At 35.9% G+C, this 72,089-nt stretch overlaps 1 protein-coding gene and 1 long non-coding RNA gene across 3 annotated transcripts; one reads left to right on the top strand and one right to left on the bottom strand.

Moving 5' to 3' along the window:
- The first annotated feature begins 12,803 nt into the window (after nt 1–12,803).
- LOC118175518 lies at nt 12,804–42,640 on the top strand. Of its 2 annotated transcripts, XR_004755001.1 has the most exons (5): nt 12,805–12,931; nt 34,274–34,395; nt 38,461–38,528; nt 38,954–39,027; nt 42,021–42,640. It is a non-coding gene; the product is annotated as an uncharacterized LOC118175518 (long non-coding RNA). The 2 variants fall into 2 exon arrangements; XR_004755002.1 differs by lacking the exon at nt 34,274–34,395 and having other exon boundaries at nt 12,804–12,931.
- IGF1 (insulin like growth factor 1) lies at nt 18,834–68,191 on the bottom strand. The gene is made up of 4 exons (XM_035341836.1): nt 67,887–68,191; nt 63,457–63,613; nt 27,621–27,802; nt 18,834–19,949 (listed from the first exon to the last, which is right to left on the bottom strand). The coding sequence occupies exons 1-4, from the start codon at nt 67,947–67,949 to the stop codon at nt 19,890–19,892; spliced, it is 462 nt and encodes a 153-aa protein (XP_035197727.1). The 5' UTR covers nt 67,950–68,191; the 3' UTR covers nt 18,834–19,889.
- Between the last annotated feature and the right edge of the window lie 3,898 nt (nt 68,192–72,089).

Below are 72,089 nucleotides of genomic sequence, written 5' to 3'. Positions count from 1 at the left end.
AGGCCTGGAAAGTGAAATTATCAATGGTGACATGTAGGTATGAGGTATAAGTTCAAATTCACAGAGGAGAAAGATGAAAATTTCTTTTAAATTCTTCTCTCCATTTTCTCTCTAGTGAGTCAAGTAAATGCTAATGTAAAGCTAGGAGTTATTGTTAGCAAAAATAAATCCTAATATAGAAATCAGAAATGACTTCAGTCTCCCATAGTGTCTCAAATTCTAGAGTTGGAGGTGTACATTTTCTAATATGGATGACCAAAATTACTACTTTAAACCCAAAGCTCTAACCTGGCATTTAGAGATTTCCTTGGATCAGCAGCATTCCTCTTTGAGTTCCCACCATGAATTAGCTCCTCTGCATGATCTAGAACATCAAAATGAGATTTATTTATTTATTTATTTATTAACCTGAAAATGCTGATTTGTCAATACATAAACTGCACACATAATACTTCATGTCAAAACATTTTTTTGAATGACAAGTTAAATTCTTGATATGTTCCATACTATATTTACCATATGTAAGATTGGGGTAGTAGTCTGATTTTTTTTTTTTTTTTTTTTTTTTAAGTAAGAAAATGTGCAGTATCATTTTTTACTTATGAATTTGATCTTCTTCAGATTTTGAATTTAATGTGATACAAAGTTTTCCTTTGGTCAATAATGAGATGCTTACATGCTTTCGTTGCTTTCTCCCTAACACAATATGTAAACGGACAAGTCGCTATCGAAGCTTTAAAATGATCAAAATCTTATTCCTTTCCTGAGGAAAATGCATGAGAAATAATTGACACATGAATTTTGTGTATCATCTTTTTCATGTTCAAAAACTGTCCAAGTCTCATTTAATTAAGCATAAAAAACCTTTGTGAATGCCAGTAAGAGTAATTGATGAATATTCAGTTTTTCGTTATCTCTGCTTTTTGATACATTATTAAATTGTCTGTTAGTCCTCTTATATAGGTTTATAGGTATACAGGTTTATTCTCCAGAGACCGAAGGAGTTGTTTTCACACTGAGATTTTTTTAAGCATTTCCTTTTTCAATTAAAGTTGGAAACTTTAGTCAGCTAGTAATTTAGTGCATACTTTTTAGAGCCTGTTTGTCTGCTGCAACCTTCTCTTTTTCCCTCATAATTGCATTGCAAAACTTACTAACCACATTTTGATTTGAAGAAGGGTCTCAGCAGTGATTCACAAAGTATTTGTTATCTTATTGAGTTAGCTTTTTGTTTGTTTGTTTGTTTTGTTTTGTTTTGACTGTTTTAACGCTTTTACCCTTTTGCTGAATGGTAATATCTGTAGTGCAGCCCTACTGAAAGAACAAGTGTTGAGAAATATGGGTTAGGTGCTGATTCCTCCTAATTCAATGTCACTTGTCTCCCTGCATGATGTAAATTCTTATTTTAATGCCATCTAGCGATTGATTTCTCAAGAGACTATTAGAGATACAAAACCTCTTTACTACCTCTTGGGGTAGCTGAATTTGTGTGTTTGTTTTACCAGGAGACCAATGAGGCTGTTTTTGCAGAAGAGTAATAAAAGTTAACCTGTTCAGGAATATTTACATAACCTAGATTTCAGTCAAAAGAGCTGCATAAAAGTGTTTACAGTTTAAAAACAAAACAAAGCAAACAAACAAACAACCTCTTTTTGCTTGGAGGACTTTTTAAGAAGTCTGTGATAAATGAAGAATAACACTATAAAGTGCTTTCAATATGACTTCCAAGATAATATTACAACACTGGTTTTGGAGTCACCACCAATTGGAGACTTCCAGGCCTAACTTTTAAATTGGTATGCTGAAAGTGGCATAAATATATTCCGTATATATATAGACATGATGTGCTTACATAACACTAAGTTCAAATGAATGTAATGGCTTAATTTTTCTTTGAAGTTACTCTGAAAAGTCTGGATTATCTTTATCTAAGTATTTTAGTACACAAGTTAAACTATTTATTGACAAAGTTTGAATCAGCAGCTATGAACTATTGAAACACAATATAAACTTGAAGAAACAGGTAGCAAATTTATGTGTATGAAGTAGCATTGTTCCATAATATATCATAGATAATCTATATGTAACTAGAAAAGGATGTCATAAACACTTCAAAGGCCTTGACATTACTTCCTATTGATTTTAGTAAGTTTATCATCAGAGCTATCTTACATATGAGGCTTTATTTCCCAAGTCTAGAATAATAGAATACCTGTACCAATATACTTGTTTTTAACAGACTTGGAATTCTCAAATGCTGCATTTGGTTCTGTTATAGACTGCCTGTATATTTTTGAACAAATTAACTAGAATTTTGTCTCTCACTTTGCTCTGATGCAAAATGAAGATAATTCTGCTTCATTTTCTTCAGAAAAACAATCTGAGATGTTCCTTAAGTAGAAAGAATTATTCATTCATGATCTCATAACGTAATTATCTGTACTAGTTGCTGTCATTTTTTTAATGTTATGTTCAAATTATATGGCATACCACCTTGATAATAAGTTCAGTCTTCAGTAATCTGAGGCACCACATGACACATTTCTAAACTGAGAATTTTAGAGGGGCTTTCATTGTAGGGTATTATGTAATTACTGTTATGTTTCATCTTTTACAATTTTGAATGTGGTCTTTCAGTTTCCTGAAACTTTTGAGGTTAAAGTTTTTCTTTCTTTTTTTCTTTTTTATCTTCCCATGTCCTATCTCTAGTTTTATGTAAACTCAAACTGGACAAGTAATAGCCATTCCTGTGTTGGGGGGCAAGCTGGATAGGAAAGAATCCACCTTATTATTAGAAATTCTTGAAGAGTGTTTTTAGCCAAATTTTGAACAGAATATTTTAGAGTGGGAGAAACATTCCAAATGCAAGTTACATATGATTTGTTGTATTGTTGACCTGATAGTTTATGGACCTTTCAAAGTTTTATCTTACATTACATTTTACGAGCTTTGTGCAGTGCAATATCCCTCATCTACATAAGCTTGTGCTTATGTAAGTCCATGTAATTCTAAAAAACTGATAAATTTTACAGTTGCTTGAATTAATCTCCCCAAAATTCAGAATCTGTTAATCAATCAGAAAACAAGATCAGGTTAATGGGATTATGTTTTCATTAAATGTCCTTTTAAAATAGAATGAACACAGCACTGGCAATTTTCTTCTCATCACTTTTATTGCCAGGGCTTAGCTCTCTACAGTCATGGTCCATGAAAGTTTGAACTGTTTTCATAATACAAAAATATTGTCACTTTCAATTTGTTAACTAGATACTCCTGGGTACAAGAACTTTAAGAGCTTGCCTGAAGTAATGAGAAATTTGTGGTGGAAAAAGAGCAGAACCCTTTATAACTTCATCAAGTGTTCATATCCAAAGACTCCAGCAATTTTCAGGAATACTGTTCCAGATCTTATTATCTGATTGCCTTCAAAGAAAAGGTATGTGTGCTTGCTTTTCCCACATACTGTAGAGAGAATGGGAAAAATCCTGTGCAATTTAAGATAGTAGGACCTTGTACTATGCACGAAGTTAAGAAAAAGTGCAGAATATGTTTGTGAACAGGATGGATGGATAACACTGCATTCTTACTCTGGTAATTTTCCTTTGCCAGCAGGGAAGTTGAAGTTAGAGGTATCTGAAAGTAGTTCTAAGTGATGATAATGCTAGGAGTATCTAAATCAAAGTAAATTCTTAGATGCTCTTGATTGTCACCATTTCAGATGCTTGAGAGAATTTAAGGAACAACAATAACAAATCAGAAAGAAATCACAAGATCCTGGAGAAGCACCATGATGGCATGGGTTAAACACTGATTTGCTAATCAGGTTACCAGGGACAATCTGATACTTGTAGGCTGAATGATACTGGGGAAGTTCTTCTGTCCAACCAAAATAAAATGAAAACATTGCCATTCATTTTCCACATTTGAGGATTCTTTGGAAATTTTCAGCTTTAAGTGAATAAATTACTGTTTTTATCTGCTGCTGGGAAGCTTGAAGGAGTAGTGAGCACCACAAAGGGGAGGACAAAGTTTCTTCCTCATGGCCTAGACTTACTGTCTCACGCAGAAGCCAGATAGCATGGAAAATACTCTCTTGAGAGATTCTCTATATGTATAATTACTAGAGCATGAGGGATGGGGAAAGAATGTTTGGCACTAACATTTTTTTTTGTACAAAGAAATATGCGCAGTCATGAATCAACATTTGAAAAAGAGAGAAATAAGGTGCTTACAGTACCAATGAATGCTTGAGATGTGCCCAAAGGGATGGTTTTAAAAGAAGATACATAATAAATTACATTTTCTGAATAGTAGATTGCCAATACATTGGAAAAGTGCTTTCAGATGAAACATTAACTACACACTTACAGAATATTCTTATCTCAGATATATTGTATTAGCTAAATGGGATTATAAGGTATCTTCTAGGAAGCTAACTTTAATAAATGGCATTGGCAGCTGCTTCATTAAGACTGTTACCTGAAAATCACATTTTGTGAAAAAATCCAGCTGTGTAAAAAAATTAAGAGTCTGTCTGTTTTTAGGAGGCAGTGCATAAACCTTTCCCTGTAAAAGTCCTCTTTCAAAAAACAGAGGAAATACATGGACTAGATGGTTTTTGCGTTAGATAAAAGAATAGAAAGAAGGAAGAAGTAAAGGAGCAGGGAAAAGTAGGGAAGCATATATAAAAATGACAGCTAGCAAAACAAAATCAAATCAAGAAACTTATACCCTGTCAGGGCAAAGAATCAGAAGTTATACAAAATATAGGAAGCATGAAGTTTATACTTTGTTATTTATTTGAAAGACATACAGCAATTTAAAGTCCTTAAATAAAACAAGGTTTAAATATGCCTCTTATTAAATATGGTTGAAAAAACGAAAATAAAAAGGTTGAAAATAAAAAGAGAAGCTAGAGAGAGCAAAATCATAAAGAATAAAATAAAATTGCATAGGTTTCTGCTGAAGTAGCAAAAGGCATATCATGCATTAATGAATAAATATATATCTGATTATATTATAGATATCTATTATAATATATATAATATATTAATAGACTTACAATACATGACATGGACAAATACTCATGGAGGTATAGTTATAATTTTAATGATATAGGTTTTATTAAGGAGAAACATTGATTTAACTGACAAAATCACTTGTCTCACTGGAGTCCTTGGGTAGTGATAGGATTCTGCAAATTCAGATATTAAGTTGTCTTGTTTTTGTGGTTACAGACAGTATGGACTCTGAAATAGAAAGCGCATAAAGTGAAACTAAGGAAAGGAGGAAATGTTCAAATATTAACTGAAGCTGTTGGTGTTTTGGCTGACATATCAACAAACAGTCAGTATTCTACCTAAGATAAAAAACTGCATTAAAAATTCATGCTATATGGTCAGAAAAAGAACAGCAGGAAATGTGTTTAATAGTAAGTTATATTTGCAGAAAAAGCTATTTCAAGTGTTTTGGCTGAAGTCAATTGCTTATTTATTGATTATTAAAACAATAATGGGATGTGCTTAATAAAACAGTACAGGACTGTGTTCAGCATGCTAAATTACCAAAAAAATTTACTGACTGATTTGGCTTTAAGAGCCAGGAATGAGTTATGTCTACTAAAAAATATTTGAAGCTGGGAAGTACCAGCAATGATAATGATATACAGATGAAGATCTGCAGAAAAGGCAAAAATAATATATTTTCAGAAAACCAAGGATTGGAAGAACATGAAATGAAGAAATGTATCTCTGTTGCACAGTGTAAATAAAGATTCTGCAGTCAAGAGTATGCAAACACAGGTAACAGACCAACGTAATGTGAGCTAGAATACAAATGTTGGATGTGATGGAAAAGTAAACTATTTGAAAGAACTAAAGAAAATAAATATCTGAATTGACAACACCTATGCCAAAATTGGACAAAAATCAAGAACTTTCTTAGGGTCTGTTAATGGAGGAAAAAATAAATTTCCCTGCTTATATGTTTTTACATAAAAGACCTGTAAGTGATTAACAGTATTGTGATTGTTGTATGCCCAGAGCAGTTCCCCCTCAAGAATTAAAATACCTCTCTCACCTGTAATCCAGAGTGGGATCTGGAAACCATCCTGAATACTGTTTAAGTCTTCAAAGGCCTTGATCTTATTGAGAGGCTCAGGAAATGCTTAACAGTGTAGTAATGGGAACCCAAAAATGCTGACATTGTTTTTTTCCAAAATTGCAAGATAATTACAATATGTGTAGAAGGGAAATCTGATTTGATTCCATTTTCAGCCTGAAGTGATTGACACACCTCTTGACACAGTGCCCAACTCAGTAGCCTTACCAGCTTTTTTTTTTTTTTTTTTTTTTTTTTTTTTTTTGACAGGAAAGGCTTTATCGTCAGATCATAGAACTGCTTGGGTTGGAAGTTGGAAGGAACCCTGAAGAGCACCTAGTTCCAATCCCCCTGCCATGGGCAGGTATGCCACCCACTAGATCAGGTCACCCAGGGCCTCCTCCATCATGGTCTTGAAGATCTCCAGGGATGGGGCAGCCTGTGCCAGTGCCTTTTCCTACTTCTCCTATTGAAGCAGGTCACTATGTAACAAGAATATGATATATGGAACAGAAGGAAAATAATAATAATAAAAACAAAACCAAAAAGACTGAATAAATCTTAGAGGATAGAGTACATACTGAGAAGGAGAGTCTTGGAGGGCCTGGTGGCTGATCCAAAGACAGTGCATTTCAATTGAAATGGTTGTTGTATTAAAGGTTAAGACCAAACACTCCCCAAACAAAGAAAACTAAGCTTGTGGTAATCTGGAAATCCTGCTTTCATCTTTGTTTTATCTCAGTTTGACTAATGCTTCTCTTCCCGTTCTAATCAGTAGCTTCTCTACATTTTGGTTGTCAAAATATAGAGATGACATTTGACTTCTTTTCAGAAAGCCTGCAGAAAATCTGTGTACCACTGATATGTAGCACACCATGTGCAAACTGTTACAAATGTTAATAGCTCTGTCACCCTCTCAGCTGGTAAAACATACTTCTCAGAGGTAGCTCCTTTTCACTGAAATGAAAGGTTTCGAATCATTACTAATCAACTTAATCTAAATATTTAACAGAGATATAGTAAGTAAAAACATAATTTCTTAAGTCACAATTAAGGTAATTTATGTATAAAGATATTTTTAACCAAACAACACTGCGAAAGTAAAGAAAAAAAAAAACTCACGTAGCTGAATAAACTTTCCCAAGGAAAAAAAATCAGTTTAAATTTACATACACAATATTGACTTTATACTAATAAAATATGAATTTCTTCCATGACATTTTAAACAGCTGCTATTGATAATCCTAATTTTTACTAAGCTTCCGGAACTCCTCTTGCCTCTAAGTAGCAATTGATTTGTAGATTGATTTTTATCCTTAGCTGTGATCCAAAACTGGTTCCAATTTTGGGAGATAAATAAGATAATGTCCCAGTAAGCCAATAACCAAATTTGGTTAATCTGCAAGAACTCTTTAATCAAATGTTCTATAAATTAAATTACCTGCATCTGAGGAAATGCATGATTGAAGAAAAGAGCTGGCCACTAAGGCTTTGATTTGTGTGAACTACTAGTAATTTCTTCAACATTTTCTTAACCCCTGTGGAGTGTTTTTATTTTGGTTGTGTTAGCATTGCCATACAGTCATATTTATTAACAAGTACATGCTGTTCATGCAGGATTGGAAACTTGTGGTAATGTATGCAACACATACAATTAAAAATTATTTAAATTATGATTAAGTTTACAGACAGATGGATTTTTAAATTGTTTCTTAGCCATGTTGCCAAATCCACAAGTTGCTGTGGTCTTTGTTAACTGTATCTCATTATCAGACAGTAAGAATGAAAATATGTTTATTATTATTGGTGAAAATTTTTTAACTGAAATCTCCGTAAGTTTCTCAAGTAATATGAACCACAATGTGGGTTTAAAAATTATTGGCTGTGAATATTTAAATATAAAATAGAGAATATATTGTGAAATATATTACTTTAGGGGTTGTGGACTTAGAGAACGTATACTTAGATTATAGGACAGCTACTGTGCCAGTAGGGTAAAAATGTAAGAATATAAGAAATCAGAGTGAAGATAAGATAGGGAAAGCAGTCCAGGAAACTGTTTCACACTGTAGCCAAAATGCATGTCCAGGGAAAAACACTAGAAGAAGGCAATATGTAGTGAAACTTTCCTACCCTTGATTTATTTATAATTCAGGGACTTCCTAAGCCAGAGGCTTTTTTTGTGTCTTATTTGCATTTGTAGTGGTTAGGCTGTCCACAAGCCTCCTAGAACCATGAGTCTACTAGCAGAATATCTGTGGGTGAAACATTGACCACAACAAAGGAAGGAAGACAGAATTATTGAGTACTTAAGCCAAATGGAGATAGCCAAGCACTTGTGCCAGATGGGATACACACAAGGGTGCTAAATGAGCTATGTAGTATTGTTGTGAGGATGCTCTGCATCATATTAGAAAGGTTATGGCACTTGTGGGGGACGTTTGGTGACTGAAAAAAATGCAAATTTTGCACCCATCTGAGACAACCAAGACTTGGGGAGCTCAGGTTGGCCTCAGTCCCAGGAAAGTTATAGAAAAAATCTTGGAAGCTGTTTTCAAGCACATGAAGGATATGAAGACAGCTGGTAACAGGTAGCATTTATCAAGGCAACCTGATTGCTTTAATATTGCCATAAACTTTGTGTTCTTACAGTTTACCCCTTTTCTGTCTAGGCAAATTTGAACAGCATGGGCCCTGGAAACAGATAGCAGCAGGATTACACATATGGTGCTCCTCCACCAGTGACTGGCCAGTTTTCCTACTTTCTTTCTCTCTCTGTCTCCCCCCCTACACCTCCCTTTTTAAGTTAGTAGTGTGCATATATGAACTTCCCTCTCATTCCATGATGGTTTAGTGTTGATAAGATCTTTTGATGCAGGACCTCATTTACAAGTATTTTTCAAATCCAAGATCACCCTGCATGCTTGCTCTTTCTTCTACAGAACTCCCAGCAAATTTGAGGCCAGATCACATTCTTGAGTACAACTGAACTGACAGAGATCTTTAGAAATCACTTGGAAATCTTTGAAAGATTCAGTATCTGTTACCTTGTTCTTACACAGCAAGGAGCTTTTGAATAAGTGGCTACGTACCAGAGTTAAGATATTAGTTTGTTCCTTTTCATTCATGACTCTTCATTTTGCCTATAGATTCCATAATTCCTTCTGGTGACACTTCATTTCACAGAATCACAGAATCACTGAATCACAGAATTGGTTGGAAATCACAGTATAGGTTGGAAAGGGACCTCGAAAGATCATCCAACCCCACTGCCAAAGCAGGTTCCTCAGAGCAGGCTGCCCAGGTAGGCATCCAGACGGGCCTTGAATATCTCCAGAGAAGGAGACTCCACAACCTCTCTAGGCAGCCTGTTCCAGTGCTCCGTCACCCTCACCATGAAGACGTTCTTTCGCATGTCGGTGCAGAACTTCCTGTGTTCTATCTTGTAGCCATTGCCCCTTGTCCTATCCCCACAAACCACTGAGAAGAGGTTAGCTACATCCTTCTGTCTCTCACCCCTCAGATACTTATAGACATTGATGAGATCCCCTCTCAGTCTCCTCTTCTCCAGGCTGAACAGACCCAGGTCTCTCAGCTTGTCCTCATAGGGAAGACACTCCAGGCCTTGTATCATCTTTGTGGCCCTCTGCTGCACTCTTTCCAGGAGATCCCGGTCTTTTTAGTACTGGGGAGCCCAGAACTGGACACAGCACTCCAGGTGAGGCCTGGCCAGGGCAGAGTAGAGGGGGAGGTTCACCTCCCTTGACCTGCTGGCCACACTCCTTTTAATGCACACCAGGATCCCATTGGCCCTCCTGGCCACAAGGGCACACTGCTGGCTCACGGCCAACCTGTAGTCCACCAGGACCCCTAGGTCCTTCTCCTCAGAGCTCCTCTCCAGCAGGTCATCCCCCAGCCTGTACTGATACTTCTGGTTGTTCCTTCCCAGGTGCAGGACTCTACACTTGCTCTTATTAAACCGCATTTGATTTCTTCCTGCCCATCTCTCCGGCCAGTCCAGGTCTTGCTGAATGGCAGCACAGCCTTCTGGCGTGTCAGCCACTCCTCCCAGCTTTGTGTTGTCAGTGTACTTGCTGAGGACAGACACTATTCCCTCATCAATGATGTCAATGAAGATGTTGAACAAGACCGGACCCATCACCGATGCCTGGGGAACACCACTAGTCACAGGTCTCCAGCTGGACTCTGCACCACTGATCACCACCCTCTGAGCTTGGCCAGTCAGCCAGTTCTCAACCCACCTTGCTCTCCACTCCTCTATCCCTCACTTTCTCAGCTTTGCTAGTGGGATGTCATGGGAGACAGTATCGAAAGCCTTGCTAAAGTCAAGGTAGATGATATCCACTGCTCTCCCCCCATCTACCCAGCTGGTGATGCCATCATAGAAAGCAACGAGTTTGGTCGAGCACGACTTCCCCTTGGTGAATCCATGCTGACTACTCATAATTCTTCTCTTCCAATTGCTTGGAGATGGCATCCAGAACAAGCTGCTCTAACACCTTTCCAGGGACAGAGGTGAGACTGACTGGCCTGTAATTTCCCAGATCCTCTTTCCTGCCCTTCTTGAAGACCAGAGTGACATTGGCTATCCTCCAGTCTTCAGGCACCTCACTCATTCTCCAGGACCTTTCAAAGATGATAGGGAGCGGCTCGGCAATCACCTCTGTAAGCTCTCTTTGCACATGTGGATGCATCCCTTCAGAACCCATGGATTTGTGTGCATTGAGGCCACTCAGACACTCCCGAACCACTCCCTTGTCAACCGGGGGGGAGCTCTCCATTTCCCAGACTCTTTGTCCTCTTGCCAGGGGCGAGAGTCCTAGGGGGATGTACCTGAAGCAAAGACTGAAGCAAATAAAGCATTCAGTATCTCCGCCTTCTTGGTGTTTCCTGTGACCAGGACACCCCCCCTCGTTCAGTGAGGGACCCACATTATCCCTAGTCTTCCTTTTGCTGTTTACATACTTGAAAAAAGCCCTTCTTATTATCCTTTATCTCTTTTGCAAGCCTCACCTCTAGGTGGGCTTTAGCCTTCCTCGTCGTGTCCCTGCAGGCCCTGACAACACCTCTATACTCCTCCCAAGAGGACAGGCCCTTTTTCCACATTTCATAGACCTTCCTCTTCCTTTTGATATTATTGACGAGCTTCTTGCTCATCCACACAGGTTTTCTGCCCCCCTTCCCCTATTTCCTACTCTTCAGGATGCACCGATCCTGAGCTTGGAAGAAGTGCTGCTTAATGTAGCCCAGTTCCCACATGCACCCTTGCCTTCAAGCAACCTAGCTTTTTCAAGGCTCTTGAGCCATTGTTTAACTTTCTATGTCAGTTCTATCTTGGTATTGAAGCCTGCTCATCTGTTAGGTGTGTCCTGATTTTGGTGTATTTTGAGAATTGAAATGTCAGAAATGTCAGAGAAGAGAAAAGAAAACTAAATTACTGCAAAATCTATGTGGTGGAGGAATTTTCAACACATTTTTTATTAACCATAATCCTTTATTAGACCTCACAGAGGTGTAAGCTATACATACAAATACATTAGAAAGATACCCTCTTAACAGTAATGCTTCACATTTTGGACCTGATACCAAGAGGGCTGCAAACATTTCAGTACATTCTACAAACCAAAGGGTGCATAAGCCTTTATGTATACAGAGTGACAAAGCCCTTTACTGAAACCAAAGTAGATAAAAGTGAAAATCAGTCAACTACCTCTTCCAACCTTTACCTACCATAAAAGCATATAAAAGCCTTTAAAAGCATGAATACACTATTATTTATGGAGCAGAGTTTAGTGTTGTAGACAGCTTGTAGAGGGAGGGGAAGAGAGTGGTCAAGATGGCATTACATGAACTGCAAACTAGCAAAAATTCTTGATAATTTTTTATATTTGTACATATTAGGAGCTCTGTTTTTTTTTTTTGATTTATTGGTCATTACTAGAAAAGCTTTTAAGTGCTAAATGGGGAGAATAGCGCAACAAAGACATTGTTGAGGTATTTGGGGGATTCTGCAACACAATGATGTTACATACACAGTATGAAATATTATTTGTCATCAAGTAGTGACATTGTATTATGAGTAAGCACAAGAAAATAAAAAAGAAAGAATAAATCCAGTTAGAACTTTAATAGAGAGTTTAAATTGTTTTTAGTTAATGAACACTTAACACTTGTCACTGTTTGGTGATAATGATTTGAAATGTTAATAGTAGCATTATTCAGTAGTGAAATCAGAAATTCATGTATCCACATTCATGCTTGCATCATGGAAACCCCAGTTTTAGTCAGGATACCAGCTGAAGTCCAACACTGAAGGAAGGGAAGATAGTTAATATTTCTATTTGGAAGGGTGACCTCCAGAAAAATAAGTGCTATCGATCTCTTCATTTAGCACTTTTGGGTGTCTTATGCAAATAATTTGGTAGGAGAGAAAGCCCATGTATGATATGATTATCAGCAGCAGGTGGTGCTGCTTCTTCTAGTTTAATTTTGGTTCCTAAAATCCTGAGGATTGATAAACATGTTTAATATTCAACCCAAAGATTCCAAGCATTAAGAAACTAAAATGGCACAATCACATTCTGATAAAAGCAACATGAAATATCAGACTACAGATAAAGCTGTTCAGAATATTTTAAGTGTCAGTATGCTTCCAGTGGAGCACTTTATGACTGTTGTTTGATGAGACAGTTTAATCAGGCAACTATTATGATTATACAACTTTAACAATATATATATTTTTTTCATCTTTCACTGGATTTCGATAGAATTCATTCAAACTAATTCCGTAGAAATGGTTATAAATCAAAAGGTAAGATTTATCTACTGTATCATGCAGTATAGCTTGCATGTGCTTTACTATATTCAAACGTGTCTCCAAGTGGAAATAGTGAAGAGTATTGTATTTCTTATATAGTATTTATTTCAAGTTGATTTGAAATTCTATTAAAAAAAAAAAAAAGTGGAATTCATCCTGTGCATGAAATAAGGCCATTGTGCCTTACATTGATAGCACTTTAGTCTACTGGTCTTGGATTCTTTGCCTTTGATCATTACTGAAGTGGACTTTTTCATACCACAGAAAAGGTTAATGGCAGTAAAACAGGAAAAATGGAACATTCATTTGATTTTAAAATGTACAAAGTTACATATTTCACTACAAAACAGGAATTTCATGAAATCAGTTGTAATTATAGTTATCTGGTTAAACCTTTCTTTAACACAAGAGTACATGATGCATGATCCTATTTACCAAGATAGAGGGCAGTTGTTTTTGTTCATCAGGTATTTTGTTGTTGCTTCGCAAGCAATGAGACGGTGGTAACGAATGTAAAATACAGTAAGGTAGAATGTTTTTGATTTAGTTAAAAAACAGTTCATACCTTTAAAATGTGAAAAAAAAATATCTTCCAAATATATTTATGCTGTTTCTTAAGAACATCTATAAAGCGTGAATGTAAATATTGTAAATGGGTGTATATAATATTTGTTTGTGGGAAAGAATGTTTAGCAGCAGAAGTATGTTCATGAATTTATGACTATTGTGAGCCAAGGTGGTAAAATAAAAAGTTATTGAAGAGAGATCAAAATAGTTACAAAAAATTTGGATATAGGAATTTACAGTACTAAGTCTTTTCCACTTCTGAAATATTTAAGGGTAATACAGGGAGACATGTTCTACTTATAAAGAGTATCTAATTGACAACTGGATAATTATTAAATGTCAGATATCTTCATTCTTCTCTGTTTGTATTACCCATTATTCTTACTTTGAAGGGATGCTCACACTTCAATAATCTCACTTAACAGAAGTCATCTTGAGAAGAATGAAATAAAATTCCCAAGTCAATATTTTCAAAATAAAGTACTCAGAGTTTATATTTTACATCCATACTCATATGAATATATTTGCATGATGACAGCAGAGTCTTAAAATCAGGTGATTTCTTCAGGTGTGAAAAACAAATATAAGATCTAATTTGTGACACCCATATTACACAATGTTCTTCTAAAATTAGATTCCAATTGGATTATTGAATATAATCCGTAAGAAATAATTTGTAAAAAGCAATAAATTCAACTTCTGTGTGAGAAGAAAAAGAAGAAAAGCATAATATACATGCACGCACACATGCACATACACATACACACATTATAACAATTTATATATATATACATATATATAAATATACATATATATATATACACACACACATACACACACCCTTTATGCAACTAATGTAAGATTTCCTAATGTAATATAAGCATCAGAGAGGTCCTTCTTGTTTTGGTCTCTGCTAGACTGGTATCTCTTTACTGTACTATATGTAATCAAGTTTCAGATATTCTTATAACATCCTTCATGTAAAAAAAAAGGATTTATATATCAGATACTGTGCGTTTGGACAGTTTAAGTCCATTAGAATATTACAATGCTGTGACAAGCAAAACATATAGTGTAAGTTTAGAATGAGTAAAAGCTTTGTGTTAATGACTTTTTTCCTCTTTTAAAACTGAACCTTAATCCAGTTACTTTTAGTAATGCTACTTCCACACATGAATTGAATAATTAGTAATCTCATGAAGGCAAATTCTTTATTTTTTGTGGATTGTATCCAAGAGGAAAAATCTTAATCGCTTGAAGGCTTCATCTCCTCCTCCTTACCCCTTCCCCCCGAAATCAAAACCAAGTGAAGCAAAGCAAAACACCCCCCTTAAACAAACAGACAAACAATAAAACTTATGTTGCAATAGCGTTTTAACAAGATTTGCTGGGGGAGGGGGAGGGAGGAATTAATGTTGGTTTTGAATAGAAATTTGGCATTTGGAAGACTTGTTTTTACTGAACAGTATCCTTAAAAGAGGGACCAGTATAGGTTGAGTCCCCAAATAAATTATTACTATTCCTTTTCAGACTAAAAATAAAACATTTTAAATATATTGATTATACGTTCATCAGAACATCAGTATTCTATCTAGCCTATAGGTTCCAAGAATCTCTATTTGGGCTTAACTTACTATCATTTAAAACAAAACAAAACAAAACAAAACAAAACAATGAAATGTGTAATTTTGCACATTAGGATGTTCATAGTGACCACATAAACTTAAAAAAAAAAAAAATTCACAGACTGTTAGCCATATATTTCAACTTTTTCTCACAATTTAAAATGGTGAGAATTAAAAATAACATCGGTTTCATGTTAGGAACATTTTGTTCTTCATTCTTTGTCAACATTGGATGCATTTCTTTGTCCTATATTAAAGAATATTTACTTTTGTGGGGCATGCCATGAATGAGAAGGTAATCAAGTATAAAGAAAAACTTGCGCACAATGAAAATCTTGACTGTATCTTGCCACTGACTTTAAGCCAAACTCAGCACTGATTTCAGTCTAGAGTGTGGCTTAAAAATCTTTGGTAAGATACAGGATATCCAGTAATCTGAACAGGATTTCATTCATATCCATTGTTCCCTGACTTTAAATGCTTTTCTTCATCTGTATTTCAGACTTGGAGTAAAGATTCAGAACTGCATTTCAAGACTATGATTTTTTCTTTTTTTTTTTTTTTTAATTATTCTTTTTTTTGTGTGTGTGTGTGTGGCATTTTGACTCTTATTCCTGCCCCATCTCCATTACTTTAAGATTTCTTTGCCATTTTCAAGTGATAAAAAGTTGAAAATTTATGGCTAGTTGTATTTCTATTTTAATAACCATATCTATATAATTGTAATTCTCATACATTAAAAAAATATTTATGCTTTCTTTTATATTTTAGTCAAGTACTTTCTTAAACAAAACAATAGCACCACTTTGGCATTTTTGGCCAAATCAGTAAAAGGTAAAGCAAATACGCATACACTTTTCTGAACTTGTCTTATCATGCACTTGCTTGTTAAAACAGAGCCGAGAAGACACGGTGCTTGCTTGGCCTAGAGTCTTCCTTAATCAATATCCTTGATGCTAACTCAAAAAGCAGTTAATGAGGCAACTGGAAACTACTTATGAATGGAATTCACTTCTGTAAAGAAAGCTTACCACTAATTTACTCGTTTATCTTAGGAAAGGTATTGGGAATGTAATCTGTCTCAGAAAAATGTAGCTACTTCACTGTATCTACAGGGACCGAATGCAGTATCCCATTATTTGATTTTCTTTTCTTTCATTAAATGGTACAAATAAGACTCATAAATGTCTTTCACACAAATGTACATTGTACATTTGTTAAGTACATTTACAGGAGAATATAGAATTTATTCACTTGCCATTCAAACACTTAATGATTAATTATGGTTACTATGGAGACAAGGCTCAAATTTTGCTACCTTGATGAAAAAGATATCTTAACTTCAGTGGGTTTAGATGTAAAGTACTTTTGAAGTCCTTTTTGAACTAACTGAAAATAATGAAGCTTATTTCATTATTATTATTATTTTTACTTCTGCACTTTAACAACATTCTGTGTAATAATTGGAGTTTTATGTCAATTCTAGAATGCAAAAATCTGTGACTTCTGTCATGTGTTTTACACGACATGGAAGGATAGCCATTGGGATTTTCTTTATCACTTAAGTGATTTATGAGAATAAATTGTATCCAGTGGGAGCCCTGTTCCTAAATAACTTGATTGCTTTTGAAAATCCAGCTGAACCCATCAATTTCTCTAATTAAGAAGTTTTTCAAGTCAGACTGCTTGTACATTTGGGAGGGAGATGTTCTGGCTCATGTTTCAACTTCTTTAAGTAGTGGATTTATTGAGATTATTAAGCTAATGCAGCCCCTTTCTTTCACACTGATTGGTATATCATGTGCTCACTGCCATATGACTGGAGAATTCTCATGCGAGTATGCATTCTCCATCTATGCATTCTCACCTCTACAGTGGTAGAATTAGTCTCCATTTTGTGATTTTTTATTTTTTATCTTCTAGCAATGCCAAGTGTTGCTTTTGAAGTTTCATTCGAGGCTATTCATTATTTGTTGTGGTTTCCTTCAATAATTGTAATTTGTTTAGATGGTTGACACATTCTGATGTCAGGTATTGCTATGAAAGACATTCTCAATAGAGATACATGATGACATGAATGTGATTGCATGAATCTCAGGATGAGAACAAAATTTAGATTAATTTAAAGGAATTAAATGATAAAATGACCTATAGCTATTCAGAAAATCTTCTTAACATAGCATCAGCAAAATGTTACCTATGAAGAAATTTCCCACCACAGAGATCTGAAATTTGCTTTTTGTGCTCATAGCTTTCCTTCCTCCTCCTCATAGAACTTCAGAACAGGTAGGGACAGAAGGAGTCAAGGTACACAAAATGGAAGTATGTATTATGTTTGTGAGTTCAAAATAATGTCTTATTCTTAGAATGCACTTAAGAATTCTTAATAGCTATTGAAATTAAAAACACTTCCCTCTCCATCCCTCCCACCAAAAAAAAAACGTCTGTTAAGAGCTGTGATAGATATCAGAATTGCTACCTCTTTGTATTGAATTGGTGGTAAATAATTCAGGTTACATTTCCCACCTACTTCTCTGTACCTTCTTCCTTTTTTTCAACATACCTATCTCAGTCAGTGACAGCTGTGGCAGATTCTTTTTATTCATTTACTGTTCTGCTTTTACAGTGTGATAGCAGCCTATTGTGCATATAAACATGCATTTCACAGAAAGTGGAGGGCTTAAAGAATTACACAGGAATACATTGTACTTTTCTTGGAAAAAATATGAAACCCAAATTTCCTAAAGGAATAAAATGGGAACAAGCAAATAATTTGTTAGACTTTTAAGACCTACATTTCCTATATGTTTCACAAGAAAAAATTAAGGAGCTGTAAAACATACAATCTATAGAAATTCTTCTCATTTGCATTTTAATCAATTCAATTGTCTACTCCCTTGCATGTAGTAGAAGGTTAGGCAAGTTTGAGCCTTTGAAGAGAAATATTGCCTTTACAGATCTGATCTAACATCTCCCTAATTGCTTCCTTTATACGGTATTCTCTATGCCTTCTTTACAGCTGACCAAGGGATTCTTCTTCCCTTGTCTGAGCTTGCTTGAGTGCAGGGTGGTGAGGTGGAAGAAGTCATGTGGAACCATGCACAGGATGGAGCCATGCATTCTCCCCTGCCTCCTCTTCCTTTCTCACATACATATTTTTGTTGTTCACCCTGGGATACTGTTGGCTATCTATCCACCTTTATTGCATGGCTAATCTAGCAATGAGTTGATTTACAGAAGTGGGGCATAGGAAACAGTATTATTCAAGTTAGAACCAGTACATTACCTATCAAGGTTTTATGACAGAATTATCTGGATATATGTATGTGTCTCCTGTAAGAATGCATGAAATGCTAGCTTAAGTAGCAGACTAGTTCATGTCTTCTTGAAGGCTTTCAACACTGTAATTTGTGATTAGATTAGCTTTTTCTGATTTACAGAGAGATGCAGTGGCCTAATTAACAGTCAATTCAGTCACATCAGATTTTGGGAAGAATTGAAATGGTAAAGAACATGATTAACCTTCTGTTACTTTTGAAGAGAGCTGGTATTTGAGAAAGATTTAGGCCCTTGTGCATTACACTTTGAAGTAATCTGAACTGTTTTATCGTCTTCTCTGACCCTAGTCATCTATAATTCTGTTCATATAACTGTAAGAGAAAACACCACCATTTAAACATCTAAAAGGAAAAAAGCAAAATATCTTTTTTTTTTTTTTTTTTTTAAGATGGGAAAGTTATTTTCATATTAGAATCTAAAGCCATTTTAGTTCATTTAACTGAATATTCTTAAAACTATTATGTTATTTATTCTTTGGCTTCATATTTCCATATTTGCTTTTACCTATTACCGTTTTGGCCAGACCCTTTCATATAACGAACTATAAAATAGCACCGTTGTACTATAAAACAGAGATTTTTACATACTGTTTGATATATGTGTATTATTGATATGCTAAATTTTACATACTGCATTATATGGAGGAAGAAAGAAGTTACCTATACTGTTGCAAACAATTACCTGGAAGAATCATTAATGGTTTGAGAGCCTATGTATGCTTTAACTGTTTTTAAAATCTTTTGTCTCACAAAACGCAAAAAACTGCATCTTTGCAAGAGAAGAAAAATAAAACTATTAAAAGAAATGTATCTATAACCCATATTCTGTCAAAATGCCACAGATGGAATTAATGGATGTTTAAAACTGTATATGTTACCTTACTGCTGCTGTTACTTGGGAATGTCAAACTGTGCAAATATGAAGGGGTAGACAAACAATGTTATCAGACACTGCAAAACAAACAGCCTGTTGCTTGTATAGAAGTGCAAATAAAAAAAAAAAAAAAAAAAAAAAAAAGCCACCACTTAGACAAGGCTGATGAATGACTCCAGCAGCCAGTGCTCATAGGTTAATTTAGTGCAATTGGATCCATCAAAGGCCCATAAATTTGTAGGCTTTTGAGGGGCACAGGACTTTAAGAGATTTTGTGCAGGACATTTAAAACAGGTTAACAAACAGTAATATATCAACCACAGAATATGTTAGCTCTGGGCTGGTTAAAATGTTCTGTACTCTAAAAGACTTAATATTGGAATGTTTAGTTGCATTGTTCACTGGGAGAATGCCCATTAGTTGAGATTGCATCAAGCTTTTTAAAACATAGTTTTTTTAAGTCTTCCGATGTTTAACAAATAATTTATTTACAGCAAAGTATCCTGCAGATGGCACATTCATTCTTCATTCTTGTGGATGGCATGTTCTTACATTCTGTAGTTTCTGTTTCCTGTGTTCCCTCTACTTGTATTCTTCAAATGCACTTCCTGAAGATGTAAAAGAAAAAAAAAATTATTCCAGATGGGTTTAAATATTCTGTATTCTGAATGACCACGCAACATAGATTAGTGAGAAAACAGTTATCCTGGTTATCCTGAATGCAATGCTGGAGTTATTAGAGCCCTTCTGCCAGTTCACAGAGAACTTGACTATACAAAATTTCTGCACTCTTATTTCCCCATTCTTCTAGGCATAAACATCTTGATTGCTGACATTGTTGATCTGAGCCTGGATGGGCTTAGATGTGCAGTAGGTACCAAAAATTTTATTTGTTAGAATGATATTTGAAAAACTGGGATGCATAGGGGCCAGGGAAGTTTAAAATTGCAACTGCAGGATTTATGGATCCTCCTGGGCTTTGGTACCTAGTGAGTAGAGGCTTTCAAAATTGCTGAGTGGGACTCTGTTACCTACTGGTTGCATAAGTTGCATATTAGATGTGTAAGGTTTCTGTTGGATAAGGCCTTTAGTGGGATAAAAAGTGTGGGTTCACTGCAGGAGCGCAGCCAAATCATTTGTATTTTCATAACCAGAGTGATATGCCAGGCAAATCAAGAGGGCTTTGGAATGAATGCCCTCATTCACTCTTTCCATACACAGGCTAGGTTCCAAAAGCACAGAAAGTTGCAGTATACATCTTTTGGTTTGATTTTCTCATTTACCGTGCTGGTAACTATTAGCTGGACTCAAATCTTTTCCCATTCTGTACCAGACTAGAGGCAGAATTAGCAAGTGACTCTCCATATTTATAATCCTCATCAGAAGTAAAAAAAAAGGACATACATAAAAAATCTCCCTGAGAAAGGTGAAGCTTGTTTATGTTGCTCTACTACAGTATTGTCTTCTATTTCAGCCGTAGAAAAAGAAATGTAATCTCTAAACTTTTAAAAGTATTGAAAATATTATCTGCTTTTCAAATAGACAGAAGGAAAATGGGAGCTTATTTAGTGCATTATGGTAGTTTGATTTTGTTGTTTTTTAATGATTTCCTATATAAAATATTCTATATACAAGTTTTCCATTGGCTCCTGGTGCCCATTAAAATAAATCATAAACTGTCAAAGGATCACAAAACTTAAGCTTGCATACAGCTTCTTGATTGTCACTGGCTTTAAATAGTGTTCTGATGGGTATGAGTTAAATTACTATTTTTAGAATATAAAGCCAAACCAAACTAAACCAACAAAACCAACAAGTACTATATTAATCATACCACCACCAAGTAATAACGTTGAGCCAAACTAAAAATTATCATCACTGACAAGCCAAATTTGTTAATAATAAAGTATTCATAATGAAGAAATTTCTTCGTTGGAAATTGGTTATTGTAGATATTCTTATCCCAAATTCCAATACTAAATGAGAAAGAGATGAATCATCTAGTCACTATTTCTGTGATCAATTCAATAGGATATGAGCTTGGGCTTGTCTTAATCAAGTTTTACTGTTAGCATTATAGAATAATTTTCTTAGGATGGGTTGCATATAGAAACAAAAACTTCATCAGAATTCTGCTTATACAAAAATTATCATTATTACCCCCCCCCCCCCACACACACACAAACACACACACGTTGTTTGTTTGCTTGTTTCTCTTCCAGCTTTTCTAAAACTACATTTCTGTCTTTAGTTTTCCCTCATTTGTACCTTAGTTTTCACCTTGAAGCACTCATTCTAGATGAACCCTTCAATTTTCACTGATTTTCACTTAATAGCATCATTGCAGCACTTCCAATGAGTCTTACACTGTTAAGGATCCTGCCTTATGTTACGAATGGTTTGTTTAACATTTTTTTCAATGATCTAGATGAGAGGATCAAGTGCAACCTCGGTAAGTTTGCTGACAACACCAAGTTGGGTAGGAATGTTGATCTGTTTGAGGGTAGGAAGTCTCTGCAGAGGAATCTGGATAGGCTGGATAGATGGGTCAGGCCTATTGGCATGACATTCAACAAGAATAAGTGCTGAGTGCTGCATGAGTGACTTGAAAGCTTCCCAGCAGAAAAGGACTTGGGGGGGTTGATCGATGGCCACCTGAACATGAGGCAGCAATGTGATGAGGTGGCCAGGAAGGCCAGTGGTGTCCTGGCCTGCAACAGCAATTGTGTGGCCAGCAGGACTAGGGAAGTGATTGTCCCTCTGAACTTGCCACTGGTGAGACTGCACTTCACATACTGTCTTCAGTTTTGGGCCCCTCACCACAAGAAGGACATTGGATTGCTCGAGCATGTGCAGAGAAGAGCAACAAAGCTGGTGAAAGGACTAGAAAATGAGTTGTGTGGAGCAGCTGAGGGAGCTGGGGCTCTTTAGAGAAGCAGAGGATGATGGGAGACCCCATCTTTCTCTACAGCTACCTGAAAGGAGTCTGCAGCAAGGAGGTGTCTGTCTCTTTTCTCAGGTGGTAAGTGAGAGGATGTGAGGAAATGGCCTCAAATTGTGCAAGGGGAGGTTTTGATTGGATATTAGAAATAATTTATTTATGGAGAGGGTGACCAAGCACTGGAAAGGGCTGCCCAGGAAGGTAGTGGAGTCCCTGTCCCTGGAGGTATATAAGAGATGTATGGACATAGGACCAAGGGACATGGTTCAGTGATGGGACTCATTAAGTCAGACTGATGGTTCAACTAGTTGATCTGGGAGGTCTTTTCCAAACTAGATGATTCTATGATTCTAAGTGTTTATCTTGTAACAATGCACTAAGAAGGTGGTAATTCCTTGTCTCTGCCTAGTTTTTTCTTCATAGTAACAAAGCAAAATAGCCTTATTACTGCTGCCCATATGTTCTCCCTTTTGAGGAGAGCTCACCAGGATACAGGAAAAGAATTATAAACTACATGCTATTTGCAAAAAGTCATATATTCTTAAAGGCTGCACGCTCATGATCTATAAGAAGGAAATTGAGAGCTTTATTCTAAAACAACAGCTATTTTTTATTTAAGTGATAAATTCTCTCTGCTAGTGTTTTCTGACTTCTTTTTAAAGAATAAGGAATTACTTGCCGGATTCTGATCCTACAAAATTTTACTATTTGTTTAAATATGCAAATATTTTCATAAATCTTATTTCTATGGAATTTTAACAGTTTGGTTTACTGGGGTCTTGTTTTTGAATACTATCATAATTAATGTAAAAAGGTGAACTACTAAATTTCAGTAGCTTTGGTTAGAAGCAAAGGGGATTTTAAAGTGATATTAAATTCTCTGAAATTCAAGGTTCTGAGGAGGCTGAAAATAGTTTAATGAAGGTCAATTAAGCAAAAAATAAAATAAAATAAAAATAGAGCTGCAGTAAACCAAAAAGCTTAATTTTGAGATTAAAATGTTTTCCTTTGGAAAACCAAAATATTCAATTCCAGCAGTTCCATTGTGAAAAATCTGACTTTTGTTTTTCAAAACATCATTTTTTAAAAATTCAATATAATAATGAGATATAGAAAAACTATTGAATATTAGTAATATAAAGTATAAGAATCAAATTAAATAAACAAAAGAACAGAAAACAGTCTTTATGGCCTTGGTCTTAGCATTGCAATGGAATGTAAGATATTTGTATTTCCGTTACCTAAACAGTCAATTTCATTTTTTCACCAATTTCATTACTTCCAGTTCTTACCTATTTTATGCCTTTTCTGTATTTCTGGACAGCTGCTGTTGTACTGAGGAATCTGAATGATCAGGGCAACATACTCTTGAACACAGAGTATGTTGAATGGAGGTTGTAGGGATAGAGCCTATTCTGTTTTACCATTGCAGATCATATTCAGAAGAAGAGAACCAATGGATATAAAGTAAACAGCCTAAGTCTTAGCCAGCTATGTTGGTTTTGTATAATTGCTGTTGCAGATATGATTGTTACATCTACATATGATGACTACTGAAAAAGAACTATTTTTACATTTTCTCATTGATCAATCATTGTCCAGTTGCCACCAAAAATTAGAAGATAGTATCTCTTCTGTTTCAGCTTCTGAGCATTTAAAAGCAGAGCTGCTACTTCGTTGTGGACGATCATGTTCCCCAGCTTGGATAAGTTGTTCTACACTGGAGAAAACAATTTGAAGGCTCAAAATGCATTTCAAATTGCATTTTTTTTTTTTTTCAAATTGCAATTTATTTATTTTTTTTCATTACACACAGCTGCTGACCCAGGCAGGTTTGGTGACCCCTGTAGGCTATGACTCAAAGAGCATAAAATATTTCTGGGACTAGTGAAGATACTTCTTTTGAAGTAGGGCACACATGCTCTAGTGAGAGTTTGGTATCCTTTAGATAGATGTCTGAGAAGGATGTTTGACTGCTGGGCACTAACAAAAACTACATATTTCTGTAGTTCACAACTTCCTTAAGGCCCATAGTGCTCAAATCCAGCTGGAAAGATAATCTGAGTTATCCCATCTGTTCACTAGAGACTTTGGAGTGGTTAGCCTGTAGCTATAGCATTGTGCTCTGAAGCATACTTCATTTCTCTGTGCAAGCAATTATGCATGTCTGGTGTATTCATTGGCTGCCCCAGTTTAAGGTAATTTTGGTATAGGCTGACTGTGAAAGAGCAATTAAAGAGATGGTGAAAGCTGGGTATCTAAATTAGGGTAGAGTTAAGGTTGGATATATGCTCCATTGTATACAGCAGCAGTGGCAATAACAAAGTGCTTCTAAATACCTTCTTTTTATTTTTGGTGAATCAGTGAAGTATGTTTTGTGTAATATGTATATTAAAAAAGTATTTGGTTTTTAGTTTTCAATATACCTTTATATTTATTTGTGAATAAAGGTCTTAGAACAGGAGAAATAACAATCCTGTAGAGAAAGAAATATTTTGTTTGTTAGCTACTAACAAACAACACTCTACACACATAGTCTCTGTAATTGGATTAAATCTGTTTTTTGATGCTGGCCTTACATCAGCAAATAGGCATTTGGGGATTCCCAGGCCACATTAATCATTCAGTGGCTACCCCTCATCATTCAGATTCATGTGTGTAGTGTGTACATTTGTTCGTAATGAAATGACTAAAGATCAACATCAATATGACCTATAAACAGAGTAACAACCCTCCTCTACTGAAATAAGTTTACTGAGGTTCCAGCAACTTGTGCATAGGAGGAATGATCTGTTCAAGGACTTTAGAAACTAGACCATCTGTAAAAACACTTAAACCAAAGCCAAAATCCATGATTTTTCTATTAAAATGGGTTATGAGCAGATGCCAAATAAAAACTACATTGGAAGCATGAAAGGCATGAAAACCTGATTGTGTATAAAATCTGAGATGTTCTGCATGACATAACATATTATATGGTTCACTTAATCCTGCCTTAAATGCTATATTGATATAAGAAAATTCAGAGATCACATATATTATCTTACATATATAATTTTCTATATATGTATAAGTTATATATCTTATATATAAGATAATATTCAGAGAGAAAATATTCTAAAGCAGAAAAAAAATTGTTCAGCTTGGAAAAATATTTTGTCTTCAGTATTTGTTGTTGTTGTTGTTGTTAAAATCAGTAAATATCAATGCTATGAATTAGCTAAATATATTCATACTGGGGGAACCTATCCAAAGAAAAAGCATGGCATTGTCTTTCTTTAATGGAGGCCTGTACACTGCAAAAAGAAAAAAGAAAGAAACAACAACTATATGAGAATATGTATTAGAGCCTTTTCACATAGTTTTTTCTTAATGTATTGTTTCATTTAACTATATATTCCTTATTTACCGTAAATCTGAATTATACTTCCTAGTACCCCTTCTTTCTTCAATCTAATTTTGCCCATGAACAGAGGCTAAGGAAAATTTCAGTTTTTTTGTTTTTTTTTTTTTTAAATTATTTTTTTTTCTCATCAGATTTTATTTTAAATTTCCAATCAAGAAGCACTTTTAATTTTTCTGCTTCTGATCACCTCTCTGCTTTTCCTGTACATATTCTTCAATAGTTTTATTTAATGTGAATTTTTCTCTAGTTTTGTTTTCTCTCCCCTTACCTCAAGATTCTGTGTTTTATGTGTGATGCAACACGGTTCATACAGTCCTTCAACATTTCTAATTTTCTGAGCCTCTTTGATCTAATTGCTTTTCTTGTCTTTTCCTCTGCTCTTCATTGTCTTTTTGGTGTCCTTTTCACCTCTTGCCTTCTCTCCTTTTCATTTCCTGGATGCTTTTTTCCTGCATCTAGGTTGTCTCAATTACTACATACTCCCTCTAATTTTTTCCCATGTACAGTTCCCTTTTGAACACCCTTCTCTGCTGCTGCTCAAAGATGCAAGGTCTTTCTTCTGACCCTTCTAGTTCATAAGGAAAATATTTTCCTGTCTGTCCTTTTAGCAGAGAAAAAGACATCTGTCTAAAGAATGGCATCATTCTTGGCCCTCCAAGGAAAGTGGTATGTTAGTGGTATCCATCAGAGGGCTAACAGGTATCTTCTCTTCTTTCACTTGGAGTTACGGAGCGTTTTACCCATCACCCGAGTAATAAGTATGGGAGGAAGCACAGAGATTACTGGCCAAGCTTGTTTTCTTCTTTTTCCACAAACCTTAGGTATCTGTGTGCCCAGATAGGAATAAACCACAGGGTTTTCTTGTCCATTGTTGAGCTCTACCTGAAGTAGACTTCACTTGTCATGTGAGTCTTTTGAGATGTTCATGTCTAAGGTGATACTTCCCAAGAAGAAGCATACAGCCATTCCTTTAAAAGGTTGAACACTCTTGAGAAAGAGGTGAAATGGATTCCCTTTTATGGATTAGTTTAGAGAAAAGGAATGGATGCTGGAACTATTACAACTGTCAACAAAAACGAAATGTCACTGGAGGTTTACAGAAGATGACAGACAACATGTAAAATAGATACTCAGAACTCAAATGGAAGAGACAGTTGGAAGAGAGCTTAATGGTAGCTTAGTCTAAGATCTGTTACCTAAACTACAGGCTCTGTTGAGGATAAATGAGATTTAACTACATATATGTACAATATCTAATACAGCAGGATGAAATATTTGGATACACTGAACTCCAGAACTATACAAATTATACCAATGAATATTTGAAGTGCTTGGAGAACATACATTTTAAACATTAAATAGTTAAAATGAATAGTTAAAATGTAATGAATGTAGTGACTATCAAATTCATTTAGTTCAGTTAAATAAAAAAAAATAAAAAACCAAAATAATGATGAAAGAAAAAAAAAATAGTTTTAGATTTTTCATTTACACAATAAAGTGAATAACAGAAGCACTCATGATCATTCATTCTACCTCTTCCTTACAAAGAAGAATGAGTGAGTAATTTGTGGATAGATGAGTATATAAACACTCAGTTTTGGTTTGTTTTTGAAGGAACTTTTAGGTGCCATTTATGATTGGATGATGTGAGTACTTGTCAGTTAATACCCAGAAACAGGATAAAGTCTCATAATTACTAGTTTAGCAAATCCATTTTTTTTTATTCTAAGAGGTGAGATAGAACACTTCATTTCCTCCTTATTTCCTTCCGTGGATGCTGTTTTCCAAAAATGCACTAAATGTCACTGTCCCTAGCAGGTAGAACGCATCAGTTGTTTGCTACATTACCAGCCTTGACACAGTTTTCCTTCTCTAAAATAGATATAACTTTTTTTTTTTTTTTTTTTTTTTGGGGGGGGCCTGGCCTACCTTCTGTGCTTTTGGCATATCAGTGTGGCGCTGAGCACGTACAGAGCGTGCAGACTTAGGTGGCTTTATTGGAGCACAGTACATCTCCAGCCTCCTCAGGTCACAACTCTGGAAGCAGCATTCATCCACTATTCCCTTGTGGTGTAAGCGTCTACTGCTGGATCCATACCCTGTAGGCTTACCTATTCAAAACACAAATGGAAAGTTTTTATGTTAGAAAGAAAATGCAAAGATCTCAGCAGCATTCATATTAAGTTGCATTATTTTAACTGAATCACCAATGACAGTTGTAGAGTCTGCCTGTGTGTATCTGTTCTTAGACCATGTTCTTAGATACAGCTTCCAAAGATATCCGTGGAAATGGCCAGCTTGATCTTTGTCTATGGATAGCTACTATTTAAGCATTTGAGCAAACTTACATCTTCTTAGAAGAGTATTATTAAAACATTTTCTTGAACTGTCTTGGCATTGAAAATGGAGAGGAAGGAAGCTGTAATCTGGCAGTTAGAAACCTTGCAAAGGGAATTTACTTTTTAGCTTTTGGATGAAATCTAATTATTGAGCCCATTTATGTAGCTGGTGTTTAAAGATCATGCCTGTGTAGTAGGCAAATATTTTCTATTGAAGAAGTCTTCACTGAGACACTATATGAAGACAGAGTATGCTCCAAAGGGGAAATAAATACTGTATACAACTGCATAAGGTCTAAGATCTGCAAGCTCAAAAACTAATGGGAAGCAGGAAATGAGGTAACTCAGTAACTAATGATATGCAGCAAAAATAGGGTAATGGTTGATGGAACAGATACAGACAGTGTTTAATATTGTATAGCTTTAGCTTTATACAAGATGGAAAATTGAACTGACATAACATGATTGTTCCTGTGTTTTGTGTTTTTACAGGGCATCTGTAGGAAATACTTGATTTTTTTAAAATTGCATTTCTCACTCAGCTACAGTAAAGGGTGACATTTTCATTTACAGAACTGTCAAACTGTCTTCTCTCTCTCTCTCTCTTTTTTTTTTTTTTTGTCCCGTGGGATTTCTAATTTCTTTAGTAACTAGAGATTTCACTGCCATACTATGCAAAGATTTCACACCCATTATTTCCGGGGCTTGTTTGAATAAAACCCAGTTGGATGTGTGGTTGTTCTATTATGATATTAGAAATGAATGAACAGTAAATTTACACACACACACACCAAAAAAAAAAAAAAAAAAAAAAAAAAGTGGCTGACTTACTACATCTATTTTAAAATTCTGGTAGAATTTGGTTTCAGACAGTAAAACTCTGAAAAGATTAAATGTTTTGTTTTGACATTTTGAGCATTAAATGGTTCCATTTAGAGATTATACACATTGGATAAAACCCCAAAATATGGAAAACAGAAAGAAAATTGCACCAAGAGCCAAAAAAATGAAGTAACTTGATTCAGTCAGCTCAACTGTTTTTTCTTTTTCTTCCTTCCTTCCTTCCTTCCTTCCTGCCTCCCTCCCTCCCTCCCTCCCTCCCTCCCTCCCTCCATTCCCTCCCCTTTCATTTCTTTCTTTCTTTCTTCCTTTCATTTTTATCACTGAGACCAAAAATCTGTTATTTACTGAGTTTGGCAAGGAATACAGTTTTAAGAAATTACTCAAGCTAAACAAAGGAAAAGGGTATATCAACCAAGAAGAAAATTCAGTTTCTCTTTGAGAAATTCCTGCCTCCTATGCTTATACAGCAAATTCTATATTAATATCCATATACCTGGTCTGCAGTTGCCAATTTGAAGATAACAACTGCATTTTGCAATTCTCTGTGATTAAAACATATGTCCAGTGACAAAGAACCCTTGAGGCCTCAGTACATCCGTAAATGAAAAGACCTCTAGTGGTAAAGTATGTCTAACATTTTAGCCAGCAGTACAGTCAGCTAAGAACTAACTATTCCCATGAGCTTTGTAAACCCAGACAATAGGTTTTTAAATGTCTTTTTCCAGGGACTATAAATTAAAGAAAAAGAAAAACATGCTTACTTGGTATATTGCAATGCACTGGGGACCTCTATACTGTACATTGTCTGCTAAATAATTTGTTTCATAAGACTAAAGAGAATAGCAAGCCAGGAGTAGATTACGGTAATATTTTGATTTGTGTGTGTGCATTGTTTTCTGTGTATCACTGGAAAGATACAGAGTTCGTGGTTTCTGGTTTTCTTGTTGTTGTTTGTTTATTTGTTTGTTTTGGTGTCTTGTTTGTTTGTTTTGTTTTCTGTTTTGTTTTCCAGACTATTTTCACTCACTGAGAAAACAAGTTACAAGCTTTTCCCTGGAAATATTTCTAAAGCCTATTAATCAGATTCTCATAGCCTAACACTTTCGAAATTCAGCAGTCATGATAAAATCTGGAGTGTCGTTACTGTGTTGAATACCTGGAGCTCTTCAACATTTTGTCTTGCTCCCATTTAAAACATGGAAGGGCAAATTCTGTTCCCATTTATGAAGGTGTAGCTTCTCTTAACTGAACTGGCACAAACTGTTGAGTAGTTAAGCTCACCTTTCTTTTCTCAGTCTACGAATTTGTCATAAACAAATACATTCTACAAGCAGATCAAGGGAGGTGATTGTTACCCTCTATTCTGCCCTTATGAGCCCCCCCTGGAGTACTGCATGCAGGTCTGCGGCCCCCAGAACAAGAAAGATGTAGACCTGTTAAAGTGAGTCCAGGGGAGGGCCACGAAGATGATTAGAGGGCTGGAGCACCACCTCTCCTATGAAGAAAGGCTGAGAGAGCTGGGGATGTTCAGCCCAGAGAAGAGAAGGCTCTGGCCACCTCAGTGTGGCCTTTCAGTACTTAAAGGGGTCTTACAGAGAGGATGGAGAGGGACTCTTCTCAGGTAAATGATAGGACAAGGGGGAATGGTCTTAAACCTTTAAAGGAGAATAGATTTGTATTAGACATTAGAAATTCTTCACTGTAGGGGTAGTGAGGCACTGGAACAGGTTGCCAAGAGAAGTTGTGGATGTCCCATCCCTGGAGGTGTTCAAGGCCAGGTTGGATGGGGCCTTGGTCAACATAATCTAGTGGGTAGCGGGCATCCCTGTGTGTGGCAGGGGGTTTGAAATGATTTGATCTTTGAGGTCGCTTCCAACCCAAGCCATTCTATGATTCTATGATTTTTCTTTTGAATTGTATTTCACAGAAGCTAACAGGCAGTTAGGTTTGGTTGATCCCTTGACATGCTGTGATCATGTGTTTACTATTATCATCCCATGACTGATAATAGTAAAAATAAGGAGGGACAGTTTATTTATTAGTTTCAACTGGCTTTCCATGATCTTTCTATCTAGAAAACTGTCAAGCCAATAGAATATTTTAGGATTAATATTATTTTGCACTTTTAAGAATCATATAGATGTCAGATCCTCATGACATTCATAGCAGATAGATAATGTTATTTCTCAGTGACAAAATTTAAAGTCAATAAGATGAAATATGCGTGCTAAGAGCTTCCACAGGTTAGCAACAGAACTTGATAGTAGAAGTCTTTCTTCCATGAGTAGCAAGACTCTAACCTGAAAAGCCATTTTGTAAAGCAAGTGTTCTTGTTCTTTACTGAAGCCAATTATTTATTCTGTAGAGCACTTACTAGGGTAATTTTTCTTAGTGGTATATTTTGGTCAGCATGTTCCTCTAGGAAGAAACAGTGGCTGATAGCAGCATATGGGATCCATTTGTATAAGAAAGGTTTATAATTGGAATAATGAAAGAAAATGTAAAGTTTCAAAGGTCTCAAAAATTTGTACGCTCTTTTGTTATTTAATATTGTTAACATTTAACATTTAAATAAGCCAAATATGAACTGGTTGGTAGAGGTGATTTTTTTTGGAAAGTTCTTCATCCTTTTTAGTAACCACAGAATCACAGAATCACAGAATCAGAGAAATGTAGGGGTTGGAAGGGACCTTGAAAGATCATCGGGTCCAACCCCCCTGCAAAGCAGGTTCCTCAGAGCAGGCTGCCCAGGTAGGCATCCAGACGGGCCTTGAATATCTCCAGAGAAGGAGACTCCACAACCTCTCTAGGCAGCTGTTCCAGTGCTCCGTCACCCTCACCATGAAGACGTTCTTTCGCATGTCGGTGCAGAACTTCCTGTGTTCTATCTTGTAGCCATTGCCCCTTGTCCTATCCCCACAAACCACTGAGAAGAGGTTAGCTACATCCTTCTGTCTCCCACCCCTCAGATACTTATAGACATTGATGAGATCCCCTCTCAGTCTCCTCTTCTCCAGGCTGAACAGACCCAGGTCTCTCAGCTTGTCCTCATAGGGAAGACACTCCAGGCCTTGTATCATCTTTGTGGCCCTCTGCTGCACTCTTTCCAGGAGATCCCTGTCTTTTTAGTACTGGGGAGCCCAGAACTGGACACAGCACTCCAGGTGAGGCCTGGCCAGGGCAGAGTAGAGGGGGAGGTTCACCTCCCTTGACCTGCTGGCCACACTCCTTTTAATGCACACCAGGATCCCATTGGCCCTCCTGGCCACAAGGGCACACTGCTGGCTCACGGCCAACCTGTAGTCCACCAGGACCCCTAGGTCCTTCTCCTCAGAGCTCCTCTCCAGCAGGTCATCCCCCAGCCTGTACTGATACTTCTGGTTGTTCCTTCCCAGGTGCAGGACTCTACACTTGCTCTTATTAAACCGCATTTGGTTTCTTCCTGCCCATCTCTCCGGCCAGTCCAGGTCTTGCTGAATGGCAGCACAGCCTTCTGGCGTGTCAGCCACTCCTCCCAGCTTTGTGTCGTCAGTGTACTTGCTGAGGACAGACACTATTCCCTCATCAATGATGTCAATGAAGATGTTGAACAAGACCGGACCCATCACCGATGCCTGGGGAACACCACTAGTCACAGGTCTCCAGCTGGACTCTGCACCACTGATCACCACCCTCTGAGCTTGGCCAGTCAGCCAGTTCTCAACCCACCTTGCTCTCCACTCCTCTATCCCTCACTTTCTCAGCTTTGCTAGTGGGATGTCATGGGAGACAGTATCGAAAGCCTTGCTAAAGTCAAGGTAGATGATATCCACTGCTCTCCCCCCATCTACCCAGCTGGTGATGCCATCATAGAAAGCAACGAGTTTGGTCGAGCACGACTTCCCCTTGGTGAATCCATGCTGACTACTCATAATTCTTCTCTTCCAATTGCTTGGAGATGGCATCCAGAACAAGCTGCTCTAACACCTTTCCAGGGACAGAGGTGAGACTGACTGGCCTGTAATTTCCCAGATCCTCTTTCCTGCCCTTCTTGAAGACCAGAGTGACATTGGCTATCCTCCAGTCTTCAGGCACCTCACTCATTCTCTAGGACCTTTCAAAGATGATAGGGAGCGGCTCGGCGACAACGATTGCCAGCTCCCTCAGCACATGCGTATACATCCCTTCGGGACCTATGGGTTTGTGTGCATTGAGGCCACTCAGACACTCCCGAACCACTCTCATGTCTACCAGGGGGGAGAAATCAGTAGTTCTTTCCAATTTGTCCATGCCAAGCCTATACTTACACAACTTTACCTGTGTTTTGCCATTTTAAATTTTGCTCAGTTATATATTCTGATGTATTCTTTTTCTTTTTTTCTTTTTTTTTTTTTTTTTACTGAAGGCATTAAAAAAAAATATCCAATGGAATATATAGCATTCTATGAGTGTATCAGTATTGTTTGTGTTGTGAAATCTATGACCTTCTAGTAAATACGGTCATTTTCACAGCAATACATTTGATTTGACTATACATGAAGTAGAGCCATGTACTGTAGCTTTGATAATATATCTCATTCATTTGTGTATCATGTCTTCCCATCTATATTTCCAAACTTTAAAAAGTCTTAAGTTTTATTCACATCTAGCTACTGACTTGTGTGATCATATGCAATTTATTTTACCCTTCAGCATCTGAATGCAACTGTTTAAAAAGTTGACAAAATACCTTGAATAGCCCATGAAGCATTACCTGCCTTATTTAGTAATCAATAGCAACATTCCTTCTGTATAATTTTATGTTTAAATAGTTAATGCAAATCCTGAATTTTAGAATCTTTCAGGTAAAATTTCAGCGTATTTCAAAATTATTTTTACTTTAGACAGACCAAAGACATGTAGAAGCTGTTTTTCTTTAGGACAGAATGTTAAATTTATGAAGCAGGATATAATGGCCTATAGCAGTTTTAAAAACCTGTACGGAAAATGTAATGACTTTGGAATTAAGTCACTAACACATCAGTGATGTGGTCAGCAATGAAACAGCATTTATTTATAGACTGAAATATTAATGTATTGCATGGCATACTAGCTACTCATCCTTCATTAAAATAATAACATAAGTATTGTAAAGTTAAAGGATGTTATTTAAATTTCCCCTTAAAAAGTTTTCCTAAGGTTTTTGAAAGACCTACCTAATCAAGTATCCTTAAATTCTGTAGGAAATAGAAACATTAGCTGAAGTGCTGTATAGCAGGTAAAGAAAGTGAATAGAAATTAATAGGAAAAAGTGACTTTTTCAGTAATCATTATTCTGGGCTGTACTTTTGAGAAGTGTCTAATGCCTACATTAATTTAAGATCAATTAATTTGAAATTACTGCTGTCCTCTTACGGGCTGCTGTGTATATCATTACCACAGGCAAAGATGAGATAAAGAATTACAAGGAATTACTATCACTTCTGCAATTATTATTGGTACTCCACTCATCTTCTTCTTGAAGGACTACAGGATCAAAATGGTTCCAGCTGATCATTACCAAAGTATGTATGCAGATCTAAGGAAATGTTCAAGCTCCTGCACAGTCAGTTGGGCTAAAGCACATATTCAACATTAAGAACATGGTTGAGTGCTCTCCAACACGGGCTAATTTAACTAAGAGCTTAAGTTAAATCTGTAGACCAAAATCCATATGAGTAAATAAACAGCTGTGTGTTCTGCATATTTTATATCAGTATTCTATTCCTTAATTTTTGATGATATTGCCTTAAAATACTGACTGATCTGTCTGTGTCAATACACTGGGCACCCATTTAGCTCATTCTCATCCTTCTGACACAGTTTCAGTGCTGCCTTCCAGCTGTTATCAAAAAGTTCCTTATATTTACTCAACCTTCAAAGTGCTGCCTGTGGACATATAACAGTCCTAGGCATTCCTTTTTGCTGATGTACACTGATTTCCTTGGAGGTTTCTTTCCTTTTTTGTCAGTTGCAGGCTCAAAAGAGGTCTCATATCATGTAGGTCAAAGTTTACTTAATAGAATTTTTGGCTCTCATTTAATCTACTGTACCAAATATGTGAATGTTTCTTTCCATGTGCTACAAGCAGATACAAAGTTTAGTCACACTGTTCTGAAGTTCACTGAAAGCAGGCCAAGTTCCAGAATTCCAATAGTTAAACAGCTGGCTTCTGTAGTAACAGCACTTCCCTTTAAATAATGCAAAGCCAATGGAGTAATTCAGTAGGGCTGGTTTATGCTTGATTTCTTTGTTTCCTTCCCACCCCACAACCCCAAATATTTCATTGATGCTACCATTGCTTCTGCTAGACTGACGGCCTCAATGTTAGAAGCACTGGTGTAGGTGGACTATAAAAGTTTCAATTGTCAAACTACCTAGACATTCTTTAGAGAATTAAAATCTACTGTTGTAACACTAGCATGAGGAAATGACATGAGAAACAGCCCAGAATAAACACAAAACGAATCTATTTTTAGAGGACTCTAGAAAGAACTGTGGTATGGTGTCCTTGAGGTTTTATGTGACTCTTTATATATGCTGTACATAGTGTCTTTTTCAGCCCAGGAGTAGGACTCAAGAATACTGTTTAGACTGTAATTCAGAAAAATATAATAAATCTGAAAAACAGTGAACCATATTCCTAACCTACTAATAGAGTCAACTTTCAGTTATAACTGCAGCTTTTAAAGTAACATGAAAGGCTATTGACCTGCTAGTGTATGGCTATCTTGTAAGGATTTTCTTTTTTGACCAGGGAAACTTGACATGTTTCTTATAAAATATCAGGGTAATATAATTTGTATAATTTTGAAGCACTGACAGTGGTTTTGGGGTATTTCTGCGAGTGATCCTCCAAAGTGGTGTGATGACAAACTCTTTTTCTCATTTACCAGTATGTCCAATTTGTAGCCTACAGTATCTGTATGTATGTAGGCATTCTGAGGGGCAGTAGGTCAGCCAGAGAGAATTTGTCCATGTCTGAACAAGGATGAGGATCTCTACTGCTATATTGCAATGTAGAACTACAACATCGTGTGCACTGGATCCAGGCTGGGAGCTGGTGGCTTGAAGTATTTTTGAGTTCCATGTAGTGTCAGCCTTTTGGTGGCAAATAAGACTAGAAATGCTGAGATTTGCCATTCATTTTAACCAGTTTCACTGTCTGAAAATTAGGGGTGTAGTTTAAGATAGTCAACAGGCAGGTGTGTCTGAATGGCTTCGTCTGTTTTGGATGCATTACTCAAAAATAATTGACCTCTGAAAGACTGTTCTTTCTTTGACTAGAGATAAAGCTCCCTGATCTTCTCTTAGAGTATACATACAACCTCTAGATAACTGAAGTCAAACGAGATGATTTCCATTGCAAGTGATTTGTCCTAAATAACAAAATATGCTGCTGGTGGAGTATGAATCCATTTCCATTTCCATTTTAGCAATTAAATATGAGCCATATTTGTTCTGAAAAGCATTCCATCCAGTCTGCCATTTAATCATGCATCTCCATGCCTCTTTGATGATGTTTTGTACAGTAAGGCTAATATCCTTCCCTATTTGTGCATTATAAATAAATGTGTATGCAAAATATGTGTGTTGATATCAGTTTTAATCTCCTCACGATCTTAGACAAATGATTTAATATTATATCAGGAATACTTCTTGAGAGTACTCTGGAATTTCGAATCAGTATTTGGAAAATTATGAGTCAATGTTCAATCAGCGGCAAATGCCTTTTTTTTGATACTTCTATGAGGTATTGAAACAAACATAGAAACAAGCAAAAAACAAATGTTAGGACCTGTTGTAAAGTCCCTTAACAGAAATACCTTATGATTTCAACTTTGCAAAGTAGGCAATCTGATTTTCATGTAAATAAGTTGCATGTATTTTGAAGCTACAATATTTAATATTTATCTTCCATTTTCCTTCAATGTTTTGTCAGTGCCAAAAAAATAATTATGCTTAGACTGATTTTTGTTTGTATTCATCAAAATAAGCATATATTAGCATTTATAAATGCTCAATGAATGGATGATCTAGCTCTGAAGTCTAATTTAATATGCATGAGAATAGAGGATAAGCTTTATCAGTATGCACAAGTCAAATCTTTATGAAAGCATATGCACTTGTTAATAGTGAGATATTGCAAGAGAGCTACTGCTTGGTAGAATACTGGATTGCACTAACTACTGAGTCAAGAAGGCAAGAAGATCTTTGCTTGCTGTTAAGGTCCTTGTCCTTTAAAATACTAGGCAAGTAAGACAGGCAAAGCATAGGCACTCAATTAATACTCCTCTATTAGAGAAATCTATTAAGTCTTGACTTAATTACTTGAGGAGAATTTTCCCTGAGTAATTAACATTTATAAGCTGCATCTTATGAAAAAATGAAAACTCTTTAACATTCCAAGTAGCGAGTAAAACAAGTATTTCACTTTAGCCAACCAATTTTAGATTTATCCCAAAAGGTGTCTTAATTTTAAATTTGTGTGTCTAGTTTTACCAGGTAGTCTGTTACACAGTAGAAGAAGGTTGATTTTTCCTTTAGAAATACTCTTTCAGAACCATTTTTTTCTTCATTGTATATTAAATTGAAAAATAAAAATAAAAATCCTCTTTCCCTAAACTTATTTCCAAAGCACAGCACTTGTAACAATTTACTCTCACATGCAGCTGCACTGTGCTTTGCCCTCTTTATGGAACTGCTGCTTTGGAGGCCACCATTAAGCACACTAAACGTGATAGAGCCATTATGCTTCCTTCACACAGTAGGTCCTAAGCCAGTTGCAACGTGTGAAGAGAAAGACCTATAGTTTTTTGAATATTGCACTGGGATATGAAATGGAAATTTTAGAGTTTAGAATTCTTTTGAGGAAAAAAAAAAAAAAAAAGAGCAGAAAGAGTGGGAAACAATATAATGTATTATTTTACACCAATTCAGTGCTCTAGAGGGTGAAAACCTTGCCAACCTAGCACAATTTACAAGCCTACGTCAGATTCCAGGGCTGGAAAGTGCCAGATGCTGCCAAAAAATATATACTTTGGCAATGGAAATGCTTTGCTGGACAGAAATTCACTACTGCAAGAATGGGCAGGTTTATCGAGGTTTAGGACAAGATAATTAGAAACCAGTAGGTCATTGCTACATTTGGATATTTCCCACTATAGTGCATCCAGGAGGACAATGATAATACAGTCAACCATCCATAATGAGCACACGTTCTTTCTTTTTCTTGTATATGCTCTCACAATAAATAATTACTGCTTACCTTTGTGTGTGGTAGAAGGATGATCAATCATGCTATGACCTTCCATGGCTTTCTTTTCTCATAGCCAATGTAAAATTCTGATTTATTTGGAATGTCAAATGAATAAAAATGCAAAAAAGTGTAATTGGGTGAAATCCTAGCATCAGTGAAGTCACTGGGAAATCTTTAAGTGCAGCCAGGATTATGAATCAGGTGCCAGAAGCTACTTATATAGAACCTGATCCAAAATCTATTAAATCAATGAAAGACTTCCACTGCCCCTAGTGGGCTTGGCATCAAGCTGATAATGAACAATTGCTTGCTTTGTCTTCCAGCCTTACAGGTCAGTTCATCTTAGTGGCATCTGGAGAAATTTGCCTGGAGTGGATGTGATGTGATTCCTTGAAGGAGGTAAGAACAAAAGAATCCTGATGTACAACGTGAAACTGAATGACTGTTTCCTGGAGTTAATCCTACTGACTGCATGACAAACAAAACAATGTTTTGCAGTGTGTAACCAGGATTTTATCAAGGTACTTGTTCTCAGCTGTATTCTGGGAAATGAAAGCAAATAACAAATGACAAACATGGCACTCTTATTCCTGCATCAACCTAGTTAGAGGGAAAAGGTTTGAATGGCTCTTGCATAACACTGAAATTAAATATCTCCTCTCCATCTTTCACCATATCCATGGGTGCAGCTATTGTCACACATTACAATTTCTATTTCTACTTATATGACAGTAGTCCTTCCAGGGTATAAGCAATTAGGAGGAGGCCACTGTTATCTAATCTATTATAGAGACAGATGTTGACATTTTTCTTTCCTTCATTAGAAACAATATGACACCAGAAAGGAGGGAGAAAGAAGACACTAGGAAGGGCATGGCTCACTTCTCACTCACGCTAGGTTTGTATTTGTCTAATACAGTTAACTTCAGCAGATTTACTCCAATATGTGCTAAGTTCTGGAGCTATAGGCTCTGTTTACTGAGATCTCATATCATTGTGAAGGGCTTTGTCACCAAGAAGCATCCAACCTCGTACACTACTCTATGCAGTAATTGAGAATAAGAAATAATCAAGATTCAGATTTGTACTTGTGCAGTAATTTGAAAAGTATTGTCTGAGTCTTGTTTAGAATTTCAGTAATTGAACTTTTCTCTAGAAGCCAGAAGCATTAATTACTTAAAAAAAAAATAAGCAAAGGTAAGATGACGTTTTTTATCAAAGTTAAGCATGTAGTTTTCTTGTGGCCAACATTGCAAATGTGAAATCTTATATCTAATTATCTGCTACTTTTGGGCTATTGGGATACTTCTACTCATGAAGGTTGAATTTCAAGATTCCTGATTAACAAGGACAAATTAACCACTGCATTCTGAAGGGGAATTAAGACAGAAAGATTAAGAGTCAGATTCTTTTATCTTCACTGATGTTAAACAGTACTTTATCCTAAATAAAAAGAGCTCTTTGCAGAGAAATATACTACTTAGTTTCAGGAATATTTATGGAATCTAGCTATCAATTATTTGCACAGGAGAAGGCTGTGACAGTGCCAGGAACTGAACCTACATCAATTTAAGCACTAGGCCAATGTCTTAACCATATACCTGTCTTCCATTAACCTTACTTTTGACTTGTTCGGTCATGTAAAAATCTAATCTTGAAAGAAAGCATTCCTTTGAGGTCATGATGCTCCTGTTAAACTTGTCTAATGAGATAAAAGAAAAAGTTAAACTTTCCAGTGAAGTACATAGTTATTAGGGAGTGAGGATGAAGTCACTGGGGTGAGAGAGGGACAGTGAGTTTTATCTGGAAACAACAGCTAGCTAAATCTAGCTGAAATATACTGCTATGCTTGATTCACCTTTCACTTGTACTGGTTTTCTACCACTTGTAGCTCCATTCGTTAGTGATTTAATACTGCAATAGGAGCTAGGAGGATAAGTTCCAGTGACAGGGACATAAAGAAGCCAGTGCTGAATAATAAATGAAGCTACTCTTATTCTCCTTGACAACCAAGCACACCTTCTTATTACTGAAGACATGCAGGGAGATCATAATCAAAGTAATGCTGATATAGTGCAGGCTGAAATTGGTTCCAGGATAGCACCTTATATACCAAAACTACAGTTTCTGTAGGATCATTGAAGATAGCAGGGCTTATAGGCAGTAAAGTTTTATATGAAGCAAACAGGCAGTAATCCTATTTTTACAGGGCTGACAATGCTTTATCCAGACACAATTTTTAAAAGGGAATGTGGTTTTCTAGGAAGATTTTTTTAAAGATTTCACTTGCTAAGTTTCTATGGCTTTTTAAGGGAAGTTCAAAGATTTTAAAAGTTCGTTTCCATTGAAAGAGAATTTTTTCTAAGTAATGAAAATTATTCCCTTCAACTATTATCTTTCCAACTAGTTTTGACTTGATTAATGATCGAAACATCAACATCAGTTTAAGATGTTTCTCAATGGCTTCTCTTTGGTAGTTTTGCTGTTCTTTTGTTTCTCTGTTCTCTGGGTTAAATAGAGGGATCAAGTTCAGCAGAAAATAAGTGGGGTGAATAAGCATGCTTACAATGGTGTAGTCTTTTTAATTTATCTTATTATTATACTAATATGTAAGCTTAGTAGTGACTCTGTAAATGTTAACTTTTTTAGGTGTGCTTCAGTCTACAGAATCATTCTTCCCAACGTGGCCAGTGATTATGTCCACTTCATCATGTTGAGCATATTTCTGTTCAGAAGCTATGGTTTTCTTGGAAAAAAATAACATACAAAAACCCACAAAACTTTTATGCTGTCTTGGCCAGTGGGGGGCCTATATGGTATCACAGAAAATGAAAAAGTAGAATCAAGTGATTGTCATGAAGTATATTTCTAAAGAATTTTTTATTCCTGTATTGTTCATTAGAAATTACAGCCATTTTTAATTCTCAAACATTTAACACCTATAGTTCTTTAAAACGCTTCTAAATCTCAAAGCATGAAGGATTTTGAAAAATGTTGTTGATTCTCTGAAAGCATAGATTTTGAGTTGTGCCTGAAGATATTTCTTGGACATAGACATCAGTATTAAGGCCTTTTCAAATATTTTTGTTTAGTCTTTAGATATTTAATTTTGCATTTGCAAGTTATTAGCTGTATTTGAAATTAATAATCTAGTATTCAAACATGACATTAAGAGTCAAGCAGTGCACAGCAAATTGGATTTCAGACGTACACTGTTGGTACCCAAAACTTGACTTAATAAGATCATATTTTCAAACAACTCTTCTTAAGTAGTTAACTGCAGTTAGTTCTACAATTAGTTCTACAATTAAATCTGGTATTGATATATATAAACCAAATCAAATAGCTAGAAACAATACTTCCACACCAACAAATGTAGTCCCTGTAATATCTTGTTTGCTTTTTCTGTCTAATTTCTTACAACTAAAGGAATGGGCTAGTGTCCAGAGGAGGTTAAGTCATTTTCAACTGTAACAAACACACAGTTAGAAAGCTTTCTTATTTTTTAATAACATATTCAAATTATTTTTTATCATTAGGCACTCAAATTTCATGGTCTGTAATACATGTTACCTCTGACTGTGCCTCCTGAAATCACTATTGCATAATTGTGATAATACTTGCAATCTCCTGCACTTTTAACATTTATACACTCAGAGTGTGGATGCAGAGGCTGACAGCATGGTGTTTCTCTCTCTTAGTCATTTAGTATCAAAACTGCTTAGAGTTCTTTCCATTCAGAGTAATTTTTGGATAAAATACGACTGTTGCTCTCACAGAAACTTTGGTCAAAACGTATACTAAATGAAAGTTTTCTGTGGTTTGGGAAAGTTGGATTAATTTTTTCCCCTTGTTTTTCATTTTACATTCCTCTGAACTCCTTTTTCCTAGCCAGAAAAGGAGGTGCTGAAATAACCTAAAGAGGCTGTGCAGCCTGGCTTGAAGAGAGAAGAGAAGTTCAGCAAGTTTAGTGAGAACGGCTGTTCCTGTGAGATTTCCAGCTGAAGGGCCTTAACCAGGATGACACTAATTCTGCAGATCTCATTCTCCTCATTTGTGAAACTCAGAAAAGTTTCAGGTTAGCATCCAGGATAAAAGCATAATTGGAAGTAAAATGAAGTCAATTTCACAGTTACATTTGTCTAAAATGAGTCTGTTTTCTCTCCTCAGCTTCTAAATGATTGTCTAAACTGCATCTCTTGTGATTTTGCTTAATTATTTGCAATCTCTCCTCATCTGTCATTTGCTTATGCTTCTCATACATTCCATCTCATCTTCTTTGTAGTATCACTTAATAACTTTTCTAATGAATTTCCTAAATTCATTCCAGCATTCTAGGTATCTTTGTTTATGCCTCTAGCATTTCGACAGCAGGTCATTAAATAAGTTGTTATCAATTTAAACTTCATAATTGTTTTAACTTTCCATCCAGCATCATAAAACTGCTATGCAGTCAACTGTGATCACTCTAAAGATTAAAACTACAAAAATAAACTACTGCATAAAGTTTTCTCTATACAACTTTAAAGCAATTTTTTTGTAGAATAGATAAATTTAAACATGTATCACATTTAGAATTAGTGACAATGAAATACAATGAACATAAGCGTCATCCTTGCTGTTTTTTTTGTTGTTGTTTGTTTTTGTGTTTTTTTGTTTTTGTTTTTGTTTTTGTTTTTGTTCCTAATCTTCCTGACACAAAGTATAAACCAAAAGTCTGGTGCAGGAAATAGCTGTATAGTATTGACCTGGACAAGACTGAATCTCTCTCTCTAATTGTCTGTCTTTTGTTGTGTGCATGACTCTGATCTTTTGCCAGCAGTTGCTATGCAGCTTTTACATAGAATACCACTGGTACTACTGTGGTGTGTGTTGCCCCAGTAATGGCTTTTTAGCCATTGGCTGTTTAGCCAATGGCTGTTTTCAGCTGTATATAACATGAGAATATTGCATGAATTACATGCTGCAGTGACATATATAAGAATTGTTTCTATGTCATATATGATAGAGAGATGGAGCTGTTGTAATGGAGTAGTATCGCTAGCCGATAGATCGGATCACTGGTATTTCCTGGGTATTAATTATACCTAGAGCGCACTGGTTAGACCTCCCAAAGATTTGTGTGATTGGCACAGAAGAGATAAAATTTACCCTAGTATTGAGGACCAATAAAAAGTCTTCCTATCCTTCAAATGCATTGTGAAAATTGTTCTTAATGTGAAAGTGTAATGAAAAATCAAAGCAAAATATTGAACTGACAGGGACCATTGTTTACTTCTGCATTGTTCTCAAGGTTTTGTATTATTTCACTTAGGCTAGCTTTGGCCATGTAAACCTCTGGTCCCTAAACGTTAAGGGCCAGGAGATTTCACACTCATTGTGCCTGCAGGCCCTCGTGTGAGGCTGGAAGGCCAGAGGTTGGCAGAGGCCTTGCGGCCAGTCCCGGGCGGCAGGGCCGGGCGGTCCGGTGGCGGTAGGGGGCTCCGGTAGCCGCCACCCGTGGCTGCAAAGGGACGGGGACAGAGGGACGGCTGCAAAGGGAAGGGGACAGAGAAGGAGAAAGAGAAAAGGAAGAAGGACAAAGGAAAAGGGAAGGTGAAGGCCCAGTATAAGGCTGTGCCTGCGCTGCACAGACACTGCGGCCTTATGAGTAGTGTGAGAGTGGCCTGTTGAAACTCCCCCCTTATCCTCCTCACCACAGAGGTGTTCAGACAAGAAACACTAGTGAGATACTGCTGAGCAAAGGGGAGTCAGGATTCCCTCCCTGTTCCATTTATAGGTTCAGATGGGAATGGTAAATGCCATATTCAAGCCAGCTGGCAAACTGGAAATCTTGTCTTGAATGTTTCCTAGCATCATGTTCACTAAGTAAGATTTCTGGAGGCTATTGAAAATCACATCAACTTGTCTTTCTATTGTTTGAGTGGCAGAGTTACTGTAATTCAAGTAGTGGAACCAGTACTTTTACACACTGAAGTAAACGCTTGCGCCACCACTGCACCTTACAATAGTTTCCCTGTCAGTGTTTGGATCTTTTACTGCAGTCGCTCAAGTAACAGACAAGAAATAGAGAGTGAGAAGAAAGCTGAACTGTTAGAGGAAGGCATCCCCCTGTGATAAATCCTCCTTTTTAGATTGGATCATTCAGATCATTTTGATTTGTAAATATAGTTCTGGAATTTGAAAAATGAGTTGGTAGGGTGTATTTGCAAATCAGGAAGTAAAACGCTTCTCAAATACCTGTCCTGCATACTGTCCTTTGACCTCCTTTCTGCATTATTAATAGCTTCTTAATAGTCTATGCAGAAATCCCTTATTATTAATCAGGCTAGGCTTTCTTAATTTCTAGTTTAAATTAAATATTATGGTGGAAAATCATCAAATGTACAGACAAAATATATCAATGTGGTATAGTTCGGTAACCTTTTATGAGCTTTTGAAATAACAGAACCATAGTCTGTGCAACTGCTTGTGTGGTAAACACTGTTGTCCATTCAAGTAATTATACCAGAAATTGTTCCCCAAACACGGAGTTATGTTGATATTTTAAAATACTGCTACTGATCTCCACAGCTTAAGCACTTAAGCTCTACCCTGTTCTTTGTCAGCTTCGTGCTTGGGAAATGTCACTGGAGTAACAGCTGGTGGAGTGAAGGCAAATAGCAGAGAGGAAGCGCTAAAAAATGCTTGGAACAAGTCACTGTTATTGTTGAGAGAAAAGATACTAGAAATACAGGAAACAGTATATGGCTTAAAATCCACCTTATGGATGTGTAAAAAAAAGGACTAGATGTAATGAAATATAAAATATGCACGAGTGGTATATTTAACAGGACTCCTTGCCATTCTTCAATTACAGCAGCAACAAGGAAGATTATCCTTTTCCCTACTCCAGGATGACGTCACTGTACTGATAAGTAGGACTTAGGAAAGGTTTATGTTCTTAGCACTAGAATTAAAAAATATAATGCTCCTGTTAATATCATAATTTCTGGATCTACCAACTTTCAATGTTTTATCTTGCAAGATCATTAGGAAATTCAGAAATCATTTCTCTTTGGTTTGAGAGAAGCAGAGAGGGGTGATCTAAGGATAAATACACTCTCTGTTACTGTGCTACCATACCTCTGTATCACATCTGGCAAGTATCCACAATGTTTCAAACTAATATGCTGTAAAATTGCTAAGAAGTCTTTAAAAATTCATACATATTAACATTTCAATGTTGAACCTGGTAGCAATTACTGAGTACTATATTTGTTTCCTAATAGAACAGACATTCTTAATTTATTATTTCACATTGTAATTTTTCACTTTAGACACCATACTGGCTGAATGAATGATAAAATGGATAATAAAGTATCAGTGATAGGACACTTGTTCTTTCCTTTTATTCCAAAGAAACTAGACATTGTTGCACGATGTCCCATATCTTGCTTAGATTCATTTTGATTCATTTCCTAAGAAAAATTGCTGAAACCTTTCCAGATTTCTTCATGGACCATTTGTTCATTATTTCTCAGTGTTCTGAGACAATTATATAAAATTATACTTGGTGGATGTAGAAGAAAAAAAAGTAAGGGTTAGATCTTCTGGGTATGGCATCTGGTATGGCTCAAGCTGGAATCAGTGAGGGGCAGCCCAGTCCCTAAAGAACAATTCATACTGTCTTATTGCACACAGAGCGTGTAAGTGTTTGAAAACTGAATACTTCTGCAAAAGCAAACTAAATATCCCACAACACTCTCAACAACGGAGCAGCAGAACGCTGCTAAGGATGAAGTCTGGTAATCATGCATATAAATTATGACTGTTTGGCACCATAACGTTGCTGGTGACACTAATAGTTGGAGCAGGTAGCAACACCTAAACCTCAGATTGCCCGAATCTTTCTGATGCTAATCTCTACAACTTTGAAGTTGTTATAATTTAAGCAAACCTAACGGTCTGGGTTTCAAAGTTTTTACATTGTGCATTTTTGATCGGATTTTGAGGTTTTTGTTTTTCTTCTTGTAAAGAAGGGGAGAAAGAAAAGTGTGACTAAAGACAATACGTAATTTCTGACAATAAGATCAGAAGAATGCTGATATTAAAAATTAACCTCTTCTTATTTGAAGTGTATGTCTGTTTCATTGATTAACCCTTATACTTCCAGGATGTTAAAGTGGAATTTGGGGAGGAAGCAATAAGAAAATAACTCTGTTTCAGATATATGCACTTAGGTTCTGCATTCTCATTCACCTAAAAATTGCAGATTTCCAAGGTTCTGAGTTACTTATCAGTAGAGTTAGGTATATAGATATAGGTATAGGTATTTATCAATTCAGTGCAAGTATCTATCAGTTCAATTCTCTGAAGAGTTTGGCTAATGCAGGAAGTTTTGTTTTTATACCTCTTTCATAATAATGTCAAGGCATTATCATCTGGCAACTCTTCTGTTAGAACGGCTGCCATCATTCGTTACTGCCACCATAATTATAGCAGCAGTCTGATACAGACTTTTCTCCATCTGGATGTTGAGGTGAGGTTTCTCTTAAAAACATTCTTTCTTGTTCTGTGTTGAGATTAAAGTTAAGCAAGATGTAGCTACTTTGTGGTTAGGTGGACTGGTGTGGGCACTTCTAAAAAGATCCTTCACAGTCTGCTTCACAGTCTGCACTAATCAGGACTGCAAGACTGATCCTTATACAGCTATTCACTGACATGCAATTGGTAGTACATAGTGCAGTCACTGCCCAACCCAGATCCCGTAAGAAAAATTGGATGCAGTTGCATGTGCTGTGCGTTTGTTAGAGAACTGTCCTTGAAACCTGGTTCAAACATGATTCACTCTCAAAGGAATCAAAGTCCTAGTTCAGGTAAGGTAGCTGCCAAATACAGAACTTTAATAGTAACTTTTAAAGGCCCCTCTGTCTTAATTTACATTTTCTTCTGATCCATCATTTGTTACCTCTTTTCAGATATTTTTTTTTTATCTTGCTTGATACACTTTTCTCTTACTGCTAATTCTTCCCATCATTTCTTCTGCATGTAATTCTTATGTACAGTGACTTCTTTTAAAAGAAATATACTGCAGTATTGACTACTTTAATTGAATAATGGAAATATCAAAGCTCAGATTGTTTTTTTTTTTCTTTTTTTTTCCCCCCCCCATCATTCTTGCCTTCAGAAATACTGAAACCTTTTGAACAGAGTTTCTATAAAATTCAAAAGAGTAAAACTCTCAAATGATTTTGCAATTCTGAAAAAAAAATAAAAAATAAAAAATTTGCAATTCTAAAAAAATAATACCTTCAAAAGTTAATTAACACAATATTGACCGAGATCTAACAAATAGCCTACTTACAGTGAAGTCACTGGCTTCAGGGAAGTTAACCTGTTGGGAATATTGACAGAAACAGGTCTAGGAAAAGAGTATGCAAGGCAACTGGGCTCTATGCTGAGGCAAATCCTGGTTTATTGCCTCATCTCTGTGTTAGAGATGTTACCAGAATGTTGTGGAGAATGAAAAGAAATTGCTTAGTAGGCTGTACCACTTTATTGAGAGGATGCAAAGAAAGTTGTGTGAAAGTGGCATGTGTGGGGAATTAGAGTGACAGCACACTGTTTTGTCACTGGCAGATGTCTGCTGGGCTTTACCATTTTACTGGGGTGGTACAGTTCAGTTGTTATGACACATCCAGGAAGAAAAACAGAAAATGCGAGCTGGAAGCCTGGAGAAAATTGAATGATGATGACTCAGAATTTACACCCCGAAGTAAAATGAAGATTGAAACACCACACCAATTTGCTTAGCAGAGTAATCTGAAGCACACATGAAGAAATGAGCTTCCGATTTATTGAAGCTTTGCACTGATCTTCAGATGAAAAGGGTAATATTAGAAGGCTAGAGTTAAGGTGAAAGGCAGGGATGATTGCAGATAAATTGCAATCTTAGCTTATGTTTTTGCTGCCATTCTTTTTTCAGTATGCTCTTTTTGTTTTTTTGTGTAGCCAGCCCCGCATCTGCTTCTGCTGAAATCCAAGAAAAAGTCTTTCAGTGCCTAGAAGTGCTATGTTTTGACTTGTTTGGGTAGGAGAATCAGTCTCCTGTAGCCTATGAACCGTGTGCCATATACTTACAGTAGGCAGTGGGGCCTGCTAGGGTGATCTACTTAACTTGCCATTAAGTTTTATGTAACTGTTACAGTATTGTTTAAAAAAGGTTTCAGGGATTCTCTGCAGTAGTATGGCATACATTAACTTCTAACTTGAAAGCAGCAGCCAATTTTTATCCCTTATGTAAACAGATATATTTTGACTGTATTTACTGAACTGTCTTTCTATGTGTGTGATAAACTATTACCTGAAATTTATTACCTTCACTGTAATGTGGCATTTTGCTTAACATTTTAACTCTTCTAGTGATTGAGTTATATTAAGTGTCTAAAAAAATAGTGCTTTGGTGCTTTGATGGATCTGAATGGTTACCTTAATCAGTGGATTTTAAAACATTTGAAAGGTGAATAAACATCATTGCCTCATTTTCACACATGGTGAAAGTAAGACAAATACAGATAAAATACTTCGGTCAAGGTTTTTTGAGTTAGCTAGTGCTAGAGCTAGAAATAGCTATGGCCCTCCCAGCTGCTTTATTCTTTATCTGCTGCCTATCTAGAGGAGTGCTTGATCTGTCCTCTGAAATATAAAAGGTGAGAGAGAGCTTACAACAACTAGGCATTTAGTATTCAGAATTCCTACTTCTGGATTCATGGATTGCACAGAAAGGGACTATGTTCACCATAATAGTATACTCCTGGACATTTCAAAATCTCACTGCTTGTTGTTATGGGTGCAAAATTGATAAATAATTTTTCTCTACTTAGGAGAAATTGGTTAGCAACAAAAAGATCATCTTACGTAACGTGAAGAAATCAAGTGAATGCAGGTTTTATACTGGAAGTAATCTGTGTCCAGAACTTTACATAGCAATTATTGCCGAGTGTTGAAATATTTATTGTCACTAGAGAAATTCGGGTCCTTTTGTTCATGCTAAAGAAACTCTAATTCCGCCTCTCCCAGGTGATGGTGTTGTAAGAGGCACATTGTCCCTTATCTTGTGAAAGCATAGCCCCAAAACTCATTGAATATTGTGCAGCATTAGAGGTACAGTAAGCCTTTATTTCATATATTTATGTGTCATAGAGAAAGACAATGTTAGTGGTCTCCTATGTGGATCATCAAGAGGGCAGTGGCTACATAACACCTCCACTGATGACTGTGGTCACACACAGGGTCAATGAGTTCAACAGAGTGTCTCTGAAAAACAGTCCCAATATACTGATGTTCGAGAAGGACAGGCTAGGGTAACACCAGATACCGCCTGCCACATGTCACTGGAAGCAAAGAACGTGTCGCTTACTTTACTAATACCTGGCAGCACTGAAGTCTGTTTATCAGCAGCCACTTGGCAATGAAAACTCTGTCCAGTCAGTGATTTGCTGCTGCCCTGCACAGCTTCTGCCCTGGAATTTCTGTAGCCTACCGGAATTAGGTGATTTCTGTTGCTGCAATGACAGCAGAAAGAGGCTCTTGATGCTTTGGAAAGGTGCTTAGGTTTGAAGAAAAGGAGCGGAGGATGATATTCTCAGTGTCTGTTCTCCATTGTTTGTGGTGGTGGTGCCTAATGTATACTAGGTTAAGTTGGCCATTTACTCATACCATTTGCTCAGCACTTTGGGAGCTTGGTGCTGCTTGTTTCTGTGTGCATTTAGGTGCACTTAGGCCTACTTGTAGTGTAAGAGCACAATCTTATTGTTGTCCATTAAAATGATCAGTTATACTGGTGATTCCTGTCTGTTTGACTCCAAGGTTCCAGTGTTAATGTTGGCTTAACAAGCTTTACATTCTCTTTCTCTCTTCTAAAAAATATAAAGAGCTCGTATTTCAAATAAATCTCTCAAATTGTACGCTATTTAACATCTGACTGTTGAGGTTTTAAGTTTCTGAAGGCTCATATTATGCATTTTAGAAAGAGACTTTGAGTTATGAGGTTATGAGTTACACAACAACATGATGTCAGCCTTCTGACTGGAGTCATGGTATTTAGCAATGCTGCTTGGACAGGAAAGTTCACACACAGAAGCCTGTCCAACAGTTCTAAGAATTTTATATCTTTTGAAGTATTCAATATATTTCTTTACGTGTTAAAGCACTGGCCTTCCAAACCCTTGTTTTTGTTTTCCAGTAATCTCTGTGAACTTGGGTTCATTGGATTGCTTGCTTTCTCACTGGCTGCACTGAAATCAAACAGCCATCAGCTAAATTACTAGAGTTCAAGTGTGTCTAAAATGAATTCAAAGCAGTGTTTAAAATAGCATTATGACTCACTCCTCTTTCTGCATGGCATGAGGATATAATGTAAACTGAAGAGGTAGAGGTGGGTCAAAGAAAAGGTGTATTTTCTCTACTGACTCGAAATAAGAACAATGTGACTTTCAGATTTCAACTGCCTGACTCAAAATAAGGACAATGTGACTTTCAGATTACAACTGCCTATTTCAGCTATAATATTTCTGTGATTGTAGTTGTTTCACTAAACAAACAAACAAACAAACAAACAATTCTACTGTTGATACAGAATTAGGTCTTAGTTTTCCTAGCCATCTCTTTCCATCTGTTGAAACTGTACAGAACCAGCAAAACGAATACTTTATCAAAATCTTTTAAATCTATACTGGCAATATAGCAGTAATATACTATCAGTTCCTTTATCTGAAAAAAAAAGTTAAGTCAAGGACAGTTAGGATGGACTTAACCAACAAAATCATATTTATCTGTTTAGGTTGATCAGTTTTCCCAATGTTTTTTGGAGTGCTCATCATACAGTATGGGGAAAGCAGGAAGAAAGAGCAAATTGCCACACAAAGTGGATTTTATTATTATTATTATTATTATTTTTAATCAGATTACTGTCCATTACCAGAAAAGCTTGGTATATGAAAAAAGTTTTATTCCTATAGCTGCTGTTGAGAAATGCACTGGTGGTCTCTGCTAATATCCACACCATAAAATTACTTGAATGAATTCACATCTGATTGGTAGTTTCAGTAGACTTTCCATGAATGGATAAGCCTAATTGATGTTGTCACTACTGAAGATAGAAAGTTAAAGTTCCAGCTAAAGGCTTAGTGTGTAACTCTGAGAATAGATTACACAATGACAGCACACTATGAATTTTTGTGAACAACCATGGGGCTTTTCTCTACCAAATTGCATCAGCTCCTACATTAGCTGAAAAGGAAAATGAAAGTTTTTTATATTCTTTCTTGTATTGCTTATCATGTATTCATCTAAAATCAGATCTCTAGACCAAGAGATTTCAATCAGTTAAGATTTTAAATGATTTTGCACTGAATTGTTTTTATCACCAGCCACCTGGCAATGAAAACTTTTCCTGGTCAATGCTTTGCTGATGCCCTGCACAGTGTCTGGCATTTCTGCAACTCAGAAATGAGGTAATTTCTGTTGCTACAATGGCAGCAGAAAGAGGCTCATAATGCTCTGGAAGGGTGTTTAGGTTTGAATACAAATAGAGGAAGATTTGTTTGCTTTTGATTCCAGCTCTCTTGTCAAAAGTGCTTTGTTAGTTCAGGTAGGATAGAGCATATTTCCCCTATATAAAGGGACAGTACTACGTGACTGTATCTCTAGGTTAAATTCACTGACATTTGTATTCTGTTTAGAGCATAGAAAGCATGAGCAGAAATTTTATAATTACTTTGCAAAATGGATCCTTGCCAATTGGATGTGCAATTAATAGATCAAAAGCCTTATAAATGCTCAGAGAAACAGGTAATTTCCTGAGAAATTGTGGGATATAATATATTTATCTGAGTGCAACAATCAAATACTTCTGCGATGAGTACTCTAGAAGAGTTTATGAGGAGAATATTAATTGTTTTATCTGTACTATTTGGATCCTGGAAATCACTAGGGCATAAGACCACCCATTACCTAATGAAAACAGAATAAATATTTGAATGGTTTGTTCCTCCTCCCAAGAATTATGCATCCTCTGTAACTGTGAACACCTATGAACACCTTTTTTTTTTTTTTTTTTTTTTTAATTAAAAAGGCTGTAGTCATTTAATGACAGGCTATAACATAATGTTAAACTGATTTGCCTGTGGACATGTAAAGTGACAAAATTAAGGCTAATATCTCCTGATTTTAAGGGATTCATAGGACCAGTTTCAGTCATTAGCTTTTTCATTGAGCTCTTCTGTTTCAGTTACAGCACATATTTAAAAATGCATTTAATTCACAGAATCACAGAATTTCTAGGTTGGAAGAGACCTCAAGATCATCGAGTCCAACCTCTAACCTAACACTAACAGTCCCCACTAAACCATATCCCTAAGCTCTACATCAAAACGTCTTTTGAAGACTTCATTCACTCCTGTGTTATTTATGGTTACACAAGCAAATACCTTTTCTTAAAAAAAAAAAAAAATAATATGTGGATTCTCCTACTCCTTATGCTACACTGTATTTAGAATTACTGTAATAAATTTAGATGCTGTCAGATGCTGTCACTGCAGTGGAAACTAAGTCTAAGTCAGAAGTATGTGGAATTCCAAAATAAGACCTCTTGTGAACATAACTGCTAAAGAATTTTGAAAGATTTAATTATAGTTTTCAGTTTAGAAGACAAAGCAAACAATAAAATATGAATTATATTCAAGTTCATGTAATGATCATTGTTTTTCTCATGTTCATTCTTTATCCCATACTGTTTGTGATCCACATTCAGTCTGTGGCATCTTGGAAATGAGGTTATTAGAAAGGTAGAATTTATAGTCCCTATTAACTACTGTCAGTTCCAGAATGCCTCTTAGAATATTTATTCAGATTCAGCCTTCATTATTTTTAGCTCACTTGGGAAATTATTAGCTTTCATCTGATGCTTCACGTCCTTATGCTAGAAATAAGAAGATTTCATACTAAGCGTATTAGTATGTTTCACGTCAGAGAGGAAGCTAAGTCATTATGCCAATTCTTATTTTAAAGGGCTTTTAATAGTGATAGCTTTTTCACAAGCATTCAATAAGGTCCATAAGCAAAATTTAAAGAAGTGGCTAAGGACTCTGACTATTTCCAAAGATGCTGAAGAGATGAAAAACACAGGTATTTGCCTAGGAGGAGTCTAAAAAAATTGTCTAGGACCATCTATCATGGATTTTTGTGGAAGTTAGACACAATTTCTCTTGAAAATCTCTCGAGTGTCCATTTATCATCTTGAGTGCCTAAAAACCATTGAAAATCTGCTTCATACGCCTTTGGGAGCCTCCAAGGTCTTACTGACTTTTCATGAGACTCACACATTTTTGAAAATAGATCAACACTTTTAAAAAGTTAGGCCTTAATCTTTTAGATATATGCACCTAGCTGCCACAAAACCCAGACCAATTTAGGCATCTGAACAAGCACTAATATTATGAAGAACCAGTATTTTTTAATAGTTTATGCCATGCATGAATGGTAGACGAACTTTAAAATTACACTACAAACCTCTCAGGCTGATTTGAAAGAATGTTAAAAATAAGTTTTTTTGTGTGTGTATTTAACATTTCCCATCAGGAACAAGTAGTATCTATTGATCGCATAAGAGAAAACCTATTTGTTATATACAGAGGGAAAAATATCAAAAGTTTAGCTGGTAGTTCCTAGGAAAAACAGATGACTGGTCTGAATACAGTCAAGGGAAAATATTAGTGGTGCAATGGTGCATATGGCCAAAAGACCTAGGAAAATCAATGATCAATGTTTTCTTTAGTGAACATGGATAATTCCTCAAATTAACTCACACTATCCTCAATGCATTGAGCCAAAACCAATTAAGTCACTAGGCCTTTTCAGCCTGGAAAAGAGGGGGCTGAGGGGAGACCTCATCGCGGTCTACAGCTTCCTCACGGAGGGGAGTGGAAGGGCAGGTGCTGATCTATTCTCTTAGTGACCAGTGATAGGACCCGCAGGAATGGTGTCAAGTTGAAGCAGGGGAGGGCCAGGCTGGATATCAGGAAGAGGTTCTTCACCGAGAGGGTTGTTGTGCAGTGGAACAAGCTCCCCAGGGAAGTAGTCACTGCACCAAGCCTGTTGGAGTTTAAGAAGCATTTGGACTGTGCTCTTATTTATATGGTCAGAATTTTTGAGTAGACCTGTGTGGTGCCAGGAGTTGGACTTGATGATCCTTATGGACCCTTTCCAACTCGGGATATTCTATGATTCTTTGATTCTTGATGTAGGCTCTTAATGGAGGGTGCTTATTCAATTAACTTAACTAATTTAAGGATGCAGTTATTATAGCTTATTTACTTAATTTAGCAGAGAAGAACAGGATGTTCTATGGCATGTCTATAACTTACAGAAAGCTCTGAAAGTTTCAAACTCCTTTCACAGACTAAAATAAGCTTGAGTGGGTTCCTAACTCCAATATCTCATTTAAAAGCTGAAAAGTAGATGGAGTGAATGTGAACCAGGATCTCCTCATGTGTATCAGACCAAGCTCTTTTTAATCTTGATCCCTCAAAAACGTTCAGTCTGTGTATTGATAAATGAAGACTAAATGTTTGTCACCAACAGTCTAGAAAGAACTGAATTTAAAATAAACTTTTGTCTGAAAAGTGAAAGAAACAATACTGTCATCAATATAAAATACAAATGAGAGGTTTTCTAATTCCTCTGTCCTTCTCCATATGAATCACAGAGGAATAACATCACCTATTCTTCCTACATTTCTAGCCTCCCTTAAAAAGAAAAAAAAAAGTAAGGAATAACTTAATTTTGCTGAATTTAAAAATGTAAATAGGGTCATAATGCAAATGATTTCAGCAATATCTTTGTTTTCATTCAGTGCCCATTGATTTAGAGTATAATGCCAGAAGCAATTAGAAAAAAACATAAGTGTTCTAAAATCAAGTATGGATGGTGTTTTTGTGTTTAATCTTAGCTATATATTTCAGGAATAAACATGTCTTTTATTCAGGGCATGTATTTGCCAATAATACATCTGATTAAACTAGGAAAATTAGACATACTATCAGTAGCTTGCTCCCAAATTACACGAGAAGAAATTAGATACATTTTCAGTAGCTTGCTCTCAAATCTCTTCAGTCTATGAGTCACCAGATTCTTCCTGCCAAACTAAATATGTCTGTGAAAGGCTGGAAACTTTAATGGAAAGAAACATAAAACTTGAAATACGTAGGAAAAACTAAGTTTTTTCATGGAAGACCTGTTGACTAGTAATTCAGGAATTCAGGGGATGTAGAAACAAATTATTACATCTTACTTGACTACAGAAGTTTCATGGTATGAAGTGTATTTATTTTAAACTTGCAATGTTAACCTAAAATAGATGTCCTTATTAGCTTTCATGTAACCTAAAGTAATCAATGAAGAGTTACAAAAAGAAGCTATAAAAATTTCATTGTAATAGTAGAAGCTTCTACGTGTCTGAGCTAAAAGAAATCTTCAGTATATTTAATGCAAGTCTGAAAAAAATCTCTTTAAAAATATTATTTTACATACTGACTTGTGAAATACAGAGTTTGTGTGTGTAATTTAAGATTTTGTCCATTGCCTGAGTAGGAGATGGCTGTTAATGAAAATTCAGATGAAGTCAAAACAATTTTCAGTAGTGTTTACTTTCCTTAGAAGCTGCTGTTTATAGTGGCTGGGGTGTTATTCGGAGATAGAAATAGTTACTAGGTATTGTTAGAATGTTTATTTTCTGAAAGAAAACTGTTTTGTTCACAGAGCTGAGCTGAATCAGAATCTGAACCAACCCCTTCTTTTTTCTGCTTACTCAGCCTTGTACGAATTTCTATTCATCACACAAAGACACAAACGTTATAAACATATAGTTGTATACCAAAAAGTCATATAGTTTCAGATTTGAGTGTGGGCCATAGGTTTCTAAAGGTAGTGCTTTAACAGGACACTCATTCCCTACTTCTACACCTTTATGGGAACATAAGGAAATGAAAGGGTCTGCTGTTTGCAGACAGCAAACTCCACAGCATTCTCTTACTCCACAACAGTTGTATTTCATAGATGGAAAATCTGAGATCGCAGCTGAATTTCAAAAATAAGATTGTAAATAGATAAATGTGTTGTAGACTCCGAAATAAGAAAGATGAGCCCTAACAGGTATAACTTTGTATTGTTTCTATGATATAGGGAAGCTGTTCAGTTTTAACTAGTAGAGGATTTGGTATGAGGTAAGCAAACAGCCTACATGCTGTCTTTTAAGAGCAAGAACATTGAAAACACATTAAAGCTGACTGTACATTGGATTCAGTCAGAAAATACAGCAAGTGTCTAAGACTTGTATCTGCTTCAGATTTTGTAGGAATTTAAGTTTACTAAAGGAATTCAAAGCAGTTCTCTAAGGAATTCCAAAACACTTTTCCAGGAATTGGCATTGGAGAGGCAATCAGAAATTTAACCTACAAATTGCTCAGGTAAAATTGACAAGATAAGCTCACCTGTGTAATTTGTTTAATTCTTAAAGATGCTAAAACAAAGATAGCATTGCACTTTTCTTTTTGCTTACAGTAAGAAAAGCAACTTATCCTATTATTCTGAAAGTTGTGTGTTAAACAGTGTTTAAGGTGCCTTTTGGTTGAAGTAAGCAACTTTTACTGACAGTGACAATGTAGAATTTTCTATAAGTTGAAGTTACATAAGGGTCAGCATACATTGTGCCTCTACAAAGGCTATGGATGTATTAAAATTCTTGTTTTCAGAACCTCATTTACTAAAGCAGACATTAAATTTGTCTGTCACTTAAGCAATTGACCCAGTACTTGGGTTGTACTGTAACACCAAAAAAAAAAAAAAAAAAAAAAAAAAAGAATTGAAGGTCTTTTCTTCCTCTTGACATGGAAGATCCTGCAGTTATTAACAGGGATAAATTTAGCATAAAATTTTCAAGTAGCATACATTTGTGGTATTGCTTTCTTTCATCTAAATTTTTAGAACGGGAAACGAATTAACCATTGGTTACTGCTTTCATGTGTTGTCATATTTTTCATCAAGTTAAACTTGCAACATAAGGAAAAGTTGACATTTGGATATGGTTTTATAAATAAGTTCAGGGGCATCTTTTTTCAGCAAAGCTCTGAAATTAAAATGGCTTTAAGTCTCTAATTGATTTTCAGTGATGTGAGAGAGTTTGGAACAGATGTATAAAAGCTGAAGTGCTGAATAAGCTTTAGAGAAATGGCTGTATGAACTTCCTTTTTTGAATGAGTATTCTGTATAAATTGCCCTAGATGCTGAAGTAGTTAATGCAAAAGGTTTTAATTAAGACACTGTGGTTCTGGTAAAGTGAATAATTTGCTTTGTGACAGTTCCTGCTGTTGATCAAATATTGAAAATGTGTTATTAATACCAGGACAAATGAAGAGGTCCATATGAAAAGGTTTTGGCCAATTACATAAAGTATATGCCAGAACTGGAGTCAGTGAAGGGTTTTTCTTGGTATTTAAGATTCAGTGGAAAAGTAAGAGGGGCAGCTATGCCAAGAATTAATGCTGATCTTGCCAAGTGCTTCTTTGAGTGATTTTATCCAACATGAGACTAAACATTGTATTAAATATGCATATAGCTAACAGCAGTTAAGGAATCAAATGTCAAATAACAGCTTTCTGCTATTTGAGACCAAATTTGAAACTTGGTCTACTGCATAGATAAAGGCAAACATCATAAAACACATTAGCATCTCCTACGTCTAACAGCTAATAGGGATAAAAAAATTTAACGTCTGGAGGACCTGTACTTATTTGGTTTGGTAGTAGGGACTTCTTGCAGAGATGTTTCAGTATGAAATTTTGATCAATGGTTTGCTTCTGCTCAGCTCATTTAAAATTATAGTTATTACTGCAGTCCCTCCTAATGAAATCCTTGGGGACCAGAGAAGAACCAGCTGTAGAGGAAACCTGTATGTAGAGACTAACTTTCGTCTATTTTGGAGGCTAAATATTTCCAAACTACCTCTCTGATGTATGGAAACAGTAGGTGGAACCTCTCTCTCTCTGTTGTTACAGAGGTTGCTTAAGATTAACACTTCCTAGCCTTTCTTGATGCGGTAAAAAAGGACAACATTCTTCTAAAGTCTGACATATTTTCCAAGAATTTCCTCAGTGATTACTACAGGGGAGAACAGAGCAAACGTGTCAGTTATTTGACTATACAGTGATTATCACTCTGGATGCCACAGCCACAGACTTGTGTCAATAACCATGCCTGTATTTCTGGTTCCCTGAGCAGTAACCATCTGGACCTGGCTAAAGCCAGCCTTAGCTCCTTTCCAGACTAAAGCTTTCCTGTAAGACATAAGGAACCTGGGGATAAAAACTGAGGAATACATTGAAGTCTTCCATGTTTACAAGATTTGGACATGGATGGGGCACGTAGCCAGACTAAGGAACTTAAAAACATTCTCAGTTCTTCCTGCGTGAACATGGCCAGGATGATTAGCATTTCTTTGCAGAGTTTTGTAAGACTGTCACTGAAACTGTAGACTGTCTACTGCAACTTTTCAGCACTCCACTCCTGGGCTGGTAACATTAACGTTCCTTTCAATCAGGGACACACACAGGAGCTAATGACTCATAGTTCCTACAGGTATGGAGTAGTTAAAGAACTGAGTGCCATGCCATCTCTTGTAATTACAATGATAGGTTTGACAAGCCTAGAAACTTTAATAACATCTTAAAAGCAGACTTCCCAACGTAAACAAGAAGTAGTTAATTAAAGGGAAATGGAAGAAGCAACAAGATTGCCTGCCTGTTGCTAGGCCACTTATTTCCTCCTCTGTAAGGCAGCAGTTCCTCCATAGATATGTTAGTTCTACAAAGCAGTAAGATTCCACGATGACTCTAATTGCTCAAAGTTATGTTCACTGTCTTTTCCTGATTTATGATGATTATAACTGAGTATTTTTATGCTGCTCACAGTTGGGGATATTCCCAAGGACGCTGCACAATTATGATTTTCTTAGTGTTACTAATAAGTAGTAAAAATATGTCCAGATTCATCCCCAAAGCAGTTGACACTGTGAGCCTTATTCCTGAAACCAGAAAAGCCAGTGTCTTTTATGAGATTCATACTTGTATGTATGGAAGCACGTGCCAGGTTATTCTCCACAATCTGAAGAATATCAGAGGAACTAGATGGTGTCAGGTATCTAAATTCAGCTCTTCCTTTTCTATGCAAGTAGTGCTTCAGAGGATGCTCTTTAAGCCCAAAGTGTTTTTCCATTTTTTAAACAGATTTTTTTTTTTTTTTTTTTTTAAATTAATGACATTGATACTCTGTGCCATTGCTTCAAATAACTATTGCCATCTAAGCTGGCCTTTAGAAATTAAAGTGTCCAAACATATCCAAAGAAGTAAGTAATCTATTTCTTTATTGGCATTTACATGTACTCTTAGCTAAAGTAGTATCCATTTAGTGGGAAAGGAAAACGCATGTTTTCAAAGGAGAAATAACTGGATAAAAATGAATATAGTATTTGCTCCTTTGCAAACTACATTTGCTGTCTCTTCTCAGGAAACATAGCTAGAGTGAATGATTGTCTATCAAATTCAACTTGTATGAAGAAAAAAAATCTTTTAATCTCTTTTTTGATTAACATATAAATTCTTGTGATAAGACTAGACTATTCAAGCAAAATTTGTCCCCTTCCTGAGCTATCTTTTCTGTATGTTTTTTTTTGTAATCTGTACTTTCAGATTTTCCTACATTCTTTGCCTTCAGCATTTTATTTTATTTTATTTTATTTATTTATTTATTTATTTGTAATAGCAGTGGGGTAGTAGACCTTTCTAGGCATTAACATTCAAATGAACATGAACATGGCAGGCATCCCACTTTGTTTCATGACTGTTAAATCCAGTTTTTGATATTGAAGGGGCATTTATTGAGAAGAGTTGTGTCTAAGTGTAGCCAATTGTTTTCTTTTGGAGGTTCAGCTACAAGGAACAGCAGGCTGTGGCCAGGCTCCCTGTTGGTTGGCTTCTCCTAACATAAGCTAGTGCATGAGAACTTTAATGACAGAAATTCTACTAGAGAGATGTTGCTAGATAGGTGGCAACAAAACTTCTCTTCACTGGTGAATCCTGCAAGGGGGAAGAAGCTGTCCAAGAAATAGCCAGTGCTGGCTGGAGTTAATTGTGACCAAGAGAAAAAGCAGATGCTCTGTTTCAGGGTTTCTGCAGTGTCCTCCCCTAAATAACTTAAAAAATACTCCTTGCTTGTCCACATCATGAAAAACAGGAGTGATAGAAACAGCTTTTGACTTCCGCTTGAAGTCAATAATTGTCTTTGTGTTTGGGAGGCAGCTGGGGCATCTCTTCAAAATCTGTGAAGAATTTCCTTTTATAGCTAGGAAGTTACTTTCATTGGCAGAGTAGACTATATAAAGAAAAAAAAAATCTTCTAGCACTAGATGTAGTCTTGTGGTTGTGGAGTACAGAGTTTCAACATCAAGTAACACAATTAATTCTATCTTTGTTTCCACCCACAACTCCCAAAGAATAGTCAGAAGCTTTGACCTTGAATCTGAACCAGGAGTTCCACCTCAGCCAAAAGGTATTCTTTATATTTGGAGTCTCTAGTGAAGAAAACCTTCTCTCACAGCTATTTCCTGAGTGAGTTAAAGGCAAACATAACCATTGATTATACTTTATATAAAGGAACAAGAGAATGAGAATAAAAGGCTTAAAATGCAATTTAAATTGACATCCACTTCACTGTAAAAGAAAAAGGTTCACTGGATTTTTAATTGTGCAAATGGTGTAGTCTTTTTTAAAGTACCATGAAACAGAGCAACATTTATAGCTTCCAGTAATATGTTGTATTCTGGAGTATATTTGGTAAAAAAACTTGCAATCCTCATAACAGTGTTACTGGACTTAACTTTTCTATAGTACTGTGTACTTTAGATTAAGATTTAACAAATAAGAGGATAAAGACTAAAACAGATTAAATGACTACTTCATGAATCAGAGGTAGAGTCAGGCGTGGGGCACACATTTCTTAGCACACAACAACCTTGCATTAACTTCATAAAATTCCCATGAAATCTTGTGATTGCATTCTGTTAAATACAAGACTTTCCTGAAACATGGTGGTCATTCATTTGTAAAATCTTCCGTTGGCCTTCATACCAAATAAGGTAAAGCTTCTTGGTGTCAACAATTGTATTAATTTGAAGTGAAAACTCAGAAGATAGGCACACACCAAAGAGTGCCTTTACTGACACCAAACAAAACTCAGCATTGGAAGGGTTATGAACTCCTTTAAAACTTCAGAAACCCATCTTCGTATTTTCAAGCAAGGGTCATCTAGCTCAAGGAATGTAGAGATGTGAAACAAGTTGTGTAAGTTTAGAACAACTGAGATCAAAAACAAAGAGAGTTTTTGCTGATAATTAGCATTTCACAATTTTTTATCTTGAGGAACACAAAGAGTACACAGAATTGTTGTCAGATTGTTTGGCAGTACTGGCCATTTTTGCAGTAAGCAAGTGTGATAGTTCTCTGAACAAGTGGCAAACTTTTTGCCAGGAGACAAATGACTGGAAAAACGTCTAAGATACATGCAAAGTTAAAAAAATGCTCTTCTGTTCTAACGATATATTGTTTCATTGTTTTCTGGTGTAGGAACAAAAAGAGGAGAAGAAAGTCTTCCATTACATTCCTTCTAACTACAAAAAGAAAGTATATGTAGGCTACTCAAATAGCCCATTAAGAGTAACTCAGCTGCTGATAAATGTAACAGATTGTGGTGTTCAAATGAACAAATAAAGGACTAGTAGAAAAATGTAAATTGCTTTATGAGAGATACTAGTATTTTTGATACTGTGTACAGCATCAGCATACTAAGTTAAGCTGCACTGTAGAGTAGATGATGATTTCTGATAGCTAACACATTGAATACAGAAAAGAAGAGTTCTTTAATGAATTATGGTGCAATATACAAAACTAAGGCTCCTGGTTTCAAAGGGTAAACTTTAATAGAAAGTCTGAAGAAGAAAATGAAAAAGTTAGCAACTTGTTTGTAGAGACTATCTGGATTTTCTGTAAATTGAAGGTCCAAGAATCTGGATTTCCTCAACCCTATTTTTATTGCAAGAAAGGAGAAAAATCTTGAAAGCAATAAATCCATGAGTAGAAATGAATAGGAATGGTGTGGGGGGAAACTGATCAGAAAAACAAAAGTGATATCTTGGAAGGCAAGAATTATTAGGATGAAATGAGGATTGAAAAAGGTGGTGGTTTTTTGTTTGTTTGTTTTGAAGTAGAACTGAAGTCCTGAAAGACAGATAACTTTAGACAAGAATAACCAATTTCACCATACTGCTAGGAGTAAACACTAGCATCAGAGGCTCTAAGAGCACAAATTTATACATGTTTTGAATAAGTATATTCATGAATGAGTTAAATGAATGAGCTACAAGTTTCATTAATTGTATGATATATGAATAATAAATAGCAGATAATTAGGAATATATTTTCATTATTTATGAACTGTGTACTTATTGATTTTGATAACACTTGTAAGAAGCTACTAAGAGCTTTGCACAATCTAAAATGCAGCAAAGGAAAAGTATTGTGATGTTTACTTTCCAAGTATAGGTCTTGCTCCAAAAAGTTATTCAAATACTAATGTATCTACATTATTACAGACTTCATCTATCATCTGTAGTGGAATTATTCTTTATCATCTCATCATGAATGCATTTTACTTCACCTGTACTTAACTGATATAGAATGTGGATACTTGGATGCAGTATCATTCCGCTTACTGCCTTCCAGCTTTTATTTTTTCAAACCAGATGTTGAAGCTTTGTGTGTTTTCATATGATACAATGTGTACTTAAACTGTTTACGAGTCTTCTGACATAATAGGTACATGCAGTTCTGCCTCATGAATATCTTGGGTCTAGTGTGTCCTTTTATTCCCTTAATTTCAGCAGCAGGTCAGCAGAAAGCAGTAACATAGCAAGTGGGATAGCAGCAGCTCGGAAGCAGTTAAAAACAATGACATGTCTGAAAAGTAAAATGCATCAAAATCTCATGGAGACTGAACATGGGTACATCTCTGTTCTTTATTGAGTCTTGATTGTCATTGAAGACTTGGGCATCTCTGAGATAGAGGATACTAGTGACACTTGGCAGCTTGGTTTGATAATTCCTAAGTTTGCTTAGAGAAGTTACGAACTCTAACGGATTACATAGAAAAGCTTAGGAGTTGAACGAAAAGGTTGACTTACTGAAGTAAAAGCCTCTGTCTCCACATACGAACTGAAGAGCATCAACCAGCTCAGCACCACACAGCGTTTCTGGGCCAGCAGCAACAGAACTGGTTAAGGTAAGCAAACACAGGCCAAGGTAGAAGAAATGAATGTAGGACACAGTATGCATCTTCACCTGCCAAGGAAGCAAAAGTACTGTGTCAGAGTTTCCCAACAGAGTTCTAAAGAAAATTACTCCTGCACCCTCGGGAGCTGATAATGCATATGTACTGTAATTTGTTAGACAATAAACACAGTATCAGGGTAGGCCTCACCATGAGGTTGCAGCTCTACACATTCTAGACTATACATTTTGCAATGCTCTTTTATGCTCTTGGAATATGGAATAGTACAATAGACAGGCAAAAGGATATGGGAAGCCTAGAACAATTAAGGTAAGGAAGACTAGACAACCTTGAGTTTTTTTGTTGGGTCCAGGTAGTCTAAGAGGGGATATGACAGCTGTCTGCCAATATACTAGGGGATATGGAGGTAGTATATGATAGACAAGTTATTTAAACTTAAAAAACAGCACTGGCATAAGAATAAATGGCTGTAAATCACATGGAAGGAAATTTGGCCCAAGAGGAAGAGGTTTCTTAATTATTAGAACTCTGTGGTTCTCCAGACACCTTAAAAATGAAAATATGAGCACAAAACAAAAGACATTTTAAGGTAGAGCTTGCTAAAGTTACACAAGAGTTAATGTGGGACCTTGCAGAGGAGGGGATCAGACTGAATGATTCTTCCTGTCCTGTTACTAGCAAGTAAACATTTGGAAGCATTCAAGAAATTAAGAGGAGAACTAGTTAAGGACTTTTATTTGTATTTGATAGAAACAGGTATACTTTCACTGTCTGCTGAGGTCAGGTTTGGCTATGAGGTGTGAGCACAGGTGATGATTTTTTTTCTCACATTTGGTTACAAGCTGTTCTTTTCCTGGACTTATGATTGAAGAAGGGTCAATCCTTAGTGGGTGTAAATTTACACGATTCCATTTCTCTACCTCCTTTTGTATCAATGTATATCAACATGTCAAATAAGATAGCATTTTTTAAATAGTAGGAAAATCTATTTCTATTTAGTATCGAGACAGTGAAGAATGTGCTTAATGCATATTCTGAATCTGACATTTAGATCATTTGCCAAAACTGTTAGTTTTAAAGGGTGTAAATATACATTTAATTTCATTCTATTGCAAGGTTGATGTTAGTATTGCAGTCAGGTAAGAAGTTAAAAATCATTATTGCTTGGCTTAAAACTGGCTTGTATTAGTAGACAAGTGCAAAGAACTGGGATAAAGTGATCAATTCCTGAAGTTTCTTTCAGGGTTTGGGGGACTCTTTCCCCGATATTTTTTCACTAAACTTTTGAAAAACTGATGAAACTACCTATTGTCTGTTCATATGAGAGCTGATTCAGTGGGGTATTGAGCTTTCTCTAGTTTAAGACAATAATTTTAAAGAATTCTTTTTTTCTTGGCAAGGGATCTTAACATCTTGCTGGATGAGTCCCCTATTTCAACTTAAGTCAAAGCAGAATAAGAGAAAAATTAGAAAGTCAGAATGTATCCCCCTTTTTTCCTGATAATATTTCCACTGTGAAAACAATGAGCACATCTTATCTCAGGATATATCATAAAAAGAAAGAATAATTATTTTCGCATTCACAACAGTCTTTAGCCAACTTTGCCATGGATGAAAAAAAACAAACAACAAAAGTTTTAATGCATGGACATGACTTCCATGGCAGATAGAGGAAGGTCAGATGAATGAATAATGATAACACACAACATTATTTCCTGTAATGATTCCATATCTTAACAACATCAATTTCTTTTTTCCCTTGCCATATTTTTTAATTTTTAAGATGAATGTGATGCACCTGCAGTTTAAGATGGTTTCCAGTTCCTAGTTCTGAAGAGGTAAAACAGAAAACTGTTCAGCACACAGGCTCAGAAGGCTGAAAGACATTATAAATACAAGAACATTATGTATTTAACAGTTTGTTCTTGTATAACATTTGGTCCAGAAATAAACATAAATCTTAGACATTTAACAATTTTGTATTTTTATAAGTCTTTTCAGCTGGGTTACATTTTAAGATAAATATCAGCACTGAACTACAACAAAACAGATTATCAACTGTTTTTCCTTTAGTGGAGGCCAAAAAGGCTGCACAGTATAAACCACAGAGAATTTCTACACTTTATCCTCAATTGTAAAAGCAGTCAAGAACTTGCAAAAAAGTAAAAACTTTTTATTGGGGGGGGGGGGGTTGGGGGGGGGGCGGGGTGACACACATGTTTCTACAGCTCAATCTTTCTTTAAAAAATAAAATAATTAAGTGCTGTCTCATCAAAACTAATTCCAAAACATAGTTTAAGACTTTTAAATTTACCTCATCATTTTAATTAAACATAACATTAGTTGATTCAATATGTTTGTGGTAAAATCACAGTTCCCATTATGTCTGAGGGGAATATTCTTAAGAAAATACAAAGTTGTAATCCAATATTGCTTCAGGTCCTTTGCAAGCAGGCAGAGTACTTGCAGTGTCCCAAGTCTAACTAGAAAGTTGAGAGTTTTAAAAAAAATGCATTGGCATGTGGGTGGGGTTTATTGAAGAATCTAATTACATTTGGAAATTGAATACAGGTTCAGGATGAGCCTGGTTAAGCACTTCTTTTAGTTGCACAGAATGACTGACCATATTTTCACAGCTGGAATTTCCTCTTTTTTTAGTAAAATAACCAGCTTTTGCTGCATTCCTCTTTTAACAGTCCAGAAGAGTGGCACCACAGAGGAATGTCATATATGAACACTCTACATCTCTTTTACATCTTAATTCTTATATATAAGTCCACTTCTTAGTACAAGCTATCATTTGGCACAAGTTGTGCATAAGGGTTCTTCACATCCCTGGTCATTTTAATAGCATATAAGGACACACATAGTAATTATAAATATCTAGATGTGGGCAATTTTTTTATGGATAGTATATGCTATATAAAAAATCAATTTATATTCATTTTGATACGAAGCTGTTGGATCTAATTATTGAGTCATAGTAAGAGAAGTAACTAGTATGTAGTAATAGTATTCACTAGCAATTATTATATGTTTGTAAAGCATATGTGCTTCAGAATGGATCAAGGTTTAAATACTGCTAACTTCAATTTTTTTTTTTTAAATCAGGGCTACATCTTAACCTAAATCAATATGTTCCCCTGCTTCCAGGGAAGCTTGGCAGGATGCACCAGCTGAGGAACCAGCATATTACTTTTATATCTCTTAATGCTTTGCTCATAACCTTAAAAAAAGTCATCTTCACCTTTCAAGTACATTGGAAAGGATGCCTGTTTGTACATTAAGAGAATGGTTTCATCCATTGCAATTACAGACCTGCTCTTCTAAATCACATTAAGGAATGGGGTAAGTGTCTTTAAGTGTAAGACATTCTAAAAAAAAATAATTAGGCCCTAAACAATTAAAAAATAAGAACTCTGTTAACTGCATAAGGGTGCTTGCAAAGAAAAAGAAAAAAAAAGTTCTTGAAGGATATAAATTTGCTGATAATGGAAAGTTGAACAAGGGCCAATTGACAGAAACAGAGGTCAATGCACCTTCTGAAGCCAAATTTACCTAACGACAGCTTATATTAATGAGTAAAAATTCTAGGGTCATAACATGAAACTTCATATGCAAACTTTCCTGAAGCAGCCCTCCCTACAAGGGAAAACTTGGAGAAGAACATGTAGAAGAATTTCCATTTTCTTTATATACAGTTGCTTAAGCTATACAAATATGCAAGGTCAGCAAGAGTTGCAGCTGGGTTCTAATGTAGAAAACAAACAGAACTTCAAATTTACTTTTAATTTATGACAGAAAAAAAAAAATCCAAGTAAATGCAACAATACTGCCAGAAAATTGCTGCAATGACATCTCTTAAAAGTTTCAGTGTGAAAGCATGAAGATTTTATTTATAATTGTGTATATTAAAACTGCAGAAACTTAACATGTGTACATTGCCTATTTTCCTATAAAAACCTGCACCTGCAGAAAATAGCTAAAAGTTCTTGTCCAAAAGCATTAATTAACAATATAGACAATGATGTAATTGGACCCTTTAATAATGACATAACTGAAATATTGTGAAGTTCTCTGAATAGAAGTGACATTTAAGACATATATCTGCAATAGTTTACCCTTACAGTTATCTATGTAATTGCAACTATTACATACAGCCATTTTCCAGATCACATAAAATTGCATGTTCAGCAATTTATAAATAATTCTCAGTACTAAAATAATGTTATTGAAAAGTGCAGAATACTCTTCAAACCAGAAGCAGACAACACACAGTAAAATAAAACTAAAAAATTATTTGAAATAGTAATAAAGATTTACCTTCAAGAAATCACAAAAGCAGCACTTAACTAATTGTGTTGAAAGACTGTTGATTTTTTCCATTGCTTCTTAAAAGTGCAAAGTCTGGAAATGAATTTGTTAGCAGTAATGATGAGAAAAAAGAAATCCAGAGAGATGTGAGATGTTGAGAGCAATGTCACATTTCAATATTGAGGACTTTATTCCATTGCGCAGGCTCTATCTGCTCTGATTTTAGCAGTGACAGTGAGATTTAGCAAACAGAAGAGGGATTTAGAGAAAATCCTCACATTTATCTACATTACACAGACACTGTAGACAGGAAACAGCTGGGGGAGCATTTGCCTTCTCTCTCTCTCCCTCTTCTGGCAAAGTTACCGAGTAAGGACTTTTTTGGGCATGGTGACAAATAACATCATACCTTTGCATTTTAAAACTAGAGCACAGAAGCATATTTTTTTCCCTTTAAAAGAATGTGAATTAGTGACTGAGGGGTTAGCAGACAAAAAAGCTTATGCTGCCACGAAAAATCAGAAAATGTATTCTGGTTAACTTTCCGATGGCTATGTGTATATTTGTATTTTTGTGTGCGTGTCTGCATTTCAAATACACAAAAACTTACGTAGGTAAGGGCATTGTTTGTATACCTTTGCATTCCTCCCTCCATCTGTACTCATTTTATTTATGCACAAAGACACAGATATTTTATTTATTTTATTTATTTTAACATAGAGAGACGGGGAGTCAATCTACTATTTTTTTAATGCATATTTACGTTATTAAACTTGGCACGCCTATATGCTGAGTAACAATTAAACCCTCCAACTCTCTGTGCTATTAACCCTAAAATAACAGCTTGCAATTTGCTAAAAGTAAAATAATTGTTGAGCACTACTTGTAAATAGGGCAAAATAGCTTTGTGATTTTTTAGCATCCACACAGAAGTCATACAATTTCCTAGAATTTACAGTACTATGAATATAGTAACGCAAGAAGTCCAGCTTCAGGGGCTTCTATGACTTTTATTTTAAATGTTCTGTTGTAATTATAAAGTGATTTCCTCCCTTTTTAGTAGTCATCTTCATAGTTACTCTTGATAATTTAAGTAACACTGGAAAAGAGATAATTCAAACTAACTTACTTTGTTAGTTCTGTAATACCTAACTCTTGCCTTTTTATTTTTCCTCAATTATGAGTATATTATAAATAACACCAGCTGGCCAGCAACATGCTCTCACGGGTTATGATGTCATTCAAATCCCTCAACTGTGTTAGTGGCTTGCAATGTGCTCCAAGCCAGCTGTTTTTCTATTTATAATGTATGCTTGCATTTCAATGCTTAGCTATTGAGAATAAAGTTGTGATGCTGTTTTATGGATACAATTTGTACTTGTTAGCCTTTGATTTTGGAAGACGGCATTTTAAAAGTAGAGGATTAAATAAGACTGCAGCCAAATACATGTCACAGACAGTTGCATGTTGAGGTGCTAGCTGTACTCTATTACTGAAAATAACAATTGAGATCATATTGGCCTAGGTCCACTCTCAGTTTTCAGATCCACCTTGAACAATAATGGTACTTGCCAGGCAGAAAGGACAAGCTTAGTTATTAGTATTTTCTACAAATGGCTAATACTCAGCTCTGTGTGGTTTTAAGCTGTGTATGGTTAGCTAAGCTGATTGCTCTTTGGAAGGGGTTTCCTCTAATGTAGTATAATGGTACATTATACTACACTGGGGGCTTTGAGGTAAGTTTGTTTAGTTGAGGTAATACCAACTACAATTTCAAGTATTCTAACACACATTTGTACTATAGGCACTCTGTTTTAATATCTTGTTATATTTTATTCTTTCCTCTGCATTTTAGAGTTCATTGAACTCCACACATGTTCTACAAGTACCTTGCGGGTACCCAATGTAACTCACAGCACGCGTATCATTTATTTCACCAGCCTATAGGAGAATGTGGGAAGTACATACTACAGAGGGGTGCATGTAATTCTTGCTTTTTCTTCTGAAGTAACAGAAGGAATCCTCACATTTATCAATTCCCCACTGCCTAAGCTTCAAACCCTCATTTCACTGTTCTTTTTGTTGTTGTTGTTGTTGTTGTTGTTGTTGTTTGTTTTCTCCCAGGTTTTACTACGCCTGTCTTGGTCATGACAGCAGCACGCAGTAGAAGATGGAACTTTTGGCTTTCATGGTAGCCAAAGAATTGTGGTGTCTCTACATAACTGCTGATCCTGTTACTTTCCATGGAGCCATTCTGAACTCCATACCCTCATTCTAGCCATCCAGTCTCACTTTCCAAAGCACTTCACTTTTGTCAATTAGTTGTTGTTTTAAAGTGATACTGTGAAAAGATGGGAAAAGAGAATACATTCAAGAGAGGTTTTTGGTAGTAATTTTTTTAGATAGTCAGTGTGGTGCTTTTCTTCATGGGCCATTCCATTTTTATGTATTTATTTGTTTTCTAGAGAATAAAACATTCCTCAGGACATATTTATCTGAGGATCACTACTTTCCTAAAATATAACTTCTCTTCTGATTGTAGTATTATAGTCAATCTTATAGTCAATCTCAAGTTAGTAGAAATCTACTAACTACTGGAGATTTTTTAATTTCTTCTTCTTTAAATATAATAGCTTTTGAATCATAAACAATTTAGAATAAGTATGATTTACTACTTGGTGACTGAGTGCAGTTGTATCTGTAAGCTACAGAATGTATAGTAGTCATAAAAATGCTCACAAAATATAATCAGCTCACAAAAAAAAAGAAAAAAAATGGAATGGGAATAGTTATTTTATATCAAATGGATATCTTTGTTTGGCTTCTTAACTATAGCCTGGAACAATGTAATATCCATAAAGATTTATGAAATATGTGAGATAATCAAATATTTAGGAGTTTATATGTTCTGATTCTCATCTTTTGCACTTTAATACTCCTATGATTTCATTAACATGCTGTAACTCTGTAATGCTCATTTGTTAGTCTTTCCAGGGAGAACTCTGTTTTATACAAGACAGATAACAAAACTGTAATTAATCAATTACCTGAATTAATACATTATGCCTTTTAAAATTATTCCTTAAAAGGTAAGAATATTGCCACAGTGCCTGAAAAATCTGAACTATAGTAAGGCAACCAGCATGACATGCTCTTGCACTTTCCTGTATTGAATCAATGTTACCTATATCCAGTTATTTGTTATCTGTAACAGTTGTTTGTTTTATTATATTGGGATTATAAATCTTCTGGAACTAAGATAGAATAGGCATCACCTTTTTAGGGCTAAGAGCGTGGTAGAAGACAAGATGAAAGAAGACAATTAACACAGTGGTTGGTGAACAGATGTTCTTAATTATAGGAAAATAGCAGTGACAATATCATCTTTTATTATGTTGTTTTAAAAGCATTTATCCTGCACAGAACATACACAAATGCAATGAGATACAGTGAAGAGGTTTTTGATCCATATTGAATGCCCTGGTAATGTGTCACCTGTTCCTCCCAAAAGGCAGAAGACCCTTGTGAAGGAATGATGTCTTATCAGTCTTCCCTTAGCCTACCGACTGACTACTGAATTCAGTTCACCAGGCTAATGGGAACTGTGTATGTTATATATTTATGTATATATATATATGTTTAACTTTTTGAGGTCCCAATCATGATGCTAGGCATTAAAGGCAGTATTTGCCTAAATCTAGGCATTTAGTGTCATTTTTAGTGCTGTGGGATATCCTGCATATCTTCCAGCTTCCACTACAGAGGGATATGTATTTCTCTGAGGTCTCTGTGTCATATCTGCTGATCCCATGTAGATTTCTTGGATACTTTGGGTCATCTCAGATGGCCTTCAGCACCTGTGTTTAGGTAACTGAACCCCACAAGGCGGCCTTATTTTGGCATGCTGATCTGGGATTCTTGTAAGTGCAGTCTTTGGCCTGAGTATTACCTTTGGCTTCTTCATAAATAGAGATGCTATGTCTTCTGTCATTTACTATTTTTGTGATCAATTTCTGAAGAAGTTTTAAAGTGGAGACTGTAACATTTCACTGAATTTCAGCATGATCTGAATATATTTTCCTTATTCTTTGCTTAGCCTCCAACTTAAGGCCTTTTGGTTTGGAGCTGTCTCTTTTTATTTGCTTCATAAATCACATTGCTTGCTTTTGAATAAGATAAGATGTTATTTGCAATGTTAGTATTATTTCCTGA

The sequence above is a fragment of the Oxyura jamaicensis genome, chromosome 1 (assembly GCF_011077185.1).
Source record: "Oxyura jamaicensis isolate SHBP4307 breed ruddy duck chromosome 1, BPBGC_Ojam_1.0, whole genome shotgun sequence".
NCBI lineage: Eukaryota > Metazoa > Chordata > Aves > Anseriformes > Anatidae > Oxyura > Oxyura jamaicensis.
Note: the sequence above shows the minus strand (reverse complement) of the source record. Positions and strands in the feature narration are given on the sequence as shown.

Coding starts and splice junctions, on each gene's coding strand:
- IGF1 (XM_035341836.1), bottom strand. CDS start 67,949: ATGGAAAAAATCAACAGTCTTTCAACACAATTAGTTAAGTGCTGCTTT. Junction 63,614..67,886: donor GCTTTTGTGATTTCTTGAAG/GTAAATCTTTAT, acceptor CTTCCTTGGCAG/GTGAAGATGCATACTGTGTC. Junction 19,950..27,620: donor ATATGCCAAAAGCACAGAAG/GTAGGCCAGGCC, acceptor TTACATCTTCAG/GAAGTGCATTTGAAGAATAC.